The sequence below is a fragment of the Delphinus delphis genome, chromosome 7 (assembly GCF_949987515.2).
Source record: "Delphinus delphis chromosome 7, mDelDel1.2, whole genome shotgun sequence".
Classification (NCBI taxonomy): Eukaryota; Metazoa; Chordata; class Mammalia; order Artiodactyla; family Delphinidae; genus Delphinus; species Delphinus delphis.
Genome location: NC_082689.1, coordinates 111820584 through 111881531, shown reverse-complemented (window position 1 = coordinate 111881531; position 60948 = coordinate 111820584). Strand labels below are relative to the sequence as shown.

General features: G+C 42.0%; 1 protein-coding gene across 2 annotated transcripts; it reads left to right on the top strand.

Annotated features, from left to right (window-relative positions):
• Positions 1–4697: 4697 nt before the first annotated feature.
• On the top strand, positions 4698–53331 carry PLEKHB2 (pleckstrin homology domain containing B2). 2 transcript variants are annotated; one of them, XM_060017012.1, is made up of 8 exons: positions 4698–4808; positions 18225–18269; positions 21319–21471; positions 22489–22591; positions 27251–27290; positions 28572–28661; positions 39203–39308; positions 50560–53331. In XM_060017012.1, the coding sequence occupies exons 2-8, from the start codon at positions 18233–18235 to the stop codon at positions 50694–50696; spliced, it is 666 nt and encodes a 221-aa protein (XP_059872995.1). In that variant the 5' UTR covers positions 4698–4808; positions 18225–18232; the 3' UTR covers positions 50697–53331. The 2 variants fall into 2 exon arrangements, with proteins under 2 accessions (XP_059872995.1, XP_059872994.1); XM_060017011.1 differs by having other exon boundaries at positions 39200–39308.
• Positions 53332–60948: the final 7617 nt, after the last annotated feature.

The window sequence follows — 60948 nt, the reverse complement described above, 5'->3', positions numbered from 1 at the left end:
AAAGGAAATAGCAACCCAGAGTACTCTGAGACACAAGAACGATAAGGTGTTTAAGCTTTGCAGTAGATTGGTATGCAGCAATAGATAATCAATCATGAGCACCAGCCCACTCCAGGCTCAGGTCACGAAATCAATCTAGTGATTCATTGTCTGCATTTTTAAACATGGATTAGACTGGAAAATAAGAATGTAGAGCATGTGGCACAAGAGTAAGGGTAAGTATTGTTTGGTAAAAAGTTATTTTTATATAAATTTTTTTACTCATATGTTATGTACTGAGTTATGAAGTAAATTTATTATTGTAGGTGGGAGTCAGACAGTTTGAAAATACTATGCTAAGGCACTTGCCTAGAAGCAGAATTGTTTGGTCATAGGGTACATGCACCTTAAAACTTACTAGGTAGTGCTGAATTGTTCTTTAAAGTGTTTGTAACAAGCTACACTATCCCCACTAAGATATGAACTCTGGTACCTTCACATATTTGTCACATTTACCATGAAGTTTTAGATTTTTGCCAAACAGGTAGGTATGAAATTGTATCTCAGGATTTTTCTTTTTTTTTAGTTGAAGTAGTTGGTTTACAATATTGTGTTAGTTTCAGGTATACAGCAAAGTGATTCAGTTATATAGATATATATATTTTTTTTCAGTTTATTTTCCATTATAAGTTATTACAAGATACTGAATATTATTTCCTGTGTTAAACAGTAAATCCTTGTTGCTTATCTATTTTATATATAGTAGTGTATTCAGGATTGTTTTAATTTCCATTTCTTACATACCTGATGTACATCCTTGTAAACAATTTTTGGTTGGAGTTTCTGTTTATTTTGGGATCGTTGCCTCAAAGAATTACTGGTTTAAAGAGTATGAAGTATTTTTTTTTTTTTTTGGTGGTGCCACGCGGCTTGAGGGGATCTTAGTTCCCTGACCAGGGATTGAACCCAGGCCCTCAGCAGTGAAAGTGCAGAGTCCTAACTATTGGGCCACCAGGGAATTCCCAAGTATGAAGTATTTTAAACCTCTTGATATTATCAAATTTTATTCCAGGATTGTACCAATTTACATTTGCACAAGCAAGTGTATCACAGTGACCGTCTCATTAAATCCTTCTATTGAGTATTTCACTAAAAATCCTTTAAAATTTCCCACTATCTTTTAGATAGCTGGTGGGAAGCTGCTGCATAGCACAGGGAAATCAGCTCAGTGCTTTGTGACCACCTAGAGGGGTGGGATAGGGAGGGTGGGAGGGAGGCTCAAGAGGGAGGAGATATGGGGATATATGTATATGTATAGCTGATTAAATTTTTAAAAAATCTTTCAAAATTTGATCACTGAAAATCTATATTTCATTTGTTTTAATTTGCAATTGCTAGGTTGCAGGCAAGATTCATTTAAAAATATTTGTTGCATTCACATTTTTTCTTTTGTGAATGATTTATTCATATTTCCTTTGTCTTTTTTTTTTTTTATATTTATTTATTTGGCTGTGTCGGACCTTAGTTGCAGCACATCGGATCTTTGTTGCGGCATGTGGGATTTTTAGTTGTGGAATGTAGGATCTAGTTCCCTGACCAGATATAAAACCCAGGCCCCCTGCATTGGGAGCGTGGAGTCTTAGCCACTGGACCACCATGGAAGTCCCTTTGCCTGTTTTTATATTGGAGTCTTAGTGTTTTTCTTGTCAACTATATATAAACTGAGGGTTTAATAGGAAAATAGCACTGTTTTCTGCTCACCATCTAGCTGGAGGCAAAGTTTTTGAGAGCACAAAACTCTGTTTTGGTTCTGCACATTGGGTTGAACACAGAGATCTATGTCTCTTCCCTTCCAAGGCCCTATTAAGGTAAAAGAAAACGTATTTGTAAAAGTCCTGGAAAACAAGTTAAGGGCATTGTCAGTTAACCAAACATTTTGAGACAATTGAGCATGAGAGAAAGCAATTGGGGTTGGAGGCTTCTGATTCAAGACGGCAGATCAAGAATACACTTTTACACTTCTATTTTCTCCTTAGACTTTTATGAAATAGATGATAGATGTTTAAAAAATAATAGGCAGCACAGAAAACTGAAGCAGTAGTAGAGGCCCTGGTTGGGTGGGGGAGGGAAAGGACTCACTTTCAAGTGGATGGTTCAAATAGGCAGAAAAACCTGCAACCCAGAGCAAGTGTGATGGGGGCAGAGGGGAAAGGTGGTGAGAAATGGGCCTGTAAACAAGAACAGTAACTGCAAGGCTGCCTGTGCCACAGCTACACCCCATCTCCCTTCCCCATTCTTGTGTGCATTGGGAGTTTCATGCTTACAGTGGGCAAAAACCCAACTGCTCTCCTCAAAAGAAATTGACTCAACTGAAGAAAGCCAAGGCTTCTCAGCAGATGTCGAGGGCAAAATAAAGTCAAATATAAGTGCACAAAACTCATTGTTTCCTACCCAATAGAGGCAGTTCCAGCATTTCCTCATAGGAGGAGCAAAGGTGTATCAAGCTCAGTGGAAGAGCTTCCTATTCCTGAGCTGGACTTTGCTTTGGCTCAACCCACACTCTGTTCTCACTAGAATTGTATGTCTGTTGGGATGGATTTGGGGTACTGATGAACATTGTGGGGCTGGTGAAGTCCAACTGCTCTACCCTAAGTGGCACATCTGCTATAGATAGATAGAGAGATAGATAGATAGGTGCTGCAGGAAAATAAAAAGTAATCCAACAAAGAGAACATGAGAGCTGTGATTCATTTAGAAAAGGTAAAGGAAGCTGGAAATAAAAGGATGTCTATTACCTCCTGTTACTTGGAAGATTCTCATTCCAGATTATGTGGGATTGGCAGGGGGATGATATTTTACTTCATGTCCTATTTAGCTTTTCTTTTTTAACCACAAGAACTTATCACTTTCTTTTTTGCAATAAAGAAAGTGTACTAGTAATTGGGAAGTGGGGCTAATCAGGTCATAATTTGGTTTGCCTGGGTTGAGGACCACACATTGTATGGAGCCAAGGAGTCAAGCAGCTGATGGAAGCAGAGACCCAGTGTGGTTCCCTGAAGCACACCTTTCAGTATTGGCCACATATTTTGTACTGGGAGATGTGTGGCTTACCCAATGTTAGCCTTCTCCCTACTGTAATTTTCTTGTCAGCAGGCTTGGACAGAAAGCCAATTTTATTAACCAGAAAACTTACTAGTGGGTGCACCTGCTCCAGTTCCCAGAGCATCTACCTTCACCAAACTGGATTCAAGTATTACTTTTTCTTGTTGTTAAGTTGTTAAAGTGATTTTTAAGTTGTTTGAGTGATGCATTAAAGAAAATTTGGAAAGTACAGAAAAGTAGGAAGAAGAAATAAGTCATGCACAATCCCATCACTCAAAGACAATATGTTAGTGTATTTTTGGACACTCCAAATCCCTGAAAGATAGGTACCTAACACTGAAGGTAGTCAGAGTTAGACTTGTAGCTCTACAGAGAGAGGTCAGTGTCCCCCAACGATACTGAGGGACTATACCCTTCACTCAGTTTCCCCTAAAGTTAACATCTTACATAACCACGGTACACTTGTCAAAACTAAAAATAGCTAATAATTACAATTAACTAAAATCAAGAATTTATTTGGAATTTACAATTTTTTTCACTAACATTTTTTTTCCCTGTTACAGGATCCCATCCAGGACACTACACTGCATGTGAGTCTTTCTTTGTTTTTCATGACCTTCATAGTTCTGAGGAATACTGGTGAGGTTTTTTTTTTTTTTTTAATATTTATTCATTTATTTATTTGGCTGTGCTGGGCCTTAGCTGCGGCACGCGGGATCTTTTATTTGCAGCATGTGGGATCTAGTTCCCTGAGCAGGGATCAAACCTGGGCCCCCTACATTGGGAGCGCGGAGTCATAGCCACTGGACCACCAGGGAAGTCCCTGGTGAGGTATTTTGTGGAATATCCCTCAATTGGGATTTGTCTGCTGTTTTTCTCATAGTTAGACTGGGGCTATGCTTGTTTTGGGGAGTAAGACTGCAGGAAAAGTGACCTTGTCATTATGTCGTATCAAGGGTAAATACTATCAACAAGACTTATTGCTGTTGATGTTAACCTTGATCACGTGGTTGAGTAGCGTTTGTCAGGTTTCTCCTCCGTAGAAGTTATTTTTCCCCTTTCCAACACTGCACTCTGGGAGGAAGTGACCATGCACAGCCCACGCTCAGGGGTGCGTGGGTGGAGATTAATACACCCTCTGTATGGAGCATGATTAATTAGAATTCTTCTATAAGGAAGAATTAGCTCCTCTCCCCAGTAATGTATTTAATTATTTATTTACAGCAGAATGGACTCTAATATACTTATTTTATATTCTAAGTTATAACTGTGCCAGGTTTGGGCACTGGAAGCTGTTTCAGGTTGACTCCTATGTCCCTTGACAGGCCTACACGCATTATTTTTGAGCATTCCGCACTTCTGGCGCTACACGATGCTCCTCCAATCAGCTGTACTTTCCCCGAAGCAGTTCTAGAGTCAGTCGTTTCTCTAAAGAGCCCTGCCTGGCTTCTTTCACTGGACGGTGGTACTTATAAGCAAGATCACGGGGCCTACAGTTCCTTTTCAGGTGAAACTTAAGCCTGCGCACCCCGCGCAACAGCCAGGCTTGCCCGGGCCCCACCGAACCTCCCGGCCTGCAGTGCGTGCCGTGCGCATGCGCGCCGGGGAGACGTGCCGTCGGACGGCAGCCAAGACGCTGGCGTGAGGCAGTCGGAGCCGAGGAGTCCGGCAGTGTCCTTGCGCTCCCACCCTGCTTCGGTACGTGGCTGCGGCCGGAGGCTTTGCAGGTGAATGTTCCTGTCTGGTCCGGGCGACCCAGACCCCCTCGGGCCGGGCTCACCCACCCCACGCCCTTCCAGGGAGACCCCAGGCCCGCGCCCTCCGTTCCCCACCCCGGGCGTCGGTCCCTCCGGAGCCTCTCCAGGAGACTCCCGTCAGCGCCCCCCAGCCCCACCCGAGTCCTTCCCCTCTCCTCTCCCCTTCCTTCCTCTCCTCCCCACTCCCCTTCCCCCTCGCCTCCCTTCCCCGGATCCCTCCGGAGCCTCCCCTAGAGCCGCCCGCTCGCCGCCCCTCCGGAGCAGACCCCCCTCCCCTTCCCCCTCCCCCGGTCAGTCTAGAGTCTCCCCTGGAGCCGCCCGCCCCGCCAGAGCGCTCCTGCTGCCGCCCCCCTTCCTGCAGGTGATCCCCGCCGGCCACCCCGCCTTTCTGCCCGCGGGGCGCAGGTCTCCGGCCCTGCAGCCCGTCTGGTCGAGGGGATTGGGGCTCTTTTTGGTTATCCTGCCGCCCGGAGGTCGCAACCTCCTTAAGGAGTCCGGAATGGCATTGAAGCTGTGCGCTCTCGGGTGGGGCCCGCCTCCGCTCGTTTCACCTACTCTTGGTTTTGCAGTGTCGTTGGCTCTAAGTGCTTGGTGTTGTATTATAGGTCTTTTTCCACGTTTGATTCTCTCACCTAACTACATGGGGAACCCCGAAGGTCAGGGGTTTTCATTTCGCGTCAGAGTAGTGTTTTTTGTTTGCTTTTAACTCAAAAATAGAGTAATTTACACAGAAAAGTCTGCATAAATGACCGAATAGTAAAGTTCCAGGTTTTCAGCGTGAGTGGGGGAAAGGAATGAGGTGGGATGATCACAGTGTCAAAAGATCCAGGGGAACATGCGTGGTTAATTCCAAACGCTGTTGACTCTTGAGAAGCTTTCGTTGTTTTAATACCTCCTCTGTCTAGGACGCGGTGGAGCCTCTGCCAGGGGGAGCGGCGCTTAGTCTAAAGGGAGGGAAGTTCCTGGGTCTTGGTAGTCTTTGAGGAAACCAGCGCCAATGCAGGAAGTGACTTGTGTAAAAGTCACGAGGGGAATTAGGGCCCAAGCTGGGACTGTTAACTACCTGTTTATTTACGACGCTTAACGTTTGTCTGACAAATTAATGACCAAAATATCTGTGTATGTGTGCATGTGCTTCTGCGACTGGTTCTCTTGTGCTCAGGAGTGGCCCCTGGGCTGGGCTGATGGTTATTGATGGGAGGTGGGTATTGGGAAGAGAGCTGGGCAGGTGCTTGTCTGGGCTTCCCTTGTGCTTGGTGTTTACTCAGTGGGGTAGTGATTCCTTAACTCCCCCCATCTCTGAGGGCAGGAATCAAGCATATGTTGCAGGATTATCCTGGCAGATAAGAGTGTCTCGCACAGTGTAGGTGGTCAGTAAATGCTTCCTGAAGGAGGCTGCAGAAAAGAGCTCAGAGCCTGACAATGGTTCTTTACTAGCATATTTTTAATGGTTTAGCACATTCTGTAGGTAAATTTCCTGATAATCTCAGGGACTGAATTTGTGAAATGTATAGGTCAGTGGTATAGAAAGAACAGATACCACTCTTGAGGTAGTCATATTACTCCTTGGGGGAAGACAGAGGTTTTTCTTTTCTTTTCTTTCTTTTTTTTTAAATTAATTTTTATTGGAGTATAGTTGTTTTACAATGTTCTGTTTCTGCTGTACAGCAAAGTGAATCAGCTATACGTATACATATATCCCCTCTTTTTTGGATTTCCTTCCCATTTAGGTCACCACAGAGCACTGAGTAGAGAAGTTTTTCTTGACTCTCTGGAAGGTTTGCTATACTTCCTAGCTTGCCATCCTACATTAATATTTGGGTTCTTTCTCCTTTCCTCTGTCTTTTTTCTTTTTTACTGGATGTCTAAAGAAATTAAAGAATTACTTTATTAGTGTCAGTAACTGCCAAAAACTGCTGAGTAAAATAAACTATTAAAAATGTTACAAAAAGTGGGCTAGTTGAACCAGTCATGTTTTATTTGTTGTGTATTTGCTTCTGAACTTGATCATGAGGCCAGAGTTGAACTTTCTTGCCTCTTTGTTTTAGTCTGTCTGGCCTTTGATGAGTGCTTATTATTGGGCTTGTTATTAAGAACTGATTGCTACCTGAAATGGCCAACACCACATATGAACTGACTGGGATGGATCACCCAGTCCTTCTTGTCCCCTGTGTCGTTTTGGAGTCCTTGAAGAACAGAGTTTTCCTCTCTTTGATAAGGAAACAACTTTCACAGCTAAAATAATAGTTCTTCTAGTTAACACATTCTGAAAGTAGATTTCCTGATAATCTCAGGGACTGAATTTGTGAAATGTGTAGGTCAGTGGTACAGAAAGAACAGATACCACTCTTTTCTTCTTTTTTTTTTTTTTGGCCACGCTTCGCAGCTTGTGGGTCTTAGTTCCCCGACCAGAGATCAAACCTGGGTTCTTGGCAGTGAGAGCACGGAGTCCTAACCACTGGACCGTCAGGAAGTCCCCAGATATCACTCTTGAGGTAGTCATATTATTCCTTGGGAAGTGCTAACTAGAGGAGCCAGGCAAAGTGGGTTTTCAGTTCAGAACTGTCAGATTCCAAAGGCAATATTCTTTCCACCTCTTAAGTTGGTCCCTTTTGGATTCAATGATTTTTACAGTGATTTGAGTTCATATTTTAAAATAACTTGAATTGGGGAATTCCCAGGCGGTCCAGTGATTAGGACTGGCTCTCACTGCTCAGTCCCTGGTTGGGGAACTAAGATTCCACAAGCCTCGAGGCGTGGCCAAACAAACAAACCTCAAAAACTTGAATTGTTGAATATGGTTTGTATTTTTAAAACTTTCTGTAGGTTTTATTGGTATGTGAGTAATGTGGCTATTTTGCAACTAGTTTGCTGGCATCCTCTAGAGACCAGCAGCAGATCAGACTTTAGTGAGTCTTAGTTTATGCATTAGATCCTGCTCCAGGGTATAAATAATAGTGAAAGGTTGAAATAAGTTATGGAGAGTGGAGTTCAACAAGGTACGTCAAAAAGCTACTCCTGTTCCTTCAGAGACTAATTTAGTTATGTATTCTGGGAAGGTTTTTGGTTTGATTTTTTTTTTTTCCTTCTAGGTATGTGTTCAAATTTTGACTGTCAGGCACATCTTACTAAGTCTTCTAAGCTATTTGAGAAGCAGCCTGATGTGCTTCTGTCTTCTAGAATGTTTTAGGCAAATTTTAGTCAGGTGGATAGTGAGGAAATAATAGCAAAAATAGTAGTTATAATTGCTGTGGGAGCAGCTACCATTTGTTAGTTTTAGTAACTAACAGGTACTATGCAAACACAAGTTATTTCACCCAATTTTCCAAACATCCTATCAAGTAGATGTTAGTATTCTCACTGTATAGATGAAGAAACTAAGGCTTGGAAAAGTTAAATAACTTGCCCAAGGTAATTTATAAGTGACTGAGCCAGGATATAAACGCAGTTCTTTTAACTTCAAAGCCTGTGTTATGAAACATTAGGCTCTATGAATTTTTCAAAGCATATTATCAAAATCATACTTTATGATTTTTGATTGCTAAGAATATACTAAGTTTCTCCCCCCATTTTAAAGAACTCTTAGAAGGGAGGTTCAAGAAAATGGTGTTCATCTAGGGTTTTTTTTTTTTTTGTATGTTTGAGGATAATTCAAATTATTGCGTACATGTTCACATTTATCAAAATAATACATATACATAGATTGAAAAGCCAAATAGCACTTTAAACCTCAGAGTCAAAAAATACTCCCTTTCCATTAACTAGAGGCAAACGTTTTCACCTTTTCTTAGCTGCCTTTTTTACATTTATATTCGGGACATGATAACATTGCTGTTGATTTAGATGTAATCTTTGACTTCTTGCCATAGAAGACTTCTGCCTCCTGTAAACACTCTTCTTGAGTCCACCAGACTCTCTTAGATGTCAGGCTCTGTCCCCTTCCCCTTCCCCTCTCCCCAACACTGTCCTCCAGTCTGGACTGGTTTCTTTTCTAGGCCTGTGGCACAGCTGTCTCCCTGGGACTTTCCTTCACCTGCATCCCCTAGTTCCTCTTGGTTTATGCTCTCATTTTGGTGGAATACATTCTTCGCTAGGCTCTGGAAACAGGGTAGGGTACATGGAAGGTAAATCTTAAGTCTTTCAGCATGCGTGTAAATGTCTTTATTTTATCTACTTGATTGATAATTTGACTGGGTGTGGAATTCTGGCTTGAAAATAATTTTCTCTCAGCATTTTGAAGATATTGATCCATTGCCTTCCAGCTTCCAGCATTCTTGATGAAGATGCCCTAATGCTTTGTTTATCCTTTATGTGACCTCCGTTTTGCTCTGGGAAGTTTTTAGGTTCTATTCTTTGTTCCTAGAGTTCTGAAATTTCCGTTATAAACCTTACCGAGGATCTTTTAAAATTCATCTTGCTGAACACTCATTAAATGTCTAGAAATGTGTCTAGAAATGTATTGTCTAGAAATATGTCTAGAAATGTATTGTCCGGTTCTGGAAAATGTTTGTATAGTACTTTTTTTTATACTTCTTTTGCTGGTTTATTTGTGAAACTCTCCTGTAAGCAGGATGTTTCATATCCCAGGCTTATCCTGTAAGTTTTTTCATCTCTTGGCCTTTTTTTTCTTTTTTTCCTTTCAGAGAGATTTCCTCCATCATGATCTTTTCAGTTCTTCTATTTTAAATTTTGGTTAATCACGTTTAACTGAGAGCTCTGAATGTTCCTCTTTTAGAACATTTTGGTTTTGTTTTTTGGTTACAATATTGTGTATCATCTTTCTGATAATAGTAATTTTTTAAAAACTTTTCCTTTGCTCCCTGCAATTGTCTCTGATTCCTGTGAGGTTTTTGAGTTTTTTTACTTTTATTTTTTTCAGTCTCTTGAAGCTTCCTCAGATGTCTGAACATACATGCTATCTGTTTCTATCTAAGATATTAAAAAAACTGATTGAAAGTTCATGTGTTTGTTTAAAGTTTATCACATGATGAGAATCCCTGTAGGGTTTTAGGCAGAGACCAGCTTTTTTTTTTTAATACCTTTTTAAAAATAAATTTATTTATTTTATTTATTTTCGGCTGCATTGGGTCTTGCTGTGCGCGGGCTTTCTCTAGTTGCGGCGAGCAGGGGCTACTCTTCGTTGGCGGTGTGCAGGCTTCTCATTGCGGTGGCTTCTCTTGTTGCGGAGCTCGGACTTCATTAGTTGTGGCGCATGGACTCAGTATTTGTGGCTCGCGGGCCACAGAGCACTAGCTCAGCATTCGTGGCACACGGGCTTAGTTGCTCTGTGGCTTGTGGGATCTTCCTGGACCAGGGCTCGAACCCATGTCCCCTGCGTTGGCAGGCAGATGCCTAACCACTGCGCCACCAGGAAAGCCCGGAGACCAGTTGTTTTGTAGAAAAAAATGTCAGTATCAATGAACCTTTGGCTGTGCCCTTCATCCAGAGCTAGAGAGTCTGGGAGTTAAGTAAAGGAAGAGGACAGGGAGTTTAAGACATTCACTTACTCTGTTACTCCTCTAAGTTTGGCATCTCTCTTCCACTCTCAGCTACCCCTGGTGTCCCCAAGCCTAGAGCCTCAGTGTTTCAGCTTTTCCAGAAAGACGATCCTCAGGATTGGGGAGGGTCGTTGCCTGGATGTGTAGAGGGCCTACTAACTCTTCTTAAAGACTTTCAGTAAATTCTGATATTCTTCCCCACCTTCAGCATTATCTCATACTTCCAGTTTCTGCATCTTTACAGTGTTCTGTGGCTAGAGTTGGCTTGCTGTGTTTTGGCTTATTAGCACATGAAAAGCAGAGAAAGCTTTTTATATTTTATATTAGTTACTGCTTGTTCATTTGCCTTTAAAACTTTCTCAGCGTTTTTAGCATCTAATCTGCTTTTGTCTCTGCTGCGATTCTCTTTGTGTTTGTGGATTTATGCCTTGTTTTCCCCTTAACTGTCATTTTAGTTGCGTTTCAGGAGAGAGCAGAGTTAGGTGTTTAATCTGTCATTAATGTTGGAAGTAGCAAAGCAGTCACCAGCATGGGTGATCTTTACGTTATTCATAGATCTTTTGTCTTGGATTCTCATTTTTAAATTTTTAAAATATTTATTGATTTCTAGTTTTGGCTGTGTTGGGTCTTGGTTGCAGCATGTGGGATCCTCCGCTGAGGCACGCGGGCTCCTCGTTGCGTGGTTCAGGCTTCTCTCTAGTTGTGGCATGTGGGCTTAGTTGCCCTGCGACATGTGAGGTCTTAGTTCCCCGTCCGGGGATCGAACCCGTGTCTCCTGCATTGGAAGGCGATTCTTAACCACTGGACCACCAGGGAAATCCCTGGAATCTCATTTTAATGTCACTGTTGTGTCTTCTGTCTTTGAAAATAACTCTCATGTGATTTGTAGTGTTTAGTATCAAGAAATATGTATTTTTCAGAAATATGTAATATTTCTATATACTGTAGAGGGAAAAATGGGAAGATGGATTTTTTTTTTTTTTTTTTTTTTCGTGGTACGCGGGCCTCTTGCTGTCGTGGCTTCTCCCGTTGTGGAGCACAGGCTCCGGACGCGCAGGCTCAGCGGCCATGGCTCACGGGCCCAGCCGCTCCGCGGCATGTGGGATCTTCCTGGACCGGGGCACGAACCCGTGTCCCCTGCATCGCCAGGCGGACTCTCAGCCACTGCGCCACCAGGGAAGCCCGGGAAGATGGATTTTTAAAGTCTGCCTTTTTTTCTTTTTCCCTTCAGAGCACTGGTCCTAGGTAACCTCAACGCAGGGCAGGCTAGCAGGATTCAGGGCCAGGAATTGGTCTAGGCTAATGAGTAGGGTACCTGTTTTAGGCAGTGGCATGTGAATGCTCTATAAGGCTGAGGGCAAGTAGGCTGAGTGATAGGCAATGTTTTCTCCTCCTCTGCTTTGTGGTCAGGGTTCAGGATACATTGGAGGAGCTTGGCAGGGGACAGACTCTAGATAGAAGGATTTAGCTGTGGTCCAGCATAGGTGAGGTGGGTCATTTGGGAGCAGATGAGGCAGCTGCTTATTTAAGTACTTGTTACCCTTGGCGTCTCTTACTTACATGGCCCAGTGTGGGGGTCTGTATTGTGTTACATCTTGCTTATGGGTTGGGAGCCAGAGGCGAGGGTGCTCCTGCTGATGAGGCAGTATGCTCCAGTGGTGATGGGATACCAACATGGTACCTGACAGCAGAGGCTGGTAGGCACAAAGGACACATACCCCTTTAATGGAGATAAAGAACTTACTTTTCTGCCCTCAGAGGACTGCCCATCTTGCGGTCTCTGCTAGATGGTAAAATGTCCAGCCTCAGTCCCCCAAGAAGATGACTGTTGGCTGATAATGTTGCCTGATCTGAGTGAAGACACCACAGGTGCTTTAGGAAGCTCCTTTATTTTATTTTTATTTTTTTAAAATAAGTTTATTTATTTTTTGGCTGGGTTGGGTTTTTGTTGCTGCGTGTGGGCTTTCTCTAGTTGCGGTGAGTAGAGGCTACTCTTCTTTGCGGTGCATGGGCTTCTCATTGCGGTGGCTTCTCTTGTTGTGGAGCACGGGCTCTAGGTGTGCGGGCTTCTGTAGTTGTGGCACGCAGGCTCAGTAGTTGTGGTGCACGGGCTTAGTTGCTCACGGCATGTGGGATCTTCCCGGACCAGGGATCGAACCTGTGGCCCCTGCATTGGCAGGCAGATTCTTAACCACTGTGCCACCAAGGATGTCCAGGAAGCTCCTTTAATATCCTCTTGGCTTCTTCTGACTTCTGGAGATTGGCTTGTAAGTGCTTGCCCAGAAAGTGCAAGTAACCAAACTCAGCGCATTGCTGAGGGTGTGAATCCAGGGTTCTCTTCCAGGAGTCATTTCTCCCCAGCAGTGTAAGTTTTAGGATGGTTTGAAACCTGTTCCTGCGGTCTTCTCTGCTGCCTATGTAGCAGTACACTTGAGTCCTTAACTCAGAAATCTAGACTTTTTGTCTTAAAAAAGAAATCCTAACATCTTAGACAGTAAACAACAAACATCTCTTACTTGTTAATTCAATAACTGTTTGAATTATTTACTGAGAGGAAGGAATTACACAAATCAAAGTGTTTAACCTTTTTTTAACCCCCCCGCACCTCCCCCACCCCAGTTGTGAAATTGAAGTCACATTGGAAGGTGTGTTTCTCTAAAACATTCTATAGTGATGTATATGGTTTTAATCATTTTATACTTAGGATGCCTTTTAGTCTCAGTTGGTTCTAATGAACCATAATTATTATTTTCACATTGGCACCCATGTTGTCACAATTTGGCCATTAGATGCCGTTTCTTCAGCTGGTTGACTTTTTTTTTTCCTGAAATCATCTTTGTTTTTTGACAGTAAGACAACTTAGGCACATCTTGAGGTGTCCTGTCCCTGAATTGTAACCAGCTCGTTTTCAAGGAGTACTGGCTCCTTTTAGAGGAGACCAGTATTAGAGATAAAGATCTGGACATGTGAGATTGTTTCACATAATGACTAATGGTAGACAGGATGATACCAGATAAGAAGCTACTTGAGTCCGCAGAACAACTAGCCTTTTATAAAAAGTCGTGGGTTTCTGTTGCTAATTTCAGTTCAGGTTTCTTTCTACCTTGTAATTTAATTTTCTCTTTCTTTAATAGTTTGGAACTATTTTATATAGGCACGCCAGAGATATGTTTATAATGTTGTCCTCTTGATGGAGAAGGTTTTTTTTTCCATTTTAAATTCATGACTCCAGTGGCCTGAAATTGATTTCCAAGTTGGCTTTTCAGTTTTCTCTTTTCTTAGTACATTTATTTATTTTATTTATTTATTTTTGGCTGCGTTGGGTCTTCGTTGCTGCACGCAGGCTTTCTCTAGTCGCGGTGAGTGGGAGCTACTCTTCGTTGTGGTGCGAGGGCCTCTCATTGTGGTGGCTTCTCCCATTGCAGAGCACAGGCTCTAGGCACACAGGCTTCAGTAGTTGTGGTTCGCGGGCTCTAGAGACCAGGCTCAGTAGTTGTGGCGCACGGGCTTAGCTGCTCCGCGTCATGTGGGATTTTCCCACACCAGGGCTCGAACCCGTATCTCCTGCACTGGCAGGGGGATTCTTAACTACCGCGCCACCAGGGAAGCCCCAGTTTTCTCTTGTTGACATCCCTTGAGCCACTTCTACCTGAGAAGTAAAAGAAACCCCGCCTCACCCCAAGGAAATGCCAAAGAAAACATAGGCACAATATCTGGCGACTCAGATGCTGACCCATACAATTAGTAGATAACTGGAAAGCTCTAGGTCCTTAAGGAACTCTGTTTTTAACTCTTTATTCTCCTGGATGCTACTGGTGGTGGTGTTCATCTTACAGCCACCTAAAGTTGTTGGACTCGGATTCTTGAAGACCTGTGAATAAATGAAGCTGTTCTTAATATCATTGTTAGGCTGAGCTGACATTTTGACTATTATGATTGTCAGCAAATAATAGCCAAATTAATATCAAGAATCATGAGAGATTTTAAAAAATTTACCACAGAAGTTCGGGAGACTCCTTTCTGTTGCATCACGTTTTTGCACTGTTCATTTGGTTCCATAACCAACTCAGAAGGTACCAGCAAAGTTGTATGACAACATTTCAGTCAGGTTTTAAATTTGTATTGTATCTAGGTAGCTCCCAATACATTCTACAAGTAATTTGTGATCTATTCCCAGCTATTTTCCAAAGAAAAATAAATGAGTTTATGTTATGATCGTAGGAAGTTTTAGTATAAATATCCAGGATTTGGCATGAGTTGAATACGTGTTACATACCCTTCCAGTTTTATGTTCTGGGGTAATAGTATCACTGCAGAGATGTGATGCTATCTATAACACTCCATCCTCTATCTTTTTAGCTTACAAGTTTAACCTGTTTCTTCCATTAGAATGTAAGCTAACATGAAAGCAGGGGTTTTAGCTTGGTCACTGCTGTATCCTTAGTGCCTGCTGCAAGGCTGGGCACACATTAGATGTTCAAAGAATATTTGTTGAATGAAAATATGTTGGTATTATTTCTCTGCCTCGAATCCTTTTGGAAGTAAATGATTGTTTTAGGATGTTTTAGGCTGCAAGTTGCAGGAAACTAGTTCAACTCAGTTTAAATAATGAAGAAACGCATCGTTTTGCTTAATGGAAAGCCTTGCATTAGCGGGAGATCCCTGGTTGGGTGAGTCAGTGACTCAGCAGTTAGCGCTGCCATCTCAACAGTCAGCTGCCCTCAGGCTCGTCCCTTCACTGTCAGCAGGTGTCTCGCAGCAGCAGTGAGCAGTGTGAACAAGCACTGAGAGAAAGAGAAGAGACTGACTGTGCATCTAGTTCATCTGGGACTGTACGTTTGAGTACCTAAATGTGGGAGGGAAAAATGAAAAGCGTCTTTCCTTTCTTGGTGAGGACAGACAGCATGAATTTGCAGAAACTGCAGGGAGACTAAGAACCTTCAGATTACAGGATTTTGGAGATGCTGGAATATAGGATGATTTGTGAGACTCGAGCCATTCTTAGACATGGGGAAAGTTAAATGAGGGAGAACTCATTTGTTCTTTTGAAGTGCCCACTTGGGCTTGTGCTCCATTTTGCTAACCTTCCAAACCTTTGTGCCTTAAAGAGAATACCTAAAACTGCTAAAGTAGAAAACAAAAGTGGCCCATAATCTCAGCCTCCAAATAATATGTGTTGATTTCAAAAATAAAATGATACAATACTTGCAAATGTTTTTTAAAAATTTATTTAATTTTATTTTTGGCTGCATTGGGTCTTCGTTGCTGCACGCGGGCTTTTCTCTAGTTGTGGCGAGCAGGGGCTACTCTTCGTTGCGGTGCACGGGCTTCTCATTGCAGTGGCTTCTCTTGTTGCGGAGCACGGGCTGTAGGCGCGTGGGCTTCAGTAGTTGTTGTGGTGCGTGGGCTTCAGTAGTTGTGGCACGCGGGCTCAGTAGTTGTGGCTCGCGGGCTCTAGAGCGCAGGCTCAGTAGTTGTGGTGCACGGGCTTAGTTGCTCCGTGACATGTGGGATCTTCCTGGACCAGGGCTCAAACCCGTGTCCCCTGCATTGGCAGGCAGATTGTTAACCACTGCGCCACGAGGGAAGCCCCGCAAGTTGTTTTAAAAAACTTAAATAGTACAGAAAGGTGTAATAGGCCTGAATAGTCACCCTCTTTTCTGACACATATGCAGCACTGCCTCATTCCTCTCCTCAGAGGTACACGTTGTTAACAGTTTTTAATGGTTCCTTCCAGAAAATAGCTGTGTGGGTATCAGCTGCGTGTGCTCATCAGCACATACTGTTCTACTTCATTCCTTTTCGCATCTGCATAAATATGCCATGGGTGGAGGTGCTCATTAAGCAGTCCTCTTTCGTGGAGCCCTTTGGTTGGGGCTAGTGTTATACATGTGTTGGTGAACCTGTGTATGTTTATCAATGAGGCATATTTCTAGTAATGGTGAGAAAGCTAGGTCAAAGTATATGAGTATCTAAAATTTGGATGGATATTGTCAAATTTCCCTCCCAAAATGTTAACAACAGTTTTCATTCCTGCCATTATGCTTTCTCCTTTCTGGATATCGTAGTTTTTTTCATTTGTGGCCCTCTGATAGGTAATATTGTTAACTTGTGATTTGAATTTTGTTAGTTGAATTGAGAGAGAAATGGAGTAGCTTATGAGTTTTTTGCCCATTCATGTTTCTTTTCCTGTGAACTGCCAAATGATTGTTGTTTCTGTTATAAGTGAGCTTTGTATGTGAAGGAAATTAACTCACTGCTGCCATATATATGGTTGTAAAACGTATTTTTCTTAATCTTTTATTGGTTTTTTTGACTTTATTTTTTGCCACTCAGATTTTTATTTTTATGGAGTTAAATTTATCAACCTTTTTTTTCATGACTTCTGGTGTTCTGCTCTGACCTGGCCACTCCACCTGCTGACACCAGTGCGCACCTTACTGGGCTGTGTGCAGTTGTGTTCTAGGGCTGCTTTATGTCTGTTAGATGTAAGTGGAGTTAGACTTAGTTAGGTGGACAGGGTGCTGAGGCTAAAGCCTAGGGTGCGCGTGGGGGGTTGTATTGGCCATATTAAGGAGGTACTGGGTAAATTCCAGGTGGCCAGTGAGGTAAAATGGCTTTGGTCCTTTCCTCAGCTGACACTGAAAGGCTAAGGATAGAGAGACCAAAGGGCTGTGATTTTGTGATATAATAAGAAACATAAGAACTTCTAAAACTCTTGGAATTTCCTGAGAGATAGAGGTACTAGGGGTGTCTTTTTGTTGTCTTTTTATTCATAATAAACCCCTTTCAGCCATATCTAAGTTTATGTTAATGAGATCATGGGCCCCTAGATAACTTCAGGGTAGGGCTGGTTGCCAGAGGGACCAAGCTTGTGATGAGCAGGTTAGAACTTTCAGCCCCAGGGGCTTCCCTGGTGGTGCAGTGTTAAGAATCCGCCTGCCAGTGCAGGGGACATGGGTTCGAGCCCTGGTCCAGGAAGATCCCACATGCCACGGAGCAGCTAAGCCTGTGCGCCACAACTACTAAGCCTGCGCTCTAGAGGCTGTGAGCCACAGCTACTGAAGCCTGCACACCTAGAGCCCATGCTCTGCAACAAGAGAAGCCACCGCAGTGAGAAGCCTGTGCACCGCAACGAAGAGTAGCCCCCGCTCGCCACAACCAGAGAAAGCCTGCGTGCAGCAACAAAAACCCAACACAGCCAAAAATAAAATAAATAAATGTATAAATAAAAAATAAAAAGAACTTTCAGCCCCATCCCTGGACCTCCAGAGATGGTAGAGAGGCTGGAGATGGAGCTTAAGGACCAGTGTCCAATGATGTAATCAGTCATGGCTACCGAATGGAACCTCCTTAAAAACCCCTAAATGACAGGGTTCCAGTGATCACATGGAGATGCTGGGAGAATGGTGCCTGGAGAGGCATGGAAGCTCTGCGCTCTTCCCCCAATCCTTGTCCTCTGCATCTCTTCCATCTTGCTGTTCCTGAGTTGTATCCTTTTATGATGAATAGGTAATAGTAAGTAAAGTGCCTTCCTGAGTTCTGTGAGCCATACTAGCAAATTATCGAATCTCAGGAGGGGGTTGTGGGCACCCCCAATTTATAGATCAGAAATATGGGTGGCCCAGGACTTGTGTCTAAAGTGGGAGCACTCTTGTGGAACTGAGCCCTTAAGCTGTGAGGTCTGATGCTAAGTCCAGGTAGTTAGTGTCAGAATCTAATTGAATCAGTAGACATCCAGTTGGTGTCCTGAGAATTGGAAAATTGGTTGTTGGTATGGAAAAACCCCACACATTTGGTGTCAGAAGTGTTGTGAGTAAAAACAGCTCATACGGGTCATTCTCTTTTCTGGGTATAATTTTGAACCTGCCTATTTCTTCTTCTACAGGTGGAAAAATGGCGTTTGTGAAGAGTGGATGGTTGCTGAGACAGAGTAAGTACAGGACGTGAGCCCCTTGGGCTGGGTTTAGTGTTGCCTTAGGGCACATCTTTATTTCTGTGGCTGACACTGCCAGTGTTTACAAACAAATAACAAAGTCTTACTAATGTTGTTGCCCTGGATTTCCTCTTGCAGATTTTTAGAGCTCTATGAACCGTTTTTCTGCACACGTGGAGCTTCTTGGTTGCTACCTTGACAGGAACCAGGGGACAGTAATAGTCCCTGCTGGTTTCTCTTTTCTCACTAGCGTGCTATATTATTATTATTATTATTTGGTTACGCCGTGCGACAAAGTTAGTTCCCCGACCAGGGATGGAACCTGTGCCCCCTGCAATGGAAGCATAGAACCTTAACCACTGGATGGCCAGGGAAGTCCCTAGCATGCTATATTATTAACGGCTGACCTGAGGTTCTTGGATCTACCCAAGCTGAGCTGATATATTACCATGGAGCTGAGCTAATATATTAGCATGGAGGTACTGCTCGCTTTGTGGGAAACACCTGTCTCATCTGGGGATTGAACAGTGACCAGATTCTGAAATACTAGAGTCTTTAATTATAGATTAAGATTTGACCCGAGGGAACAAGTTTATCTAAAACCAAATCTTTTGTGTCTCCAAAAGGACTCTGGAGAAGGGACTCAGTTCTTTTTTTATGGGATTAAGTTCATTTTCTTAGACTCATCTCTATGGGCTTGCATATACTTAACTCTGCTTATCTCTGAGGCTGCCACCTTAAGTAGGATTCATAGTATGTTTTAAAGCAGGAAGAAGCAGCTCTGTTTATTGCAGAAAGAGTAAGCAGATCATTCTGCTGTGTTCTAGAAAGAGCAGCATTAAGGGAAAAGTGACTAGTATATTGTTTATGACTCCAGCAAAAGCTTGAGTGGTGATATATACTGTATTGTTCAGATATGAATTTGTATTTAAGGACTATTTTCAATACTTAGCTAAAATTGAGCCTAGCAAGGAAGAATGGACTTGCATACCTTAGACAGTTTATAAAAACTATTTTTGAAGCTTGTTTGTGTTCCCATTGTACAGATTTTTATATCAATATAATTATCACAACAGCTCTGTGAGGTGGGTGGCATTACCCCAGCTTCCAGCTGAAGAAATAGAGGTTCACTGATAACTGGTCCAGATGTTAACTATGGGTGGCAAATCTACATTCAGACTCAGGGCTGTCTCGTTTCAACATCAACACCCTTTCTATCAGGAGACGAGCTTTCAGACTGTCTGTCCTGTTACTAGTTTTACGTTCTCAGACCTGGAGCTGAACAGGTGTCCTTTCAAGGTCTATGACAGTTCTGTAGTCTAAGAATAGATGCAGCTATTGTATTGTTGGCTTAAAAAAAAAAAAAAAGTTGTGACATATTGGAATCTAGCCCCAATGTTTGTGTAAGTTTCCTTGTCTTGGGTTTTGAGGATCTTGGGTGATCCTAAAATGGTCAGGGGACATGGAGAGCCTTGCTCAGACCTGGAGGATGAGCCTTCCCTTCCTGCACTCTTTGAGGGCAAGTGTCTTTTCTCCATCATGACTCAATGTAAATGTTCTGTCAACATAAGTGAACAGTGACCCTTTTGACAATTTTGTGCTTCCCATCAGTGCTTAGCATGATGATGTACACAAAATAGGAGTTCTGTAAATAAGTTGTACAGACTTTTCCACTGTCTTAGTTATGGTTATCTCAAAAGTGTGTATTCGTAAGACTTATTCCATTTCCCAATCTCCTGATGTTGGGTTGATTTTTCCGTCTTTGCTAAAGCAGAAGCATCATTCATAATAAACTAAAATGAGGTGAGTTGTATTATATTCACTGAGTTGCAGAGCAGCAGAGATACACATGTAGTTACACATATGCACCACTGTCTTCAGGTTTCCTTTTCTTGCCATTGGCAGACTCTTAGGCCTCAGTATCTGGACTCTGGAGGACAGCTTAATTTAGGGTTCTGCAGTCAGGCCTTTGATGGCAGGTGCGATCCTTGGGTAGAACTCCCCAACCCGGTGATTACACCTGTCTGTGTTCGGGTGGCTCTCTGGTAGTTTCTGCACAGCTCAGGCACTGCCAGTTAAATGGATGCTGGGTGTCACTTATTTATCAGTTTGGGCAAGTGCTGTGGTTGCCTCTCAGCAAGGTGGGTGTTTGATAGTGGTAAAAGAAATTTGGAAGGCTGCTGGGATGAATATTTGGAATTTGTGCACATTGGCCATGAACAGGGTGGGATCTATAGGAACAAAAGATGCAGCCGGTAGCGTATGGATGTGAGAAAGGTGCAGGGGTAACTTTTAGATTTCCCTTTTGGCTGACAAGGAACTTAGAGTTTTATGAAGTTAAATGCCTAGTCCAAGATTACAAATGAATGGATGAATTCTCTCAAACCGATAGAGACGTGTGAGTTAGTAGGATGGATGCGTGCTGGGTAGGAGTCAGGCCCTGGGCCTGGGTCAGTGTCTGGGTGTGGATGTATCCAGTGTCTGAGCCTGCCTCTGCATAGTCTTAGGCAGGGAGACTCCCCACACTGTGGGCTGTAAGGGAAGGTGAGCATTAGAGAAGAGTATATGTGAAGGCCCTTCAAGAAAAAGAGAAGTTTTTCCAGAAGAGGAAAGTATTACTGTTATTTGTGTGTAGAGGCTTTACAGTTCAACGTTTTCTGATCAATCTAGCAGTTAGATACTACTGGGAAGGATTAGATATACCACATGGAGAGTTAAATGTTAGACATGTTTCATTAGCTCAAAATCAAAGTTTTATTGAACTTTCTTTTTTTTTTAAAATATTTTGATACTTTTAAGTTGGCAGCGTTCTCAGTAAGATCGAAGTTCTCATCTTAGAGCATGCTGCGTGCAGCCCTGGTACAGCATGGGTGTTCATGCAGTTCGGGTCTGCTTTCACTTCCATTTTGATGGACTGCTCTGGGAAATTGTATGCAGGTATACTTTTGGGACCAGAGGAAAGTTTCTTTTGTTTCTGTTACCGGTGAATTAAAGGACAAAGTCCTTGCTTTTCCACTCAAAGGCAACATTTCCCACTTTTTTTCAGGTACTATTTTGAAGCGCTGGAAGAAGAATTGGTTTGACCTGTGGTCAGATGGTCACCTGATCTATTATGATGACCAAACTCGGCAGAGTGTGGAGGATAAGGTCCACATGCCCGTGGACTGCATCAACATCCGCACGGGACATGAATGTCGGGGTAAGTGGGTCTGTCTTGTCCAGCTTCTGTCGCCTGCCCTTCTGCTTTCTTGATGGGAGTTGATTCTTCTTCCTTACCCATTCTGCTTTCATTTACAGACCAAAGAAGGGTTTCATCTGGGAAGAGGTAACCAGATGAAACCAGACACTTGGATTATGACCCATGTGGGTTGGCAGATTAATTTTCTCCTCTGAATCAGACCCATCAGTCCACATTTCCGTTCTCTCTCATGGAGAAGGTGGTGGAAGACTAAGGAACCAGAGTGCTGGGAACCCCAAGAAGGACGGAGCTACCCTAGGCAGTATAGATTTTGTGACTCAGAAACTGGCTTATTGATAACAACTCTAGTCAGTTTCTTAAAATCCATGATGTCTTTCAATATAATTATCACAACTATTGAAGGAATAGTTTTTTTTTTGTTTTAATAAGCATAGACTTTTCTATTTCTAATTAATGGCATATGTAGACTTCCCTGTTTGTTTTATTAGCTCTGTTGCTATTTGGAATAAAGAGGCTGCTGTAGTAACCATTGGTGTAATAATATCCTGCCCCTATAAGTTCTTGAAACACAAGCCTCTATGGACTAGCTATTGAAATCCTTACTTAAACCAGGCTCAGATATCATAGGTCTTACTTCTTGGTACACAGAGATACTTTAAACAACCGATTTTCACTTTTAAAGCAGCGATCTAGTTTGATGCTTTGTGAATAAAAGCAGTAAGTATTCTGTTAACTGATGCTTTGCAACACTTTTCGTTGTGCTTATTCTTCTAATGTCTGGGCTATTTTGTGTATCACCATATGTGGATCATGCTCTGGAAGAGGCTTACATGTTTCTCCAGCAGGAAGTTTAATTAGAATGGAGTAATGATTCATGTGTTGGTTCTGTACAGCAGAACAAAGATGTTTTATAATTGTAATGTTCTGAAGTTCTGGTCCTTTGCTTATCTGAGCTGTTAAGAAATCCTTAAAAAAAAAACTATGTAAATACTCCTGTATCCTGTATATTTTTCGTAGATATTCAGCCTCCAGATGGGAAGCCAAAAGACTGTCTGCTGCAGATTGTTTGCCGAGATGGGAAAACCATCAGTCTTTGTGCAGAAAGCACAGATGATTGTTTGTAAGTTTTTTTCCAGGGTGTTTAATTTTAAAAGTGTTTTCTGTTTTAATTTCCAGTTATGAGGAAGGGAGAAGCACGGGAGTGGCGTGTTCCTGTAGGCAGCAGAATAAGTGACTCAGAGGTTGTGTGAAAGAAATGTTAAGAGTCTCACTCCATGTCTGATAACCCTGATCCTCGTTTCTGCCTCTGCAGAGCTGCCCATGCAGGGTCCCATTGTAGTGAGTATGGCAGAAACTATTAGATACAGTCACTTTGCACTCTCTTTTTTCATTACTAGATGCACATTGGGCAATGGGCAATGGGCATAGTTAAGTGGGTTCTTAAATTTTCTTTTTTTGGCCGTGCCATATGGCTTGTGGGGTATTAGTTCCCTGACCAGGGATTGAACCTGGGCCCTCGGCAGTGAGAGCATGGAGTCCTAACTACTGGACTGCCAGGGAATTCCCCTTAAATCTTGTCCTTTTTATGTAAATGTCTTTTTAAAAAGCACTGACATCTGTATTATATAGCCTTTCTCCTTTTGGTGGTTCTTATTTCCATCTGCCATCTCTGAAGAAGGGGTGTGGAAGCACAAAGAAGGAAAACCCAACTTTATTAATTCTCAGTCTGTTAACATTAGCATTGATGTGGGATCAGAATCTTGAAAACACTGATTTTTTTTTTCCTGTCCACACTGTACCACTAACAAAGGTTAACTCTGGACATTGCAGATCTCTAGGGTTTATTTTAAATCCTAGATGTAGTTTCATTTTTACATTCTTCTCATTTATATTAGTGAATCTTAAATAGCACTTTCTGGAAAAGATGTACCTTTCCTAAAGACTAATGGAGAAATGAACACAGGTCAAGCCAGTTTGCTACTTTTTTATAAACTGGATCTATATTTTTACTCTTTAATAATTTGAACACTCACTTTGCACTGGGTACTGTGCTAACTGCTTTATGTATGTTGTTTAATCCTCACCATATCTTATAAAGTGGATACTGTTCTGTTGTAAGAAATTGAGGCATAGTGAGGTTAAGTAACTTTCTGTATCAGTTTTTAATGCTCTTGTAATAAATTACCACAAGCTTAGTGGCTTCGAACAGTACACATTTCTGATTACATTTCTGGAGGTCAGAGTTCTACACTAGGTTTCAAAGTGTTGGCAGGGCCATGATCCCTTCTTGAGGCTCTAGCGGGGAGTCCATTTCCTTGCCTTTTCTAGCTTCAAGAGTCCTCCTGCATTCCTTGGCTTCTGGGCTGAGCCCTTCTCCTGCTGTTATCTGTCTGATTCTCTGTAGCTGGGGAAGGTTATATGCTTTTAAGGATTTAAGAATAGTTTGAGCCAGCCTCGATAATCCAGTATAATCTTCTCCATTTCAAGGTCCTTAACCTTAAGTATAGCTGCAGAGTCCATTTGCCTGGTGAGGTAACATTTTTAGAGGTTCTGGGGATTAGGATGTGGATTTCTCTGTAGGGAGGAGGCATCATTCTGCCTGCCATACTTCCCAAGGTTTTAGAGCTTTTAGGCTCGACTCAGAATTTGAATCTTTGTCTTCATAGCCCTTTGTTCTTAACTGCTCTATTCTACTGTTCGCTGAGATGTCACATGTATGGACGGTTCCTTTAAGTACTAGTGGAAAAAATATCTAGAACTAAAATTTTAGAATATTTTAACAAAACATGGGAGGCTTTTTTGTCATAGAGGAGGGAGAAGGGGTAAAAGTACACTGAAGGACTTGCCTTGTTTGGCATGGAAGGCTGACTTTTTCTTAACTTTATGGGAAAATAGAGGTTTATTTATGTGTCTAATTTTAAGGGTACAATTAGGGACAGAGCAATGGAGGATAATACTAGAATAAAAAAAACCAGCAGGTAAACTTAATAAGGCATGACAGGAGATGAAGTAGCAGTAATTAGACCAATGATATCTGTGAATTCAATAAATGTGAGTTGGTTAAATTCTCCTTAAAAAGGATAAGATCTGAGATTGGGCAGAAAATACAAAGTCCACCTATTTATTCTGTTAACAGGAAACACACTTGAAATAAAATGACACAGCAAGGTAAAAAAGTAAAGAAGAGGAGACTGTTTCCTGGGGCTGCTGTAACACAGTATCACAAGCTAGGTGCCTTAAAACAACAGGTTTATTCTCTCACAGTTCCAGAAGCTAGAAGTCTGACATTACTGTGTCAGCAGAGCCATGCTTCCTCTAAGACTCTGGATAGAATCGTTCCTGGCCTCTTCCTAGGTTTGGTTGTGGCCGGTTATCCTTGATGTTCTCTGGCTTGCAGCTGCACCACTCCAGTCTCTGCCTCTGTTATAACATGGTATTCTCCCTGTGTGTCTGTGTCCACATTTCCTCTTCTTATAAGGACATCTTCATTCAGTATGACCTCATCTTAATTTGACTCCATCTGCAGAGACCCTATTTCTAAATAATTCACCTGTACTGGGGATTAGGACTTAAGCTTATCTTTCTGCAGGGGATACAATTCAACCCATGACAGAGACCTCTGGGAAAAAAGGGGAAAATGAATCTGTGTCATCTTCCTCAACTACCTAGTGAAATGAAGGGGAAGACATTCAGAAGCGACAGCCAAATAAAGAAGTTTAACTTCAAGCACAGAATACAAAGAGCAACAGTCAGAAAAAGAAATAGAAGATTCTGTTGAGATGTATCACAGTTTTTAACCCTACCCCAACTCCCAGAAGCAGTAACAAGATGAGCTAATTAAATCTTAAAAATTTTTGGTAGTACCCTGCGGTCTGTAGAGGTGCTGATACTTCTTGAAAAAGCCAAGGAAAAACCCTTGAGCCTATGATACCCTTGGGACCTTAGCAGAGACTGGAAGGTTCCCCCAGGGCTTGTCATTTCAGAACACTGGAAGGCAGAGAAGGATAAGCGAGCCCCGGCATAAGACATTCAAAGGAATTATGCTTAGAAGAGTGTAGAACCCAGATTTTTCAGAAAGGACTTACTCCCTATCTTGACCAGTCACAAAAATTAACTTGAAATGGATTGAAGACTTAAATGTAAGACCGTAAACTGTAAACCTACTAGAAGGAAACATGGGGAAAAGGTCTTTGATATTGGTCTTGGCAGCGATTTTAGATGTGACACCAACAGTGCAGGCAACAAAAGCAGAAGTAAACAAATTGGGACTACATTAAACTAAAACGCTTCTGCGCAGCAAAAGAAATAATTAGAAAGATAACAAGGCATCCTATGGAATAGGAACAGATATTTGCAAACCATTTATATGATAAGGGTTTAATATCTAAAATATGTAGGGAACTTGTATGACTCCATAGCATAAAAACGAACCAATTAAAAGGTGGGGAAAGGACTTGAAAAAACGTTTTTCCAAAGGTGCTCAACATCACTAATAATCAGGGAAGTGCAAACCAAAACCACAGTGAGGTCACCTCACACCTTAGAATGGCTGTTATCAAAAAGACAAAAGATAAGTATTGGTGAGGGTGTGGAGAAAAGGGAACCCTGTGCACTATTGGTGGGCATGTAACTTTGTGCAGCCACTGTGGAAAACGGTATGGAGGTTCCTCAAAAAATTAAAAGTAGAACTACCATATGATTCAGCAATGCCACTTCTGTGTATATATCTGAAGGAAATTAAATCATTGTCTCAAAGAGGTAGCTGTACCCCTGTGTTTCTCGCATTATTCGTAGTAGCCAAGACATGGAAACAACTCAAGTGTCTGATGATGGATGAACTGATAAATAAAATGTGATACACACACACACACAGACTTGTGCATGCATGGGTAATGGACTGTTAATCAACCATAAAACAGGAAACCCTGCCTTTACAACAACATAAATGGACCTTGAGGGCATTATGCTAAGTGAAGTAAGTCAGACAGAGAAAGAAAAATACTATATGTTCTCACTTATATGTAGAATCTAAAAAAGCCAAAATCATGGAAGTAGAGAGTAGAATGGTGTTTGCCCGGGGTTGAGGGAAATGGGGGAGATATTGGACAAAGAGTACAAGCATCCAGCTGTAAAATGAGTGAGTTCTGGGCATCTATTGTACAGCATAGTGACTATAATTAATCATACTGTCTCATATACTTGAAAGTTAAGAGAGTAGATCTTAGGTGTTATCACCAGAAAAAATAAAAAGGTAATCGTGTGGGGGTCCTGGACGTGTTAGCTTATTGTGGTAATCAATTCATGATATACGTGTCAGGTCATCATGTTGTACACCTTAAACTTACATACGTTATAGGTCAGTTTCTCAAATACCAACATTATTTTTAATAGCAAAATATTGCTGACCATCTAAATCTCATATCATGGAACATTATGTAGCCATTAAAAAAATCAGGTAGATCTGTGTGTATAACATGAAGAGATACTGCTAGTTCTAGTATAGTTAAGTATGGTACATTTTACATTTATTTAAAAAGTAAAGGAAAAACTGTAGATTATGCTTTAAATGTTACATATGTACTATAGATTTATTTCTTTACATATCATATATTCCTAGTGCATGTCTTAGATAAGTTGATTGAGTACGTCTTGAGGCAAGGGCTTCAGATCTGCTCTTAAAAACAAGCTTTTTCAGAAATTCCGATGCCAATGCAGGTTTGAGAACCGTTGAGATAGATGTTGGATTGCCTGAAATAAAGTACCTCTTTCTTTTCTTCAGGGCCTGGAAATTTACGCTTCAGGATTCCAGGACAAACACAGTAAGTTGCTAATGGCAGTCACTAGTAATGTGTTCACTTAGTCTTGCTGTAACAAACGGGAGAACAGGAGGTTAAGAAGGGAAATGGGGAAGAGGGTTTTTTTGCCATCCGGCCCAGGATGAGCAAGCAGAGATAGGCAGGCTGTGTTTCGCTGACAGTGAGGAAGCTGGATTTTGCCAAAACATTTTGGCAGGAGGAGCCCTCCTAACACAGGCACACTGGTCCCAGTGTTGTTTTCTAGAAATGTTTGTATCTCACAAAGATTTGCAACACTTTGAATTCTGCTGCCGTTTACAGAGAAGGCACAAAAGGGACCACAGGGTCCTTTTCATGAATAGCATCTCAGCCTGTGAAATAAACATTTTTGGGACTTGTACTTGTCTCTAGTTTCTTCTGACTTTAGGAAGTAACTGAGACAGTAAACCCCATTTGTAGAGGCTAGTGATACCATCTTGGTGTCTGTCAGGGAATCAAAGGCAATTCCCTCTGTGGTCAACATTTTCATTCTTCAGGTAGGGTTTTATTTTTTCATTTATTTCTCTAGGAAGGAAAGAGAAAGGTAGATGGTGCTTTTAAAAGAATTTGTACAGGTGGGAAAAGAAAGTAAAAAGACTTAATATCCAAATGCTGTTTTTTCCTAGTTTTGTTAGCTCAGGACTGTTCTTCCTCCTAAGATTACAGGTCCAGTTACCTTTTCTTCGATGAAAATCCTTTACTTGAATGAAGTTAGTATTGATGATTCATATAGTTAGGGGCAAGAGCTAAGGTGATTCTTCACGTGGATATTTTTAAAAAGAGCACACATATTTTTGTTTTCCACTGGGGGGTAATTTACTGAAAGATTTTTAAATTTTTTAATGGAAAAACCAGATTGTGAGTGTAGAACATATCCCTGACTGCTACGTTTTAGATTGTAGGATTTTTATTTGTGAACAGAAGGGATGTTGAGAGTGGTGTAACATCTTTTAAAAGGGCTGGGTAACAGTGGAGGCCCTGTGGCCTTCTTGGGCAGTGAGAACTCTACTTCTGCCCCCTGCTGGTGGCTGAGGAGGGCCACATCCTCCTGAATTCAAAGGACACTGGAGTGCTGGGTGGTGGGCAAGGGGAGGGTGGTCCTGCTAGTCATTGCTTCTCAGAGAGCTGTTATATTTCCTCTTCAAAGATTAAACTTTTCGGCTTTTATTAATTTTTTTATTTACTAAATAAAAGGGTATAGTATCATAAGAGCCTTTAGTTGCTTTGTGGCAACTCACTTGTTTTCATACTTTCTCTCCTCTCAAGGCTTATGTTGGCTCAGAAATCGTGTATGACGAGACTGCCGTGGTTTCCTCCCCACCTCCTTACACAGCCTATGCTGCACCAACCCCTGAGGTAGGGAGCAAATCTTTGCCTTATAGAATCCAAGTGAGGGAAACTTGACGTCTCTGTGCTACTGTGCTTTTAAAACAAAAGAAAACTTTGAGCCAGCCAGTATCAGAGAAATTAGAAATGTACTGTAAACCCTTTCTTCTTTAAACTTTTCTTTTTTAAATAGATTGTTACCATCTTTTGCTTTCCTAAAATAAAGCAACTGCTTTATAATCTTCCTGTTCACATTTTCTTTTTAAGATAGACCTAAAAATGAATCATGGTAATATGATTTTGATGATTCAAGTTTATACTTAATTATTTACTTGAATACTCTCTATCATCAGAAAAAATGCCTTTTTTATTTTGAAAAAACAAAAACAAAACCTTAAAAACAAAAATCACATGCCCAATACCTTGTGGTGTCCCCTAGTTAGAGGTGCCAGGCATTCAGTGCTACATATAGAAGTCTCCTGTGGAGGCACTTTGATTTTTTTTTTTTTTTTTTTACTTTTAATTTTGAAATAATTATAGATTCACAAGAAGTTGCAAAGGTAATATGGAGAAATCTCATGTCTCATGTACTCTTCACCCATTTCCCCAGCTGTTACATGGTAGACAAAATCAAAACCAGGAATTTGAAATTGGTACAATGTTTATGTCTGGTTCCATGTCATTTTATCATATGTGTAAATTTGTATAACCGCCACCTCAATCAAGATATAAAACTGTTCATAATATCTTCTTCCTGCTACACCCTCTTATAGTCACACCCTTCTTCCCCTTCCCTAACTCCTGTCAACCACTGATTTGTTTGCCATCTGTATAACTTTGTCATTTCCACAGTGTTATATACATGGAATCATATAACACGTGATCTTTTGAAATCTTTTGATGTTTTCACTAAGCACAACGCCCTTGAGAGTCATCCAAATTGTTGCATGTGTCAATAGTCTGTTCCTTTTTATTGCTGAGTAGTATGCCATGGTATGGACGTATCACATTATGTATTGAACGTTTAACTATTGGGAGACATTTTGGTTGTTTCTAGATTTTGGCTGTTGCCAATAAACCTTATGTGAACACTCATGTACAGGTTGTTATGCAGACATAAAGTTTTATTTCCCTGGGATAAGTGCCCCAAAATGTAATTGCTGAGTTGAATGTATGGTAAGTATATGATTAGTTTTTTAAAAAGCTGACAAACTGCTTTCCAGAGTTTCTCTACTATTTCTCTTTCCCATCAGTAGTGTATGTGTGGTTTACTTTCTCTGTATCCTCACCAGCATTTGCTGTTGTCGCTGTTTTTTATTTTAACTATTCCGATAGGTGTGTAGTGATATTTCACTGTGATCCTAATTGGCATTTCCTATAGCTTGTGATGTTGAACATCTTTTTATGTGCTTACTTGCCATCCATATATCCTGTTCAGTGAGATATGTCTTCATGTCATTTTCTACTTGTTTTATTATTTTTTTATTGTTGAGTTTTGAGAGTTCTTATATATATGTTTGAGATAGGAATCCTTTGTCAGATATGTGATCAGTAGCATATCTTTTTATTCTCTTTGACAGTGCCTTTCACAGAGTTTTTAATTTTGATGCAGTCCAATTTATCAGTTTTTCCTTTTATGGACTGTGTTTTGTTGTCATGTTTAACACTTCACCTAGACCAAGTTTCCCAAGATTTTCTCCTATGTTATCTTCTGAAAGTTTCATAGTCCTAGGATTTATACACGAGTCTTTTCTGTTGTCAGTTAATTTTGAATAAGGTGAGAGGGTTATGTTGAGGTTCTTTTTTTTTTTTTGCATATGGATGTTCAATTGTCCCATCACTATTTGTTGAAAAGACTGTTAATCCTTTCTGGAATTGGTTTTGCATCTCTGTAAAAAATCAGTTGGCTGTATTTATGTGTGTCTGTTTCTGGGTTCTCTGTCTGTTCCATCCTCTGATACCACACAGACTTGATTACTGTAGCTATATATCAATAATAAGTCTTGAGATTGGGTAGGCTGATTCCCCCCACTTCATTCTTCCTTTTCAGAATTCTTTTAGCTATTCTGATTCCACTTACTTTCCATGTAAATTTGTCTAAATGTACAACAAAATCTTTCTGGGATTTTGATAGAAATCAGGTTTTTTGGGGAAGCATTGACATCTTTATTATGTTGAGCTTCCAATCCATGAAAATGGACTGTCTATTTAGATCCTGTTTGATTTTTTTCCACTAGCATTTTGTAGCTTTCAATATATAAATCCTGTATGTTTTTTGTTAGATTTATACTTAAATATTTCTCTTTTTTTTGAATTTTTGTATATGGTATTTCAAATTTCATTTTCTCCATGTTTATTGCTAGTATATAGAAACACAGTTGATTTTTATATGTTGATCTTGTAGCATGTGAGCTTATTACTAAACTCACTTATTGGTTCTATAAGTATTTTATTTTATAAATTTATTTATTTATTGGCTGTTTTGGGTCTTCGTTGCTGTGCACGGGCTTTCTCTAGTTGCAGCGAGCGGGGGCTACTCTTCGTTTGCGGTGCGCGGGCTTCTCATTGTGGTGGCTTCTCTTTCTTGCCAAGCATGGGCTCTAAGTGCGCGGGCTTCAGTAGCCGTGGCTCGTGGGCTCTAGAGCGCAGGCTCATTAGTTGTGGCGCGTGGGCTTAGTTGCTCCACGGCATGTGGGATCTTCCTGGACCAGGGCTCGAACCCATGTCCCCTGCATTGGCGGGCGGATTCTTAATAACTGTGCCACCAGGGAAGTCCAAGTATTTTATTTTAGATTCTTTGGAATATACTACATAGACAGTCATGTCATCTACAAATAGAGTTATTTCTTCCTTTGTAGTCTGTGTACCTTCTATTTCCTTGCCTTGCCTTGCCTTATTGCCCTGGTTAGAACTTCCAATATTATATTGAAGAGCAGTGGTGAGAGCAGGCATTCTTGCCTTGTTCCTGATTTTACGGGGAATGCGTTCAGTTTTTCCACACTAAGTGTGATGTCTTTTGTAGATGTTGTTTGTCAAGTTGAAAAAAGTCCTTCTTTTTTTTAGTTTTCTGAGTGTTTACCATGAATGGGTGTTGGATTTTGTCAAATACCTTTTCTGCATCAATTGATTTGGTCATGTGATTTTTTTTTAAACCTTTTTTTTAAAAACTTAAATATGGTGGGTTACATTGATTTTTGAATACTGAACCAGCTTTGCATCCCTGGAATAAATCTCACTAGGTTGTGGTGTATAATTCTTTTTATTTATTGCTGAATTCTATGTTTGCTAATATTTATTAGGAGTTTTTGCAACTGTATTCATGAGGGATATTGGTCTGTAGTTTTCTTTTTTTGTACTCTGTTTTATTTTGTTATCAGGTGGTACTGACTTTATAGAAGTTAAGGAACTGTTCCATGCTCTTGTATTTTCTAGAAGATATTGTGTAGAAGTGATGTTAATTCTTCTTTAATCATTTGGTAGACATTTCCAGTGAAACTGTCTGGGCCTGCCTGGAGATTTCTTTTGGGGGATATTTTAAATTACAAATTCTGTTTTCTTAATAGTTACAGGACTATTCATTCTCTATTTCATATTGAATGGGTTGTGGTATTTTATACTTTTTGAGGAATTGGTCCTTTTCATTTATATAAGTTGTCTAATTTATGTGTGCAGCTCTGTCATTTGGTCCATACACACTTATATTTTCTTGCTGGATTAACCCTATTATCATTATGTTATGTTCTTCTCTGTTTCTGATAATTTTCTTTAGTCTCATGTCTACTCTATGATATTAATGTAGCCACTTCTGCTTCCTTTTTATTAATGTTTGCATGATATCTCTTTTCCCATCTTTTTTCTTTCAACATACATATTACATTTGAAGTTTCTTATAGACAGCATATAGTTGGGTCATCCCCTCATCCCCCCATCTGACAAATCTCTATCTTGTAACTGGTATATTTAGGCCATTTACATTTTTTTATTGTGTAAGTTTAAGGTGTACTATCTGTTATTTTGATACCTTTATATATTGTAAATGATTGCAAATGTAGCAATATTTACTACACTACATAATTAAAGCATGATATTATTGTCTATATTCATTATATGATGGATTAGATCTCAAGGCTTATTTAATACTTGTTACAAGTTTGTACCCTTAAACACCATCACTCTTAACCTTCCCCACAGACCATTTGCATATGATGTAATTTTGATACGTTAAGTATGCCATTTTATTTTTTGTTTTCCTTTGGTTCTGTTTTTCATTTCTGTATGTTCTTTTACTTAAGCTTTTTGTGAGTTACTAGAACATGTTTTATTTTATCTTATTATTTATTTATTTTTACTTTTATTTATTTTTTGGCTGCACTGCGCGGCTTGTGGGACCTTAGTTCCCCGACCAGGGAGCTAACCCAGGCCCTTGGTGGTGAGAGCGCAGAGTCCTAACCACTGGACTGCCAGGGAATTCCCATAGAACATGTTTTAGAATTACATTTTGATGTATCTGTAATGTTTTGAGTATCTCTTTGTATTGCTATTTTAATGGTTGCTCTAGTTGTTACATTATACATGTACACATATTTTTCAAAGTCCGGTGTTCACATTTTACCAGTCCAGTGAAGTATCAAACCATTACCTCTAAATTCCTTTTTTCTCTCTCATTTTATGGTATAATTGTTTTAAGTATTTCTTTTACATGTATTGAGAACCATATTAGATGGTGTTATAGATTTTGCTACAGCTGTCAAACTTATTAGAAAAATCAAGATGTGATTTTTATTATGTTTACATGTATTCTGCTTTGACCATATTTTTTTACCTCCTGATGTTTCAAGATTTCATTTATTATTTACTGTTTAGTGAACTTCCTTTTGTCATTCTCTTAGGATAGATCTGCTGGCAACAGATCCTCAGTTTTCCTTCATCTGAGAATGTCTCAATTTCATCTTTGTTCTGAAGAATATTTTCAGTAGTATAGAATTCTGAGTTGACATTTCTTACAGCACTTGTTAAATGTGTGCTATTTCCTCTGGCTCTCCTGATTTCTGATTAGAAATCTGCTATCATTTGAGTTTTTTTCCCCCGTGTACGTAGTGCATTGTTTCTGGCTACTTTCCTTGTCTTTAGTTTTCAGAAGTTTGACTCTGATGTGTGTATTTGGGGATTTATCTTATTTGGTGTTCATTCAGTTTCTTGAATACGCAGGTTTATGTTTCTTGCTAAATTTGGGAAATTTTAACCTATTATTTCTGGAATGTTGTTTTAGACCCACCCTCTTTCTCTAATGAAACTGATGACGCAGATGTTAGATGTCCCACATGTCTCAGAGTTTTTGTTCATTTTTTTCTTCAATCTGCTTTTTCTCTGTTCTAATTAGGTAATTTCTACTCTTTATATTCATGTTCATTGATTATTTGTCATCTCTATTTGTTGTTGAGTCCATTCATTGAATAATTTATTAGTTATTTTTATATTTCTAAAATTTTCATTGGTTATTCTTGATATATATCTTTATATAGTTTTTCCTGATATTTTTCTGGTTTTGTGGAGACTTCCTGTTTCTTTTATGAATTTCAAACATGTTCTTAATTACTTATTGAAATATTTTAATGATAGCTGCTTTAAAATCCTTCCCAGGTAATTCCAACATCTTTGTCATCTTGGTGTTGGTCTCTTTTGTTGTCTTTTGTAATCCAGTTTGAGATCTTCCTGGTTCTTGGTATGACTAATTATTCTTTATCAAAACCTGGACATTTTAAATATTATAAGACTGAATCTACTTAAGTCTTGCATTTTAGCAGACTTCCTCCTAATGCTCCTCCGCTGGGTGAAGAGGGGGTCTGCTTTGTTCCTTCATGTAACGGTGGAAGTCCAGGTTGTCCCCTGGGTCCCATTTGACATTGGCTCATTGTCACTGCTAAGAGGGCTGGGAATTCAGGCCCTTCTCTAGGTCTCTGTGACACCAGCCTGCCTGGGAGTTGGAGGGACTTTCCCTGCTGCTCCCCACTAGCCTTCACTGATACTATGGTTACTGATAAGAGGTTGTGGAAGTACTTGCTCTCCACTGGGTCTCTGTTGATCCTACTCCAGCAGGACAGGAAGGGGCACCTTGTTTCTGCTGGGCAGAGATGGGAGTTCTGGCTCCTTGCATGGTCTCCACTGACACTGTGGTATGGGACTGGAGGTAGCCTGTTTCCATCTGGTAGCAATGAAATTCCCAGCTTCCCACTTGGCCTTCTCTGACACTGTTTGAGATGGGGGTGGGAGAGCGTCTTTCTCCATACTGGACTTTGCTGGTGGGAGTAATAGCCACAGCTATTTTTGTGTTGTTTGGCTGGAGTGAAAATGGTCTCTCTTGCCAGATTGGCCTTTTCCTTCTTAGGCTCTTTGGGTAGAGACAGCAGGCTTTCCTTGAGGCAGACCAAGAAAGGTTGGCATTTCTTGGTTGCCGCTTCTACATTATCCAGTCGGATATAGGAGGCAAAAAGAAAACCCAGGGAACTCACTGTGTGTCCTTCTTAGGGTCATGAAGTCCCTAGACAGTCACCTGCTTTCTCTCTACCTTTCAGAGTCTCCTTGTGTTTGTTGTATGTATCGTGTCCAGGGTTTTCAGTTGTACTTAGAAGGAAGAATAGGGAAAACAACGTCTGCGTCTATTCTGTCTTACAGAAGCGTACATTCTGTCTCCTGCTTTTGTAAGATAACAGGTTTAGATCTACATACGTATTTGCCAGGCCATAGCTCCCTGTTCTCCCCTGTGTATAGCCTTTGTCACATAATGACAATAATTGTAATTGTCTGTAAACATGTCTGCCCTGTCACCACCTGTGAGCTCATAAAGAAGGTCAGGCCTTTCATCTCCGTATTTCCCAGTATACGGTAGTCCTTTACTTGGTCAGTGGAGGCAGTCCACTGCCCATTTCTGGCAATGCCCTTTCATAGGCATGTCCTTGTGGAAAACTGCCAGTCACCTGCCCAGGCCTCAGACCTCAGACCCCCCAATATCAGTCTTTTATATTCTCCTGCCAGGAACTGCTGGTAATTGGGCTGGGGAGGGTTTTGCTGCTAGGCTGGCTTCACCAAGAGAAAACTGGCTTTGGATGAATCTCGTTTATCACCTGGTCCAAACTGATCATTTTAGAGATGAACAAAACAAGGCCTACAGTAGTTAGATGACTTATTGAAGGTCAAGTTAGTGGTACAGCTGAAATGAAATTGGAATCTCTGGCAAGTCCAGTTCTCTTTTTTGTTGTGTTTTCCACCTACTTTATTTTACAGCCTGAAAGTAGATTCCAGTTGTGGGTTTGTTTTTTTAGGATCTTAAAACAAAGGGCATAAGCACACTGTCTCATGTTCTTTATTTATTGTTATTATTTTTAAAATATTTATTTATTTATTGGGCAGCACCAGGTCTTAGTTGCGGTGTGCGGGATCTTTAGTTGCGACATGGGAATGATCTTTTAGTAGTGGCATGTGTGCGGGATCTAGTTCCCTGACCAGGGATTGAACCTGGGCCCCCTTCATTGGGAGCGTGGAGTCTGAGCCACTGGACACCAGGGAAGTCCCGTCATGTTCTTTATTTTTTTAATAGAGTGTCAAACTTTATTGACTGCAACTTGGAGAACCAATTTTAATATATTCCCGGTGGTTTCCAAATCGTATTTTTCAAAATTGAGGTATAATTGACATGCAACATTTTATTAGTTTCAGGTATGCAACATAATGATCTGTATTTGTATATATTGCAAAATAATCACTGCACTAGGTCTAGTTAAAATCTGTCACCATAAAGAACTCTTTTTCTTGTGTTGAAAATTTTTAATACATACCCTCTTCGCAACTTTCAAATATGCAGTACAGTATTATTAACTATAGTCACCATGCTGTATATTATATCCCCATGATTTATTTATTTATTTATTTAATTTATTTAATTTTTGGCTGCATTGGGTCTTCGTTGCTGCACGTGGGCTTTCTCTAGTTGTGGTGAGCGGGGGCTACTCTTCGTTGCCTTGTGGGGGCTTCTCTTTGCGGTGGCTTCTCTTGTGGAGCATGGGCTCTGGGTGCATGGGCTTCAGTAGTTGTGGCTCACGGGCTCTAGAGCGCAGGCTCAGTAGTTGTGGTGCATGGGCTTAGTTGCTCTGTGGCATGTAGGATCTTCCCAGACCAGGGCTTGAGCCCGTGTCCCCTGCATTGGCAGGCGGACTCTCAACCACTGTGCCACCAGGGAAGCCCCCAAGATGTCCTTGTTTAATGGCAGAATAATATTCCATTGTATATTTGGACCACATCTTCTTTATCCATTTGCTGATGGACACTTAGGTTGTTTCCATATCTTAGCTATTGTAAATAATGATGCAGTGAACATGGGGATACAGATCTTTTTGAGTTAATGTTTTTGTTTCCTTTGGATGAATACCCAGAAGTGGAATTGCTGGATCAACTGTTAGTTCTATGTTTAATTTTTTCAGGAACTTCCTTCCATTACTGTTTTCCTTTTTGGAGGCACCAATTTATATTCCTGTCAGCTGTGTATGAGGGTTCCCTTTTCTCCACATCCGTGCCAACACTTGTTATTTCTTGTCTTTTTTTTTTTTTTTTTTTGCGGTACGCAGGCCTCTCACTGTTGTGGCCTCTCCTGTTGTGGAGCACAGGCTCCGGACATGCAGGCTCAGTGGCCATGGCTCACAGGCCCAGCCCCTCCGTGGCATGTGGGATCTTCCTGGACCGGGGCACGAACCCGTGTCCCCTGCATCGGCAGGCGGACTCTCAACCACTGTGCCACCAGGGAAGCCCTCTTGTCTTTTTAATAATAGTCATTCTAACAGGTGTGAGGCGATACCTCATTGTGGTTTTGATTTGCATTTCCCTGATGATCAGTAATGTTGAGTATCTTTTCATGTGCCTGTTGGCCATCTGTATTTCTTCTTTGGGAAGTTGTCTATTCAGTTCTTCGGCCCATTTTTTAATCAGGTTATTTTTTTGCTGTTGAGTTGTATGAATTCCCTATATGTGATTTGCAAATATTTTCTCCCATTCAGTAGGTTGCCTTCTCATTTTGTTGGTGGTTTCCTTTGCTGTACAGAAGCTTTTTAGTTGATGTAGTCCCACATTTATTTTTGCTTTTATTGCCTTTGCATTTGGAGTCAGATCCAAAAAATCATCACCATGACCAATGTCAAGGAGCTTATCACCTTTGTTTTTTTCTAGGAGTTTTATGGTTTCAGGTCTTACATGTTTAATCCATTTTGAGTTAATTTTTGTGTATGGTATAAGATAGTAGTCTAGTTTCATTCTTTTGCATGTGGCTGTCTACTTTTCCCAGCACCATTTATTGAAGAGACTGCCCTTTCCCCATTGTGTTCTCTTGGCTCCTGTGTTGTAAGTTAATTGACCATATACACTTGGGTTTATTTCTGGGCACTATCTTCTGTTCCATTGATCTGTGTGTCTGTTTTTATGCCAATACCATACTGTTGTGATTACTTTGTAGTATAGTTTGAAATCTGGGAGCATGATGCCTCCAGCTTTATTCTTCTTTCTTTGGCTATTTTGGGTCTTTTGTAGTTTCATACAAATTTTAAGATTGTTCTGTTTTTGCAAAAAATGCCATTGGAAGTTTGTTAAGGATTGCATTGAATCTGTAGATTACTTTGGATAGTATGGACATTTTAACTATTCTTCCAATCCATAGCTTGGAATATCTTTCCAGTTATTTGTATTTTCAGTTTCTTTCATCAGTGCCTTATAGTTTTCAGTGTACAGGCGTTTCACCTCCTTGGTTAAATTTATTCCTAGGTATTTTATTGTTTTTTTGTTTGTTTTTGTTTTGCTTTTTAATTTTTATTTTATATTAGGGTATAGTTGATTTACAATGTTGTGTTAGTTTCGGGTGTACAGCAAAGTGATTCAGTTATACATACACATATATCTATTCGTTTTCAGTTTCTTTTCCCATATAGGTTATCACAGAGTATTGAGTAGAGTTCCCTGTGCTATACAGTAGGTCTTTGTTGATTATCTGTTTTATATATAGTAGTGTGTATATGTTAATAATTTATTGTTTTTGATGCAATTGTAAATGGGATCGTTTTCTTAATTTCCCTTTCTGAACGTTTGTTATTAATGTATAGAAACGCAACAGGTTTCTGTATGTTGATTTTGTATCCTGCAACTTTACTGAATTCATTTATTCTTACAGTTTTTTTGTGGAGCCTTTAGGGTTTTCTATATATAATATTCTGTCATCTGCAAGTAGTGACAGTTTTACTTTTTCCTTTCCAGTTTGGATGCCTTTTATTTCCTTGTCTAATTGCTCTGGCTAGGCCTTCCAATAGTATGTTGAATAAAAGTGATGAGAGTGGACATCCTTGTCTTGTTCCTGATCTTAGAGGAAATGCTTTCAGTTTTTCACCATTGAGTATGATGCTAGCTATGGGCTTGTCATATATAGCTTTTATTATATTGAGGAATGTTCTCTTTATACCCACTTTGTTGAGAGTTTTTATTATAAATGGATGTTGAAATTTCAAAATTGTATTTCTAATGGGCCTATATCTTTTCAGCAGGCATACGGCTATGGTCCATACAGTGGTGCATACCCGCCAGGAACTCAAGTTTTCTATGCTGCAAATGGGCAGGCTTATGCTGTACCCTACCAGTACCCATATGCAGGTAACTTATGCCAGCCTTTCATTCCTTGTTTCTCTTCATTTAGTGAGTAGATCAATAAAGCCTGAAGAATTTTTATTTCTCAATTTAAGGTGAGCTATGTTTCTTCTGGTTAGACTAGAAATCACTCCACTACTTAAAAAAAAAAAAATCATTATATATCTTCACACTGCTTCACAAAAGTTAGAGTGGGCTTGATTTTTAAAACTTCACTATTGTATCCAGATTCATCCCCAAGAAGAGAATTTGTACTTACTGAAATTCATTTACATTAAGAAGCAACCAAACTAAGAGACCCATTTTAAGGGATAAAAGGTAATCTTTCTCTTTTTTTTCCTTCTGGTAATATCCTTCAAAAATTATCACTACTTAGGTGTGATGTTCCATTTTGCAGGTGAAGTAGAGGCCTGGGAGGGCTTATGTTTATTCTGGGCTTTTAATGGGTTCGTTTCATCTTCCACCTCACCCGAAACAAGTTGTTAGGTATGAATGACTGGCCTGTGTAGGAGGCATCAAGTCCTAGGTGCAGCATGGTCAGGGGAAGTCTACAGGGTGGAGGTGCAGGAATATGCTGGCACCTACAACCAGGGCAAGAGGGACCAGAGCTACGTGCCTGATGGCCTGAAGAGTGAGGCCACACCCAGACCCCAATGAGCAGGTGAAGTCAGGCAGGGGCAGGTCACAGTGGATATTGCCTGTCAGAGCAACACACAGGAGAGTGAGTTGGTGAATAGACTGGAATGGGAGCCCAGAGCTTTTCAAGAGATTAGAACTCTAGGTGGCTGTGAGCAAACCTAGCACAGTGCCTTAACGCAGAAGCAGTAGAAGGAGAGTGTGTTACCAGAAGGGTGTGTGGTCACTGATATTAATGCCGCAGAGAAGCCAAGGGGGCTGCCACGGGGTCTCTGGATTTGGCCGGCCTCAGACTCAAAGTGTCCTTTTGGTTAGTGGTGGTTACTTTGGTTTCTCATGCATTAGCACCTAATACAAGAGAGTTTCTCCTGTTATCTGTGTCTGGAATCTGATGCAGTGCACTCATCTAGCATAGACTGAAGGATTCTGCCTTGCTTGATTTTTTTTTTTTCATGTCAAGTTGAAAACTGATAAAATAATGATGCTGAAAAATGAACTATCTGTCTATCCTCTAATCCTAGCACAACTATTTTTGTTTGAATTATTTTCCCCATGTACAATAATTGTTTCATCTTTGTTATCTTACATTACTTTTTGCATTCTATTCTCATTTTATCAATAAAATTTTATGTATTTTGTTCAGAGTGCTACATAATCTTCTTAAGTATTTTTTTTTTTTTTTGCGGTACGCGGGCCTCTCACTGTTGTGGCCTCTCCCGTTGCGGAGCACAGGCTCTGGACGCACAGGCTCAGCGGCCATGGCTCACGGGCCTAGCCGCTCCACGGCATGTGAGATCTTCCCGGACTGGGGTACGAACATGCGTCCCCTGCGTTGGCAGGCGGACTCTCAACCACTGCGCCACCAGGGAAGCCCTGAAAGTTTTGATAAGGTCTTAACATGGAGTCAGGTTGCTTTAGTTTACATTTGTATGATGACTGGCAAAGATAAACATTGTACAGTTGTTTACAAATTAGATTTTCCCTTGTATGAATTATTTTTTTCCCCATTTATTTTGGGGTTGGTGGTCGGTTTTTAAGCCCTAGCCTAATCGTCTGATGAGAACCAGTCTTGTATTCAGCCCCTAGGCCACAGACTGGGATCCCAGCTGTTTCTAATTCTGTACAAAAGCAGAAGTTCTGTGCTTGTGCTTGTGAAGGGAATTTCTGTACATAGGATTCCATCCTTGCCTTTGACTTCGATGATGAAAAAAGAGACAGCACACTTGGGGCCACCTGAGAATACTTGCTACTGAGGGCTGAGTGCAGTCCATAGGCATTCGGCATATGTGCTGTGACCAGCTAGCAGGGTGCTTGCTGTGGAAGGGCTGCTCAGTAGTGGTCGTCCCACTGCAGCATCGTGCTGGTAACCAGACAGGAGCTCTTCAGTCAGCCTGTCTAATACTCTGGTGCTTTGCCAGCTTCATGACACACTGCCTTGCAGTGTCCATAGAGGCCCTGGTCGTGCAGAGAAGGTTAAAGTCCTTCTCTTTAATATGATTGGGGACTGGTGGCCGGGCAGCCAATTTAAAAGTGCTCAGAGTGCTGTGTACACACTATAAGTATTCTGTTTTAATTTTCCCACGTTAGTGGACATTTGTTCAGCTGTCTCTTGTTGTGGGCTTGAGGTCTTTGGTTTGAGTTGGCTCCTTTGGTTAGAGTCCTCTGTTTCTCTCTTACAGAGATGGTACTCATGTGACACATAATTGCACTACAGTTTCCAGGGCCAAGTCTGAGAGCAGACCTCTAGATTTTGTGATTCATGGTGTCTCCTCCCCCATCTCTTATTGTTTACTCAATTCGTTGGTTTGATGATAATTTGTAAAAGTTACTTGCCTTTATTTAGACTTTCCTAAAGTATCTAACTTAATTGTCATAGAAACAGTATCTGCCTTTTCTACATTCGTGTTTTGATCATTTATGTAAAGTTTAGTTAAATTAGATAATTAAAATAAGTACAACTTGGAAATGTCCCTAGTTGACTTTGTTAAGGACTTAGCTCCTGGGACTTCCCTGGTGGCGCAGTGGTTAAGAATCCGCCTGCCAATGCAAGTGACACGGGTTCGATCCCTGGTCTGGGAAGATCCACGTGCTGCGGAGCAACTAAGCCCGTGCGCCACAACTGCTGAAGCCTGCGTGCCTAGAGCCTGTGTTCCACAGTAAGAGAAGCCACCGCAATGAGAAGCCTGCGCACCACAACAAAGAGGAGCCCCCGCTCGCCGCAATTGGAGAAAAGCCCGCATGCAGCAGCGAAGACCCAATGCAGCCAAAAATAAATAAATTAATTAATTAATTTTTTTAAAAAAAGGACTTAGCTCCCTGGTAGGAACAGAAGAAGTTGGCTCCTGGGCATGCATTGAGGAGATCCCTCTGGGGGTCTAACGGAGGGCATGCAGATTTAGATTTTTCAGGGGATCTTTTTTTTTTTCTTTTTTAAAATGTGGATTAAACATTTTTTTTTTTACATCTATATTGGAGTATAATTGCTTTACAATGGTGTGTTACTTTCTGCTTTATAACAAAATGAAACAGTTATACATATACATATGTTCCCATATCTCTTCCCTCTTGTGTCTCCCTCCCTCCCACCCTCCCTATTCCACCCATCCAGGTGGTCACAAAGCACCGAGCTGATCTCCCTGTGCTATGCGGCTGCTTCCCACCAGCTATCTACCTTACGTTTGGTAGTGTATATATGTCCATGCCACTCTCTCACTTTGTCACAGCTTACCCTTCCCCCTCCCCATATCCTCAAGTCCATTCTCTAGTAGGTCTGTGTCTTTATTCCCATCTTACCCCTAGGTTCTTCATGACATTTGTTTTTTCTTAGATTCCATATATACGTGTTAGCATATGGTATTTGTCTTTCACTTTCTGACTTCACTCTGTATGACAGACTCTAGGTCCATCTACCTCACTACAAATTACTCAATTTCATTTCTTTTTATGGCTGAGTAATATTCCATTGTATACATGTGCCACATCTTCTTTATCCATTCGTCTGATGATGGACACTTAGGTTGTTTCCATCTCTTGGCTATTGTAAATAGAGCTGCAATGAACATTGTGGTACATGACTCTTTTTGAATTATGGTTTCCTCAAGGTATATGCCCAGTAGTGGGATTGCTGGGTCATATGGTAGTTCTATTTGTAGTTTTTTAAGGAACCTCCATACTGTTCTCCATAGTGGCTGTACCAATTCACATTCCCACCAGCAGTGCAAGAGTGTTCCCTTTTCTCCACACCCTCTCCAGCATTTACTGTTTCTAGATTTTTTGATGATGGCCATTCTGATGGTGTGAGATGATATCTCCTTGTACTTTTGATTTGCATTACTCTAATGATTAATGATGTTGAGCATTCTTTCATCTGTTTCTTGGCAGTCTGTATATCTTCTTTGGAGAAATGTCTATTTAGGTCTCTGCCCATTTTTGGATTGGGTTGTTTGTTGTTTTGTTATTGAGCTGCTGCTTGTAAATTTTGGAGATTAATCCTTTGTCAGTTGCTTCATTTGCAAATATTTTCTCCCATTCTGAGGGTTGTCTTTTGGTCTTGTTTATGGTTTCCTTTGTTGTGCAAAAGCTTTGACGTTTCATTAGGTCCCATTTGTTTATTTTTGTTTTTATTTCCATTTCTCTAGGAGGTGTGTCAAAAAGGATCTTGTGTGATTTATGTCATAGAGTGTTCTGCCTATGTTTTCCTCTAAGAGTTTGATAGTTTCTGGCCTTACATTTAGGTATTTAATCCATTTTGAGCTTATTTTTGTGTATGGTGTTAGGGAGTGTTCTAATCTCATACTTTTACATGTACCTGTCCAGTTTTCCCAGCACCACTTATTGAAGAGGGTGTCCTTTCTCCACTGTACATTCCTGCCTCCTTTATCAAAGATAAGGTGACCATATGTGCGTGGGTTTATCTCTGGGCTTTCTGTCCTGTTCCGTTGATCTATATTTCTGTTTTTGTGCCAGTACCATACTGTCTTGATTACTGTAGCTTTGTAGTATAGTATGAAGTCAGGGAGCCTGATTCCTCCAGCTCCGTATTTCGTTCTCAAGATTGCTTTGGCTATTAGGGGTCTTTTCTGTTTCCATACAAATTGTGAATTTCTTTGTTCTAGTTCTGTGAAAAATGCCAGTGGTAGTTTGATAGGAATTGCATTGAATCTGTAGATTGCTTTGGGTAGTAGAGTCATTTTCACAATGTTGATTCTTCTAATCCAAGAACATGGTATATCTCTCCATCTATTTGTATCATCCTTAATTTCTTTCATCTTATGTTTTATAAGATGTCTTATAATTTTCTGCATACAGGTCTTTTGCCTCCTTAGGTAGGTTTATTCCTAGATATTTTATTCTTTTTGTTGCAATGGTAAATAGGAGTGTTTTCTTGATTTCACTTTCAGATTTTTTCATCATTAGTGTATAAGAATGCCAGAGATTTCTATGCATTAATTTTGTATCCTGCTACTTTACCAAATTCATTGATTAGCTCTAGTAGTTTTCTGGTAGCATCTTCAGGATTCTCTATGTATAGTATGTCATCTGCAAACAGTGACAGCCTTACTTCTTCTTTTCCGATTTGGATTCCTTTTACTTCCTTTTCTTATCTGATTGCTGTGGCTAAAACTTCCAAAACTATGTTGAATAAGAGTGGTGAGAGTGGGCAACCTTGTCTTGTTCCTCATCTTAGTGGATATGGTTTCAGTTTCTCACCATTGAGGATGATGTTGGCTGTGGGTTTGTCATATATGGCCTTTATTATGTTGAGGACAGTTCCCTCTATGCCTACTTTCTGGAGGGTTTTTATCATAAATGGGTGTTGAATTTTGTCGAAAGCTTTCTCTGCATCTATTGAGATGATCATATGGTTTTTCTCCTTCAATTTGTTAATATGGTGTGTCACGTTGATTGATTTGCATATATTGAAAAATCCTTGCATTCCTGGAATAAACCACCCTTTATCATGGTGTATGATTCTTTTACTGTGCTGTTGGATTCTGTTTGCTAGTATTTTGTTGAGGATTTTTGCATCTATGTTCATCAGTGATATTGGCCTGTAGTTTTCTTTCTTTGTGACATCCTTGTCTGCTTTTGGTATCAGGGTGATGGTGGCCTCGTAGAATGAGTTTGGGAGTGTCCCTCTGCTATATTTTGGAAGAGTTTGAGAAGGATAGGTGTTAGCTCTTCTCTAAATGTTTGATAGATATCGCCTGTGAAGCCATCTGGTCCTGGGCTTTTGTTTGTTGGAAGATTTTTAATCACAGTTGCAATTTCAGTGCTTGTGATTGGTCTGTTCATATTTTCTATGTCTTCCTGATTCAGTCTTGGCAGGTTGTGCATTTCTAAGAATTTGTCCATTTCTTTCAGGTTGTCCATTTGATTGGCCTAGAGTTGCTTGTAGTAATCTTTCATGATCTTTTGTATTTCTGCAGTGTCAGTTGTTAGTTCTCCTTTTTCATTTCTAATTCTATTGATTTGAGTCTTCTCCCTTTTTTTCTTGATGAGTCTGGCTAATGGTTTATCAATTTTGTTTATCTTCTCAAAGAACCACCTTTTAGTTTTATTGATCTTTGCTATCGTTTCCTTCATTTCTTTTTCATTTATTTCTGATCTGATCTTTATGATTTCTTTCCTTCTGCTAACTTTGGGGTTTTTTGGATCTTCTTTCTCTAATTGCTATAGGTGCAAGGTTAGGCTTTTTATTCGAGATGTTTCCTGTTTCTTAAGGTAGGATTGTATTGCTATAAACTTCCCTCTTAGAACTGCTTTTGCTGCATCCCATAGGTTTTGGGTCATTGTGTCTCCATTGTCATTTGTTTCTAGGTGTTTTTTTATTTCCTCTTTGATTTCTTCGGTGATCACTTCGTTATTAAGTAGTGTATTGTTTAGCCTCCATGTGTTTGTATTTTTTACAGATCTTTTCCTGTAATTGGTATCTAGTCTCATAGTGTTGTGGTCGGAAAAGATATTTGAAACAATTTCAGTTTTCTTAAATTTACCAAGGCTTGATTTGTGACCCACGATATGATCTATCCTGGAGAATGTTCCATGAGCACTTGAGAAAAATGTGTATTCTGTTGTTCTTGGGTGGAATGTCCTATAAATATCAATTAAGTCCATCTTGTTTAATGTATCATTTAAAGCTTGTGTTTCCTTATTTATTTTCATTTTGGATGATATGTCCATTGGTGAAAGTGGGGTGTTAAAGTCCCCTACTATGAATGTGTTACTGTCGATTTCCCCTTTTATGGCTGTTAGTATTTGCCTTATGTATTGAGGTGCTCCTATGTTGGGTGCATAAATATTTACAATTGTTATATCTTCTTCTTGGATCGATCCCTTGATCATTATGTAGTGTCCTCCTTTGTCTCTTCTAATAGTCTTTATTTTAAAGTCTATTTTGTCTTATATGAGAATTGCTTCTCCAGCTCTCATTTGGTTTCCATTTGCTTGGAATATCTTTTTCCATCCCCTCACTTTCAGTCTGTATGTGTCTAGGTCTGAATTGGGTCTCTTGTAGACAGAATATATATGGGTCTTGTTTTTGTATCCATTCAGCCAGTCTGTGTCCTTTGGTGGGAGCATTTAATCCATTTACATTAAAGGTAATTATTGATATGTATGTTCCTATTCCCATTTTCTTAATTGTTTTGGGTTTGTTATTGTAGGTCTTTTTTTCTGTTGTGTTTCTTGCCTAGAGAAGTTCCTGTAGCATTTGTTGTAAAGCTGGTTTGGTGGTGCTGAACTCTCTCAGCTTTTGCTTGTCTGTAAAGGTTTTAATTTCTCCATCAAATCTGATTGAGATCCTTGCTGGGTAGAGTAATCTTGGTTGCAGGTTTTTCTCCTGCATCACCTTAAATATGTCCTGCCACTCCCTTCTGGCTTGCAGAGTTTCTGCTGAAAGATCAGCTTTTTACCTTATGGGGATTCCCTTGTGTGTTATTTGTTGTTTTTCCCTTGCTGCTTTTAATATGTTTTCTTTGTATTTAATTTTTGATAGTTTGATTAATATGTGTCTGGGCATGTTTATCCTTGGATTCATCCTTTATGGGACTCTCTGTGCTTCCTGGACTTGACTAACTATTTCCTTTCCCATATTAGGGAGGTTTTCAACTATAATCACTTCAAATATTTTCTCAGTCCCTTTCTTTTTCTCTTCCTCTTCTGGAACCCCTATAATTTGAATGTTGGTGTGTTTAATGTTGTCCCAGAGGTCTCTGAGACTGTCCTCAGTTCTTTTCATTCTTTTTTCTTTATTCTGCTCTGCAGTAGTTATTTCCACTGTTTTATCTTCCAGGTCACTTATCCGTCCTTCTGCCTCAGTTATTTTTCTATTGATCCCATCTAGAGTATTTTTAATTTCATTTTTGTGTTGTTCATCGTTGCTTGTTTCATCTTTAGTTCTTCTAGGTCCTTGTTAAATGTTTCTTACATTTTGTCTGTTCTATTTCCAGGATTTTGGATCATCATTACTATCATTATTCTGAATTCTTTTTCAGGTAGACTGCCTATTTCCTCTTCATTTGTTAGGTCTGGTTTTTATCTTGCTCCTTCATCTGCTGTGTGTTTTTCTGTCTTCTCATTTTGCTTATCTTACTGCATTTGGGGTCTCCTTTTTGCAGGCTGCAGGTTCGTACTTCCCATTGTTTTTGGTGTCTGTCCCCAGTGGGTAAGGTTGGTCCATTGGGTTGTGTAGGCTTCCTGGTGGAGGGGACTAGTGCCTGTGTTCTGGTGGTTGAGGCTGGATCTTGTCTTTCTGTTGGGCAGGCCCACGTCTGGTGGTGTGATTTGGGGTGTCTGTGGACTGATTATGATTTTAGGCAGCCTCTCTGCTCATGGGTGGGGCTGTGTTCCTCTGTTGCTAGTTGTTTGGCATATCGTGTCCCACACTGTAGCTTGCTGGACATTGAGTGAAGCTGAGTGCTGGTGTTGAGATGGAGATCTCTGGGAGATTTTTGCCGTTTGATATTACGTGGAGCTGGGAAGTCTCTTGTGGACCAGTGTCCTGAAGTTGGCTCTCCCACCTCAGAGGCACAGCACTGACTCCTGGCTACAGCACCAAGAGCCTTTCATCCACACGACTCAGAATAAAAGGGAGAAAAAGTAGAAAGAAAGGGGGGGGGAGAGAGAGGGAGAGAGAAGGAGAGAGGGAGAGAGGGAAGGAGGGAGGGAGGGAGAGAGAGAGAGAGAGGAGAGAAAGAAAGAGGATAAAATAAAATAAAGTAAGATAAAATAAAGTTATTAAAATAAAAAATAATTAAGAAAGAAAATTAAAAAAAGGCGTATAGAACCCTAGGACAAATGGTGAAAGCAAAGCTATACAGACAAAAAAAAAAAAATCTCACATAGAAGCATACACGTACACACAAAAAGAGGAAAAGGGGAAAAAATCATAAATCTTGCTCTCAAAGTCCACCTCCTCAATTTGGGATGATTCTTTGTCTATTCATGTATTCCACAGATACAGGGTACATCAAGTTGACTGTGGAGCTTTAATCCGCTGCTTCTGAGGCTGCTGGGAGAGATTTCCCTTTCTCTTCTTTGTTCGCACAGCTCCCGGGGCTCAGCTTTGGATGTAGCCCCGCCTCTGCGTGTAGGTCGCCGGAGGGCGTCTGTTCTTCTCTCAGAGAGGATGGCGTTAAAGGAGCCGCTGATTCGGGGGCTCTGGCTCACTCAGGCCGGGGGAAGGGAGGGTTACAGAGTGTGGGGCGTGCTGTGCGTTCTCCCCTGGAAGTTGTCCCTGGATCCCGGAACCCTGGCAGTGGTGGGCTGGACAGGCTCCCCGGCAGGGAGGTGAGGAGAGTGACCTGTGCCGCGTCTCGCACCCGTCTCTGGAGTTCGTTTAAGCAGCCCTCTTAATCCCCTCTCCTCGTGCACCAGGAGACAAAGAGGGAAGAAAAAGTCTCTTGCCTCTTCGGCAGGTCCAGACTTTTCCCTGGACTCCCTGCCGGCTAGCCGTGGTGCACTAGCCCCTTTTGGCTGTGTTCACGCCGCCACTCCGACCGAAGCCCGAGCCTCAGCTCCCAGCCCCGCCTGCCCCGGTGGGTGGTGAGCAGACAAGCCTTTCGGGCTGGTGAGTGCCGGTTGGCACCGATCCTCTGTGATGGAATCTCTCCGCTTTGCCATCCGCACCCCTGTGGCCGCGCTCTCATCCGCGGCTCCGAAGCTTCCCTCCTCCGCCACCCGCAGTCTCCGCCCACGAAGGGGCTTCTAGTGTGTGGAAACCTTTCCTCCTTCACAGCTCCCTCCCACTGGTGCAGGTCCCTTCCCTATCCTTTTGTCTCTGTTTTTTCTTTTTTTCCTTTTTTGCCCTACCCAGGTACGTGGGGAGTTTCTTGCCTTTTGGGAGGTCTGAGGTCTTCTGCCGGCGTTCAGTAGGTGTTCTGTAGGAGTTGTTCCACGTGTAGATGTATTTCTGGTGTATCTGTGTGGAGGAAGGTGATCTCCGCGTCTTACTCTTCTGCCATCTTCCCCCTCTCCTCTCCAGGGGATCTTTTAATTAGGTCAGCTTACAGGTTCCTACTGTATTACATTTCACTAGTTGGAGTTGCCTAATTGAAATTATTTAAATTTCAAGGCTGTGATAGTGAATGCTACAGTTCACCAGTTTTGTAGTTTAAACATACTGCCCTCAACTCCCGTGTGCCTCACTTTTGCCTGTCTATAAAAGAGGGATAACAGGAAGCTCGACTCATAGGGTTCTTGTGAGGATTAAGTGAGTCAATGAATGTAAATACTTGTAATACTATAAGTGCTTAGACTAGTAAGCACTTGTAGATGTTAGCCTTTAGTGTCACTGTTGGTTTCACCTCCATTCTTCATCTACGTGGACATATCACTATTGGATTAATCTGTTTCCTAGGGTTGAACTGCTAAGGGAATAGTGGGTCAAGGAGGAAAGTTAACACTATATGTGAGCAATTTTAAAGCTAATTAGCTATTGGACAATATATTGTGAAGCATAGAAGAGAACAAGCAATACATTTCCAGTTGTAAACTCTAATTGTGCAAATAAATTTGTTTAAAGTTTGCTTTTTAGAAGTTTTCCCCCTAGCATAAATATTTTTCCCCATAAAGACATAAGGTTAAAAATGAAGAGCAGGTTAGGTTAGCAGATTAAAGGTTTAATTTAAAAACGGTTTGCATGAATACTAAGAAGCTAACTAACTTCTAGGTGGGTTTTTCTTCTTAGCTGTCAGTGGGGATTCTTGACTCTCCCATTGTCTCTAGGCTCTGTGTGTCTCCCACACTCCTTGTCTGCCTGCCATCCTGATGAGCAGAATGTGCGGGGCTGAAGTGGACACTGGAGGCTGGGGGTTGCAGCTCCATTAGGATTCTGCTCTCTGCAGTGTCTGGGACTGTGGACCTTGGGAAGCTGCGCATCTTGATTTTCTCTTAGTGCCATCTTAGAAATGGAGGTGTCCTCCTCACTTGGCCAAGTCCAGTCACCTTCGCCTGTGGTGGAGGAGAGCTGGGGAGCACTCACTGCAGTCACCCCACCAGCACTCCGAGGGAGGGGTGCAGTGCATGGAGAAACCTCTGGAAGGGTCCCAGTCAAGTGAGCCATCTTTTTGAGTGAATGTGGGACTTCACAAACTGCTCCTATTTTTTCCTTCTTTTCTAGGACTTTATGGACAGCAGCCTGCCAACCAAGTCATCATTCGTGAGCGGTATCAAGACAATGACAGTGACCTGGCGCTGGGCATGCTGGCTGGAGCAGCTACAGGCATGGCCTTAGGGTCTCTGTTCTGGGTCTTCTAGAGTCCTTGGAACCTGGATGTGCATAGCTTCTGATACCCTGTGTGCAATAATATAATTTGCAGGGCATTTCTGTTTGTTACAAATGTTTTTAATAATAGTTTTAGTAGTTCTTTTGAAAGTAGTGACATCATACTTATAACTAATCCATATATGTACCATGGAGAAGGCTTTGGAGTGCTGTTAAAACGTGGACTATCTGGGGGCACTGGCTCATTCTAGGAGTTTTTTTATGGAACTCTCAGAATACCTTATTTGAACACACCTGTTTGGAAAGGGCATTTTCCTTTTAGAGTTAGGCCTTAGTGCTTAAGGGGTAGTTATTTTAGTGTTACGCGAGTAACGTCGTGATGTATGAGTGGTGAGTGATTGTGGCAAGAAGAACTGCAGCTGTTTTGGTTTAATGCCAGACTTTGAAACCTCAGACCAGACCTGGATGCACGTTACTTCAGGAGTCGTAGGCTGGAACCTTCCTGAGGCAAAGGTGTGATACCGCCCACAGCCTCTGGGGCTCTGCAGGCTTCCAACAAAACCGACTGCTTAGGATGATGGGCGGGATGGCAGATCCCCCGCTTTAAAATGATGCTTTTCATTTTATTTTTACTAGTTTGTTTTTGGTAGTGATCTTGGAAAACATCCCAAATTAGGAGTAGGCTTGAGTCTCAGCGTTTTAGGGCTTTATCATTTAAAACTTGAACAAGACAAACAAGTGTGTAGAGGTAGATTTGCTTTATTCAGAGGCATCATGTTTTAAGTGTTTGAGTATTTTTATTGCCACTTCAGCCTACTTATAGCTTATTTTTCTACTTGTTGAGAAAGTAATATTAAGAGAATGGTGAGGAAAGTGGAATGAGAGCCATAGTTACAGTGTTACTGTTTCAGGGGATTGGGCTGCACTGAGGGTCCTCTTTCCCACCCTTCTGAAGGCTGCTAAAGAGCCCGTTTCCTGTCCTTTGCAGGACTGGGGCACTGTGGCTGTCCCTGAGCATTGGGGTGCGTGGAGCCCTGGTGGTGGCATGGTGGGGGAGACTCAGGTTACAGATGGGAGTTGCGGCCTAAGGACATGAATGACCTGCTCAGGGGTATTACTCCATCTGACCAGGACACTGGCCTTGTTTTCATTCTTGACTCAAATGTCACAGAGAAGCTTAAAACCATTTAATTTGAGCCCCAACTATGTGTGAAGCTCTGGAAGACTTCGTACATTTTTCTTATTTCTTTATTTACGTAAATTTTAAAACATCAGTTATTCCAGTTTTCTGTCCTGCATGCTTTTAAAAATGTACTTTTACAAAGGCAGTTTAGCGCATTGAAGGTCTCTGCTCCTGTACTCCATGTGACCCGATTTTCCATAAAATACACTCCTAGTAGCACAAATTCCGTTTTTATTCTATGTGGGCAGTTACATACATAGTCTTTTGTTTCACTGATCAACCCACTCCATCTCTAAGGCAGACTTAAATAGATCTTTCTCCGTATGAAACCAGATGCCAAATGAACTTTGTGGTGACCACAGGTGTGTTTTCCTAGCCAATTCTATTGCACTTGTTGACACTGGAGAGTCTGTTTCCAGCTGAAAAGAAGTATACTTGGCTGTCATCTCTTTGGATGTTTGACATGGTGGAAAGTTGCCAGATGTGATGTGTGACGACACTGGTTTAATGGTTAACAATGTTGCTTTAGTTATTTTACATCGTATGTAGTAAGAATGGTTCTTTTCAGGTGGTAATCATTATTCGAGCTGTATGTTTTACTCACAAAATACTAAACTCAGTTTTTAATGTTGCATCATTTTGAACTTGGAGTTACTGGAACCACCGGTACTGAGTTACGTCAGTGAAACGCCCTTGAAGCAGATGGTCTCCTTGTGTTTCCCTGGCTTCCCTCTGACAGAAGGGGGAGAGCTATGGACTGAAACTCGTGCACACGTGTGCCCCCCCCATCTTCAGTCCCTGTCCCCAGTGGGGCCAGTCCCACTGGGCAACTGTAGTTGAGTCTGGAAGTTCACTGTCACTAGTGACTTGATCCTGAGAGGAAATGCATACTCTGTATAAAGATGGGCTGAGATACTTCATTTCCCTGGCCCCAGCTCTCATAGATGCTAGCGCTTAGGTAATCCTAAATCAAGAAGGTGAGTTGGAAGGAACTTGTTCAGGTTTCGTCAGTATTTTACTTCCATGTGTACTTTTAACTGGTTGGCTGTTGACATTGCACACATGCCAGCTGGCTTGTTTCTTAGCTCTGTTCTTTTAATTCATTGAGTTAAATTCAGGGTCTTAGATGTAAAGAGAAGGGAGAGACCCGTGGTTGTTTCAGATCATCATTCATGAAACGGGCCAGACCGGGACACAAGATCTGGATCATGGGAGAAGTTCCTGCCATTGAGACAGAATGACCCACATTTATTTTCTACATTACTTGTGATACTGTGTGATCTTTCTCCTTCCCAAGTTTATGTAGACACCAGCATGGGATGCGGTTCCATTTTTTTCTCCTAGGGTTGATCTTTTTTTCTGATTGCTTGCCTGTCTCTAGAATTCTGTTGTGTCCTCAGAACCTATTTTTCCCTGTATATGCAAATTGTATGTTTATAAGTGAAAATGTTAATACATTAAATGATTGTTAACCTTAAAGCATATTTCATTGACTTCTATTGTTTTTTTAAAATTCAATTTATTTAAACTATAAAGATAAAAACGATTCATGCGTTTCTCCCATCCCCCACCCCCTCGCTCTGACAACCATGAATCTGGTTTTGTTTTTTTTTTCATTTATTTTCTAGTAACACAGTCAGCTTTTTCTGCTGCATCACAGGCAATAAGAATGCCTTTTATTGAGCATTCCATAAGTGCTAGGGAATGTATTGTCACATCAGAAAACAATAACTTATTAAATTCCTATATTAACTCCATAAGGGATGTATTATCCAAGTTACTCTGGATGAAACTGAGGCTCAGAACTTAAATTCTTTTCTTGGGAGCGCACAGGTAGTAAATGAAACAGATTTATATCTGATATTAAAACATATTCTTTTTCCCTGTACCACGTGTATATGAGAGTAATTTCCACAAGAACATCGCAGGGGTCAGTACTTCTAGGATGACTATTAAAAAACTGACAGTACCTTCCTCAACCAGGTCTACTTGGCCTTGTGGGTTCAGTAACTTCTCCAATATCTTTGGGTACACGACTTTGTGTTTTGTTTTAAAAAATTATTTACCTTTTTTTTTTCATTTCTGCATTACCTCACTCTCTTCCTGGCTAGCTTTTCTGTTTATCTCGCCTGTTGCAGACTTTGATTAAATTGTGATGTGTGGTTGCCTGTAATAGTTTAAGATTAGGAATCTCATACTAGAAGCTCTGGATCTGTTGGTTTCATTTCTTTAGGGAAGAAGTCTCTAGTATTTTGCCTGGGGACACTTATTTCTGGATGTCGGGTAGGGGAGACACTCCACACAGCCTTTGTAAGCCCTTCTACTTTTCAGCTGGACTTTATTTTCATCTTCCATCATGCTGGCCCTTGCTGCCTCTGGCTCTTTTTTTTTTTTTTTCAGTTTTTGAATAGGTTATGTATACACACACACACACACACACACACACACACACACACACACAGCTTCAAAATGAAAGAAAGGATTCAGTAAAGTTTCTTGCATCTGCCCATTTCCTATCTTCTCTTTGCTTAACCACTCATACTGGTTTGTTTATCCTTCATGAGTTTTTCTTCATGCATATATAAGCCAGTACAAAGATAAATTCTTATTTTTCTTCCTTTTTTACAAAATAAGGGTAGTATATACACCAGTGGTACTCAAACTTCTTAGTCTCAGGATCCTTTTACAGTATTAAATTTTTGAGGCTTCCCAAGAGGTCTTTAAGGTGAGTTATATCTATCATTATTTACCATATTAGAAAATAAAATTGAGAAATTTGAAAACTTTCTTAAGAAATGGTAAACCCATTATATTTAAAAAGTAGACTTGATAAAAAATATTTTCCAATACAAAATCAGTGAGGCAGAGTGTTTTCACGTTTGAAAAAGTTTAACATCGGGCTTAATAGCTGGATTTGCCTGTTTGCTTATGCGTTCAGTCTGTTGTTACTTGTCTTTTGGTTGAAGTATAGAAGGAAATACAGCCTCACATAGATACATAGTTGGAAAGGGAGGACCTTGCAGACCCTCAGAAAGGGTCTTGGGTACCCTCAGGGTTCCTTGGATCGTACCTTGAAAACTGCTGATGTATGCTGTTTTATCCTTTTTTTTTTTCACTTAACATATCTGAGGTATTTCTATATCAGCACGTAAGGAACTTGCCCATTCATTTTATTTGTCCTGTAATTCATCCAGTACCCTTTTACTTTTGCTAAGAATGCTATAATGAAGGATACTGTACAAAAGTGACTCATCCCAGCGTGGGACTCTTGGAGGTACTGTGTTCTCTTTGATAGTGTGCAACTAGTGGATGACAGGGTTCCCTGGAGCGTGACCGTCTTGAGTGCCTCCAGGATGACACCAGGGCCTGGGACTGGGTGTTAGAGAACTGTACGCACAGAGGCTGACTGCTGTGATAAGCCACCGCAGGAGCTGAAGGCCAAAAGCTCTGCTGCTCAAGCCGCGTCCACTGTGGTTTGCTTGGGAGGGAGACTTCTGCCCCAGGTATGCATTTGGAGACCGCAGCTGCCTCTCTCGGGTGCCTTGGAGTCCTCAGGGAGCTTCTGCATCCTGCTGGCAGTGAAAGATGGTGAAGACACAGCCTGCTCCTCAGCTTGGCAGCAGTGCCCGAGGTTCTGCTCTCATTCCAGTGGGGAGAGCTAGTCACGTGGCCCTGGTGCCATGCAGGGGGTCTGGGAGGTGTAGTCTGAGCTCAGGAAGAAGTCGCCCTGGCCACAGCTGCCGCTGAGCCACAGTAAATGGTAAATACTGATGGTCCACTATCTTCAACACTCAGTGGAAGTCAGGCTCCTATTCACCCTCATTTGCACAGTATTTACTGATTAGTGAAGTGGGTGGTAGCAAATTACATGTAAATTGTTGGTTCACGTAACACAGATGTCATTTGGTCACAGAGTATTTTTGTTGCTCAGTTATTTCTTTCCCTACTTACCAACTGATGGGCAGGTTTGCACCTAGAGAAAGACATTCACCCTGTCCAGCAAGGAATATAGTCATTCCAACCATTTGTTCTTTAATACATTAAATTCGCTCATTCCATCAAGTATTCACTGAGCATCATGGCTCCTGATTATTTCCGCCCACCTCCCACTTCCCTGTGAGTTACACATTCTTGCCTGTTGCTGTGTGACCTCCAGGGTCTCCTCCCCCACTGGGAAGAATAGACCCCCCTGCCTCACTTGGGATGTGGGGTGTGGCGTTCTTCGGCTCAGGAACATCGAGGTCCAAACTCTGGTGCCTAGGTGCTGACGAGAAATGCGTATTCCTGGGACTCAAGCCCAGAAAGTCCTGTGAGGGTCCACGGTGGGCTGGATTCTGCAGTGCCACCAGCCCCCAGGGGTTTGTGTCCAGGCTTGACTCTCCCCTGGTCCTAGCTCCCCCAAGCCCTACCTGTCCTGAACACTTGTTCCTTCCTTTCACCTCTGCCAGGAGCATCTCCCTCTTGCACTTGCAGTGCCTGCTGACAGCCTAGGAAGACTTTCTCCCCTTGCAGCTCAGCACTGTGATGAGAGGAATGACACAATGGGGGACGGGTGTCCGGCACTGGCTTTTTCTCTGCCTGGCTGGTAGGAAATCAGGTCAGAAGTGCCTCCCCCTGGACCCCAGGTGGGCTGGTGACTCTGTGTCATCCAGGTGACATTCCTTAACAGGGTCACCCCCCAGTGGGCAGTGAGCCTGGGGTGCTCGAGTGGGCTCTCTGGCAGGGCAGGCCTGGTCTTTTTCAGTTACCTGTCAGAGGCCAGATGAGCACCTCCTGGGCACAGGGAATGTGTTCTGGGTGCAGTGGGAGGCTGAGGCCTAGGGTCCCTGCAGGGAGGTGTCCTGGGTAGTGTGCGTGGAGACTGTTCATCCCAGTTTTCAGGAGCTGCCTCACCTGTCCAGATAGGCGTGGTAGGTACAAGGGTGGGCTGCGACGGCTCCACAGACATGCAGGAGGGGCCACAGGGAGGACTTGGGGCCACACTGGGGGAACGTAGACAGCATGGGCTCTCCAAGTCTCAGCTACTTCTTCCATAAAGTAGGCGTAATGATGAGAGTCCCGCCCTGGAGGACACACGGTGAGCAGTCATCCCCTTTCTTCCACTCCACTCCTAGATGGTGGTTCTCTGTGCTCCCAGGCCACCAGCAGCCCCTGGGAGCCTATCAGAAATGCAGATTCTCTGGCTCAGCTTGGACTCTTGAGTCACCAACCAGCCCTCACGTCGATTCCAGTGCAAGTTCAGATCTTGCGAACCACCGGTCTAGAATGGACTCCCCCCGCCCCGCCCTCTTCCATCCTCTCCTCTTCCCTCCCCCGCCTTCCTTCTCTCCCCCTTGGGAGCAGCTGCACTTCATCCTTGCCACAGCCGGATCTGAGAGTCACCACTGGGTGTCAGAGCAGCCCCAGGAATGTCCCTGCTGTCACACCTCTCAGCCCCGCCCCCCACCCCCCAGTCCCTGCTGTGTCTCCCAGGGCTTCCCAGACTGAGCCCAGAAGAAGAGGAAGTGCTTGGATTCGGGTCTGGTTGCAGAGTCCCAGAGCCCTGCACCCGTGCTCCCGCTTCCTCGTCACGGGCTTGGGCTGGGCCGCCTGCTCCACGGCTCTGCCTCCAGTGTTCCTAGGGGCCTCAGGCGAGGTCCTGAGAGGCTAAGGGGCCTGCCTGAGGTCACCCCTGAGCCTCTATCAGGGCGAGGGCTTGGCCCGGTCCTTCCCTAACTGCCCAGAGTGAATCGTCTGGGCACCAAGGTAGCTCACCTGGCAGCACCCATGTGGTAGGAACCAGGGCAGCCCCTCCACCGTGTAGGCTGTCATGAGGGGCGTGAGGGTACAGACAAATCCCACTCCTGCCAAACTGCCTCTCGCTCATTGTCGCAGCCTGTAGAGGGTGCGGACGGCGGCGTGGTCAGGGGAGGGGGCAGTAGAGGGTGGCCACTGGGTTTGGCAAGTGGAGGTCATCAGTACCTTAACTTGCTTCAGTGGAAAGTGGGGAGGATGGGAGTGGGTTTGGGGCAGGGCCTGCACACAGGCCGACACACCCTCCTGAGCTTTCCCTCCCCAAGCCCGTCATGGCAAGGGCCTGGCTTCAGGCATCAGGGCCTACCAGCCGGCTCTGAAGCTCCTCTACCTGGGGATGGAGCCTCTGAGCGCACCGGGTGATGCAGGCTGAGCATCCCGGGCAGTGTGGTGCATGCGGGCTCTGTCTACTTTGAGACCCTTGCCGTGAGCAGCGGCCTGTGGCACACGAGGAGGACGAGGGGTCCGGGTGGGCACACCTTGGCCTCAGGGAGCTACACACAGACACGCGCAGCTGTGCACACACAGAAGGGGCACGTGTGCTCTCCAGACGGCATCCTCCAGGAGAGCTCCACATCCAAGACTGGAGGGGGTTATCACCATTCTCGTCACCCGCTGCCAGGTTCAAGTCTGGCTCTGAGCTGTACCTGCTCTGTGAGCGTCTGGGCCAGGCAGTCGCTGGTGCCCGTGTGCCACATGCCACAGGGTCTGTAAGAGAAGCCTGATCACCAGTGCAGGGAGGCGAGTGCCCGCTCAGTGGGGACCAGGAGAGAGAAACCTGGAGAGAGTAGGGCCCGGCTATCTTCTTTCCTCCCCTCCTGCCCTCCTGAGACTCAGCAACCTCATCTGTAAAATGGGGACGTGGCCGCAGCCGCCCCGGGGGGAGCTCAGCTTGTGGAGTTAACACACAGGAGACGCTTTGAAAGAGGGCCTGGCGCAGGTGAGTGCCCTGTGTGCTGCTCCTAGGACTGTTTTCACAGGTGAGGACACCGAAGCCCAGGAGGGTAACCCAGCAGGGGCTCCTGTGGCCGGGACTCCTTCCCTCTCCCAGAAACGGCTTCCAGCATGCTCTTGTGGCTGGCATGGAGCTGGGTGCTCAGCAATGGTGGAATTCACTAATAACATTCTGTTGAATATTCAGGGTTGGAAAATAGCATCTTATTAGAACAACACTTGGGCCATCTGCAAGGGAGTGGCATCAGCTTGCCCTGGGCTAAAACCTTGGCCAGTATAGACTGGCTGGCCAGTTTTTCCAGGCCACACCGTGAAGCAGCGGAAACCCTGGTGCCATGTAATGGGAAAGGCCTCTTGTCTTTCCCATTAGCTGTGGAGTCCTCAGGCGCTGCAGAACCTTCGCATTTCTCACAGCATTCAGACTGAACACCTTCCCAGCACTGGACCGGCCCAAGCCTCCCTTCTCTTCACCTACAAGGGGCTTCTGGCCTCTGGTCCTTTGCACTCACTCTTCCCCCTGCATGGGCACTGTTCCCTGCTCCAGAGTCCTCCCCCTTCCCCCCACCCCGCTGCACTTCACTCTTTGCACATGCTGTTCCTCACCCATGGGCATTGTTCCCTGCCCCAATGTCCTCCCTCTCTCTACCCAATTCTGCACCCTTCACAGCACACATCTGCTCCCCAGTTAGTTCTAGCTCATCCTTCAAATCTCAGCCAAAGGAGCATTTTCTCAGGGAAGCCCCCTGACCTTGGAGACAGGCCTCTCATTTCTTTGATGGTGCCTTCCCTTTCTTTCTTCTTCTTTTTTTTAACTTTTTATTTTATGTTGGAGTAGAGCCAATGAGCAATGTTGTGATGGTGCATAGCAAAGCGACTCAGCCATACATATACATGTATCCATTCTCCCCAAAATGGTGCCTTCCTTTTCTTCACCGCTCCTCTGTGGCTTCTCCTTTGATACGTGCATATTTGTGTAATTAACCAGTCAAGGCTCTCAGCCAATGAGTGGCATGCGTCTCTGTTCCTATTCTACCTTCAGGCCTCCTGTGGCACCTGGGGGATGGGAGGTGTTGAACGAATGACCTTCCATTGTTTATGTCTCAACTTTCTCCCTATCACTTGCAAGGGGAAGCCGCCAGAGAAAAGAGCCCAACAGGACATTGAGGCACCCTGAGGAAATTTGAAGAAAGCTGCTTGATAAGATCTTTTTGGGGGCCCCCCTTCATGAGGACTACCCACATGGGGGCTTAGTCTTCACAATGCCAGACTTGTGTGTGGTCTGAGTTCCTTCCATGCCCACTGCATGGCCCCCTTCCAGTCTGGGAATAGCTGGCACTGCCCCCAAGGGGGGGCCAATCTCTGCCTTCTAATAGGAGAGTTTACTTATACTTAAAGTAATTTACTTTAATGAAGGATTTACTTCTGCCATTTGCCTATTTGTTTTCTCTGTATCTTACATATATTTTTTTCCTCCATTGGTTTTGTGTGTGTGTGTGTGTGTGTGTTTAGTTGATTTTTTTTGTAGTGTACATTTTGATTCCCTCTCTTTTACTTTTCTATATAATTTTTAGTTATTTTTAAGTGGTTATCTTGGGGATTGCAATTAACAATTGTTTCAATTAAACACATTTTGTTTGAATAATATCAGCTTAGCATCAACAATATAGAAATACTCTGCTTATATACCTTTCCATCCTTTACCCTTTATATCATTATTGTCACAGATTACATCTTTATACATCATTTTCCCATTGACATTGATTTATAATTATTGCTTTATGTATTTGTCTTTTAAATCATTTAGGAAAAAAGATGTTACAAACCTAAAAACAATAATATCAGCCTTTATATTTACCTATGTAGTCACCTTTGTCATTGTTCTTTATTTTTTCTAACTTTGAGTTAATGTCTAGGGTTTTTTCATTTCGGCATGAAGGACTCCCTTAGCATCTCTTATAGGGTAGTTCTACTGGTAATTCACTCCCTCAGTTTTTGTTATCTGGAAATATCTTAATTTCTTTCATTTTTAAAAGATGGTTTTGCTGGATATAGAATTATTGGTTGACAGTTCTTTTCTTTCAGGACTTTAAATATGCCATACCCTGTCTTCTGGCTTCCATGGTACTGATGGAAAAATCAGCTGTTAATCTTATTGAAAATCTCTTGTACATGATGAGTCTGTTCTCTCTTGTTGCAGTAAACATTCTCTATGTTTGGGCTTTGATAATTTACTATAATGTGTATTGGTGTGGATGTCTTATCCAACTTGGTATTTGTTGAGCATCTTGAATGTGTATATGCATGTGTTCCATCAGCTTTGGGAAATTTTTGGCCATTATTTCCTAAGAATTTTT

Coding starts and splice junctions, on each gene's coding strand:
- PLEKHB2 (XM_060017011.1), top strand. CDS start 18,233: ATGGCGTTTGTGAAGAGTGGATGGTTGCTGAGACAGA. Junction 18,270..21,318: donor TGGATGGTTGCTGAGACAGA/GTAAGTACAGGA, acceptor ACTTTTTTTCAG/GTACTATTTTGAAGCGCTGG. Junction 39,309..50,559: donor CTACCAGTACCCATATGCAG/GTAACTTATGCC, acceptor CTTCTTTTCTAG/GACTTTATGGACAGCAGCCT.